General features: G+C 38.2%; 3 protein-coding genes across 3 annotated transcripts; 1 reads left to right on the forward strand and 2 right to left on the reverse strand.

Annotated features, from left to right (window-relative positions):
• Nucleotides 1-12,240: 12,240 nt before the first annotated feature.
• On the forward strand, nt 12,241-13,242 carry LOC108979591 (protein FAR1-RELATED SEQUENCE 5-like). Its single transcript, XM_018950297.1, has one exon. The coding sequence runs from the start codon at nt 12,241-12,243 to the stop codon at nt 13,240-13,242; it is 1,002 nt and encodes a 333-aa protein (XP_018805842.1).
• A 12,164-nt stretch (nt 13,243-25,406) lies between these two features.
• Nucleotides 25,407-25,895, reverse strand: LOC108979571. The gene has a single exon (XM_018950275.1). The coding sequence runs from the start codon at nt 25,893-25,895 to the stop codon at nt 25,407-25,409; it is 489 nt and encodes a 162-aa protein (XP_018805820.1).
• A 6,001-nt stretch (nt 25,896-31,896) lies between these two features.
• On the reverse strand, nt 31,897-57,725 carry LOC108980148 (isoleucine--tRNA ligase, cytoplasmic). Its single transcript, XM_018950998.2, has 28 exons — nt 57,285-57,725; nt 57,037-57,190; nt 56,311-56,376; nt 55,871-56,014; nt 53,007-53,227; nt 52,693-52,858; nt 51,643-51,756; nt 51,243-51,340; nt 45,364-45,442; nt 45,013-45,171; nt 43,378-43,467; nt 42,637-42,770; nt 41,965-42,124; nt 41,753-41,836; nt 41,380-41,592; nt 40,450-40,575; nt 37,276-37,413; nt 36,121-36,224; nt 35,953-36,016; nt 35,293-35,381; nt 35,038-35,179; nt 34,325-34,388; nt 34,178-34,245; nt 33,794-33,916; nt 32,991-33,056; nt 32,393-32,504; nt 32,214-32,305; nt 31,897-32,131 (listed from the first exon to the last, which is right to left on the reverse strand). The coding sequence occupies exons 1-28, from the start codon at nt 57,662-57,664 to the stop codon at nt 32,036-32,038; spliced, it is 3,546 nt and encodes a 1,181-aa protein (XP_018806543.1). The 5' UTR covers nt 57,665-57,725; the 3' UTR covers nt 31,897-32,035.
• Nucleotides 57,726-72,089: the final 14,364 nt, after the last annotated feature.

Genomic DNA, 72,089 nt, shown 5'->3' on the forward strand with positions numbered 1-72,089 from the left:
TGAAACCAAAACACAAACAGAAACGGAAGACAATGCGCATATATATCCTCGACTTCACTATGCAAATTGGAGGAAACAGGCTTCACATCTATATCCTCGACTATAGGGACCTCAGAATTTACTGTAATTGTAGAATCAAGTCCTGATTGAGTTGCTACCGAACAAACGCCATATGAAGTGGTGGTTGAAGAAAAATCAGGAAAATTGAGGCAGGCACAAGAACCGTACATTGTCCTTGTAGCTTCATCATAAGCGCATGCAGCTTCAATTGCATTTGCAAAAGTACCAAGCCAAAGCCTTTGTCCCTTGTTTGGCTGCCGAATTTCTACAACCCACTAACCCCATGTCCTCTGCCTAACACCTCTGTAATAACATATTGAGTTCTATGGCCCTCATTTTCCTTTCATGCATCCCTTCTTTGACCCAATGGCCGGAGCTTTACAAATGGATTTATCATTGGGCGAGTCAAGCTGGGCGTTCTTCTCTTTCCACTTGGCGAGAGTCTCACCCACGGACAAACCTCCTTGTCCACTTCGTGACTTCCTCTTCCTGGAAGAATTCAATGAGAAATAAGTCATATCAGCACCTTACATTTGAAAAATTCTATTTACAGAATCTACGCAATGGTATGTCACAGCACAAAGCAACAATCAAGCAACAAAGATATTATTCTGCATTTGAAAGCGAAACTCCAATGAGCCTCTCCTCCATAGACGAGCAACCGACGGCAAACCGCAGCAACCATAATGTCGTAAAACAAGCTCCCAGCTCCACCATTTTCTCTGTTTCGGGAAGTAAAAAACAGAGCAAATTCTCTTGGCCCTCAACCAAGCTCCACCTCGCACAAAAACTTCCGAGCACCTCTTGGGTCAGTGTCTCAACAGACCAAGCCACTGCATACTCCTCCACAAACAACCATGACCCACGCTACCCAGCCAGCACCTTGCAGTACTGTGAGCCACCATGGAAACAACCGACGGAAAGGCCCTGTCTTGCTACCCCCTAAACATAGCACCCCTACGCAATGTTCAAAAACCCTTCTCAGGTCACGACGCGGAGGAGGCAGGATAGTGAGAATGGAGGAGGGAGATGTGGAGGTTAGGTTTCATAAACCCATATCCACCTGGGAAGCTTCGGAGATGAGGAGAGTGAAATGGAGGAGAAACTTTGGGGGAGGTGAAACAGCAATCCGAATGGTGGGTTTGTGCGAGACCTGGGGAAGCTTTTGAGAGGAGGAGATGGAATTGCAAATCCGAATGCGTAAGGTTTGTGCGAAACGCACCGTCTTATTTTCCACGTAGATGTTCATGCGCAAATCCTACCCCAATTCTCGTGCATCCATCATTTCCGTCTAAGAAAACACATAGCTCAGACTGGTATGATATTTTGTGGTCATTATAGGGGTGAAGGAATGGCCAACAAGCGTAACCAAAGATACAAAGAAAATGATATTTTGGATTCTTGTTGAAGAGTTTCTCAAATGGATAGACATTTTCGAGCACATGAGTGGGAAGCATGTTGATTAGAAAGTAGGTGGTTGGAAGGCACTGTTCCAATGATGGTATGGAACATAAGCTTGGGCCATAAGAGGGAGACCCACCTCAAATAGGTGACAGTTTTTGCTCGACACAACCATTTTGTTCGTAAGTGTGTGGGCATGAGAGTCAATTGGCATTACCCAAGGAGGCAAGGTATTTGTCAAGGGAGTGAAATTCACCACTCCGGTCGGGCTAAGTGGTTTTAATTTTATAGCCAAATAGACGTTTAACATGTAAATGAAAATGCTTAAAATATATTAGGTACATCAAATTTGTGGGCAATGGGAAACAATCAAAAGAAATGTTTAAAATGATCCACGAAACTACTATAATATTTATTTCCATCAAGAGAATAAAAAGGGGAAGGACCTCAAACATTTTAAAAAATTAATTCAAGTGGAGAACAAGAAAATGACTCAAACGGAAAGAAGGTCTATGCGAATAGAAAGAACATGTAATAAAGTGGGTGAATGAAAAGTAGGGTGGGAGGCAAGGTAAAGTCCAAGATCTAACTAATTTTATGGGCAAACTTGAGCCAGTGCCGATCCGAATTTGATTTGAGCCTATGTATTCATCTGCAGAGAGATTAAGGTTCTCAAGATCGACAGTAAAGTGATGGGTGGCACCAATTCAGGTTACCATTTGGGATCCAAGGGGAGCAGTGGGTGTAGCAACAAGGACATTCATAGACGAATTTGCAAAAAGGCCTTGGAAACGATGCCAGCATTGTAAGGCAGTATGGACTTGGTTTTTACAAATTTGATATGTAGGCCGAGGAGATGATGATTGGTATCCACGACCTCTACCACGAGGTGATGGGCCGCCATGCTAGGATGGTTGTGATTAAGGGCCACCATGATGAGAGGACTGAGAGGGACACCCCGTGACGAAGACCCACAGACATCAATATTGGCCATGAATCCATGAATAGAGAGATATGAGGATTGAGGTAAGTTGTTCCAGTTAATATGCATAAGTGACATGATGCCCGAACAGGTCATTTGAGGACATAGGATCAACATGAGTGGTGATGGACATAACCAAAGAGTCATAGGCGATCCAAGCCACCAAGCAAGTAGGATACAACCTCGTAATCATCAAGAGGCTAGTCAACGGCAACATGCATGCCAACAAGGAACTTTGCTTGTGATACCCCGTATTTTAGTGTATTTTAACTGAATTATTATTTTAATTAATTTAAATCTTAGTTCTCTTGTTTTAAAATTTATTGGATTTCTCATTGGTTTATTTTATGATTTTTTTTAAATTGTGAAAATTATTTTGTAATGCTTTATTAATATTAATTATTGTTTTGCATTTAAATTTCTCTTAATTTAAATTAGTTTGTGGGTTTTAAAATTATTGTATTGTTAGATTTAATTATTTTATTTTACTTAGTCTCTGTGTTTAAATTTATTTTATTTAAACTGTTGTTTTGAAATAATTTTCATTGGAATTTTGTGACCCAAGTTCTAAGGATTAGACCTCATTCATTTCCCTCCATTTTCTTTTTCCTCTTTCTTTTTCTCTTTCCTCTTTTTCTTCTTTCTTTTTTTTTCTTCCGGAACTGCTGCTCCCTCCCGCGCGCGACATCCCTCTCTCCCTCTCCCCGTGCGTTTTCCTTCCTCTCTCAACCCGCAGCCGTGCACCTCCGTCCGGCGACACCGCCTAGCCCACGGCCTTCCCCACCCTTCAGCGACCACCTCCCTCCAATCTCAGCCCCTCTCGCGTCACCCTTTGCCCCCACACGCAACACTATGTCGCGGCGTTCCTTGTGCTCGTGCGCCACCGTCGCGCCACCACTGGCCACCATTTCTTCACCACTTCATCATCGACCTCCTAGCAACCCAATGCACTCAACCCCAGCTCCGATCTGCCACCGATGAAGCCCCACCATCAACATTTCCGTTTTGAACATTTTTTGCCTTAAACCGCCCTTTACGCCGCCACCCACGGCCAACCACCACCACCACTAGCTTCACCGACATCTCTAAGCCATTCCCTATCAATCTCGGGTCTTGGTTTGTCCCCGTTCAAAAGTGGGTTTTTTAGACCCACAGCCACAGTGCATTTTGCATTATTCCATTGCTGTGCCGCCACTTCTAGCACCTCCGTGATCTTTCAAAAATTATTTTATAGCATTGTAAGTATTTTACTAAAGAACTTTTGAGATTTAAATGTATTTATGTACTAACTCATATTTACTGTTAATTAGTTCGTTGTGCCGAACTGAGTCCGATGAGTAAGGGGGTCGGTTGGATTGGATGATGGAGTTGTTTGTGTGATTGGTTTATGCTATGAAATTTGTTGGTTGTTTCGGGTTTAAATATTGGTGTTTTGAGTTTGACGTTGGTCATGGTGGATATTGGTGATGTTTAGGAAGTGATGATATATTTTGGGATTATGAGGGTTTTAAGTTTTGAGAAATTAAAATAGGTTATTTTAGAAGCTTAGGCATAAATATCGAAATCCGTGATTGATTGAAAACTTACGAAAATTATGTGATTATTTTTATAGGTGACGATTTATAGTCAACTCGACATTTTTTAGGAAAATTCTGAAAAGCTAAGTTGTCCAGGTAAGCGGGGTTCATATACTAGTTTTACATAAAAGAAATGAATTGAGGTTGATTTTGAAAATATGCATGTTTGTTTGAAAAGAAATATGAAACGACCTCAAATGTTTGTTCTGCATATGCATAAACTCTATATAAGAGAAAGTATTTTCTGTCATGATTGGTATAGACATGAGCTAATTTTGTGCATTCTGTTTCTGAACTATGCAAAAAGAGCGAATATGAAAATCTAAAAATTTTTGTTATAAATAAATGAAGATGTTTTGGATTCTGTTTATTTCGAACATGTGAAATGATCTAAAGCTATTCAATATTTTGTTTTGATATGATGTGTCATCTGAAAACCTTGGCATGAAGTTCTGATTCTGTATTTGAATGTGATCTGGTTTCGATGATGTTCCGTTCTATTTCTGTTAAGGCCCAGCCACGAGTATAATGGTGGTTTATAACTCTACCACGGAGGTGAAACATGGAATACAGCCCAGCCACAGGTATAATGGTGGTTTATAACCCTACCATGGGGGTGAAACATCGAATACGGCCCAGTCATGGGTATAATGGTGGTTATAACCCTACCATGGAGGTGAAACATGGTATACGGCCCAGCCACAGGTGTAATGGTGGTTTATAACCCTACCACGGTGAAACATGGAATACGGCCCAGCCACGGGTGTAATGGTGGTTTATAACCCTACCACGAGGGTGAAAAATGGTATACGGCCTAGCCAAGGGTATAATGGTGGTTTATAACCCTACCAAGGGGATTAAACATGGTACTTGTCCCGATGTGATGCTATGAGATTATATGAATATAATGTTTCAGTTTGGATATGCCAAAAGACTTTGTTTTTGGGAACAAGTTTATTTTTCTGAAAATTTCGCTCTGATGTTTTGTAACAAGTTTTGTTTATACATTCTGAAAGAAAATATGTTGTTTCTGCATTCTGAAAGTAAATATCTTGTTCTGCATACCGAACTTTATAAATGCTCATGTTTACATGCTACTATATACTCTCTACTTACTGAGTTGTTGATAACTCACCCCTTATCTCCACAATATTTTTTCGGATATTTTGATGGTTCAACTAAGGATCAAGATTTTGAGGCTTTGGGTGAGATGATTTAAGTATAGTGGCTTGAATCAAATTTTCTATATGATATTAGGAATTTGGAGTCTATTTTTATATTGTTGAAATGTGAGTTTAAGTGTTAGGAAGTAACTCTCCGACCCGTACGGGACCGGGGCGTTACATTGCTTTTTGGTAATACTTGGTTATATAAGTATTGCCCTTCTTCAAGGTAGATAGTTGAAACCGAATACTCAAAAGGCATGCCCAAGATGGAGTGTGTTTCTCGAGTGGTAATCTATACCTCATGGGTAGTTTCTAAGCGGACAACTTGTGCAAGTGCACTTGCGTTAAGAGAGGAAAACTGAACACTGAGAATTGTCTATTCTTGTTGACACCAGATGGGATGTGTGAGATTCAGATACATGCCATCGAGAAGAAATCTAGATGGAGGAGGACAACTGCCATCAACAAAACCTAAAAGTTATTGACATTTGAGGTAGGAGACGAATTGAGCATGCCAGAGGAGGTAATTGTCTCTGGTGAGTTTCATGATGATAAGGTGATGAAGATTAGTGAGAGTGAAGGGTTGGGGTGAAAGGTGGAGAAGGAATGGTTCTCTGTCAAAGAAACTAAAGTAGTGGCCATGGGACTTGCGTCAAAAGGCACATGATACCATGAACGAATATTTTGTGAAATGCTTCTCTCTCTTATTATTATGCTCAGTTGTAAAAATGCATATATATAAAGTACGAATTTGAGATTTACGAGGATACAAGTATAGCAAGATGATCATCTATCTAGACTCTACAAGTTTGCTATCACAATTTGGTTTGACTTCCTTTACAGTTTTAGTTTTCACGTCTCTTGTGGAGTGTTTGACAATGACTGAGCTTCTTGAATTTTATTCATCTTCACGCCTCTACAAGCTCAATGGCAACTCACAAACATTGAGCCTGTCACACAAATATGCAAACTAGAAGGCTATGATCGGCTTAGTAAGTACATCAACAAGCTTGTCCTTTGAGGAGATGAAACTAACAACTAGAGACTTCCGAACCACCTTCTCATGGACAAAGTGGAAATCGATCTGCACATGCTTGGTTTGAGTATGGAAGACTCATGAATTAGCACTCAGATATGTGGGGTCAATGTTATCACACCATAGAATCGCTGGTGTGGGAAGAAGAATGCCAAGTTCACCAAGCAATGATTGTAACCATGTGAGCTCTGCAGTTGCATGAGCCAGTGCACAATATTCTAACTTCCATGCTCGACCATGATATGACTTGTTGTGACATGTCAAATTTACTTCACAATAAAAAGAATTTTACAATCTAACGTAATATATCAAGACACATTATTGCTAAGCCTACAAAGAGATTTTATAAAAATATATTTATAAACTGACATAACTTGTTCTAAAATGTTAAAATTACTTTATAATAAAAAGAGTTTTACAATATAACATACCATATCAAGATACATTATTTTGCAAGTTTACTTTTGTAGGATTTCTTTATAAACTATTATGATAGGTTTGGCAAGTGGGATGAGACACAAAATTCTCATCTCATTATTACAATTTTTTCAAATTCTCATACAAAATATAATAAACCATTCAACTTTTTTAAATCTCAGTTCAATTTTTTCAACTCTTAAAACAATAATAATATTAAAAAATAATATTTTAAACTTTCATCTAAAACCAAAAATTCTCATCTCACTATTAGTAAGTATTTCTAATATCAAAAACGCTTTGGAACGGTATGTCTGCTAGTAAGGCTTTAACAGCCACCAATACAAGCCCACCACGTCAGCCATTTCACACAAAAGTCATAAAAGAGTGATCACACCGGATAAAATCACAAGTCCTCAATCTTTCTTCCTCACTGCGAAATTTGGAGCCCCTGTAAATTCCAGACCTTGTCTCTCTCTCCTCAAGCCCCAAGTCCAATGAGCTCTCCCTTAAATCCCTTTCTTGAGTTTCTCTCCCTCAATCGCTCACTCCCTCTCATCTCAAGCAGAAAAAAAATAAAAATTAGAAAAGGGTTGGGGAGCTCATAAACGATGAAAGTGGCATCTGAGCGGCAAATTCAGCAGGCAAGTTACAATTTTTCATCCCCAAACTTCATACATTTAAAGCCCCTATTTAGTGCCGCACAAGTACACCATTTAAACAGCTTCACCATGCTCACAATATAAAAAAGAGACCTCTGCAACTCAATGACACTCAACATTGAAGCCAACTAAAAATTAACTTTTGGAAAGTTAAACTCAAAAAGCCATCATCAGGGTCCACTATGAGGATGAAATCTATGGTCAGGGGCACTTTTGGCCTTCTGGGTGTGCTTGTTTGCTTTGAGCTACCTTGACCAGGCCATTCAAGCTTGAGATGAGGAGAGAGCAATTGATAGAGGAGAAAGGGAGAGCTCTTGGGTCTCAGGCTTAAGAGAGTGTTTTTCATTTGAATCTAGGCTAAATTCAATGGATTGGGTTTCAACGGGAGAAGGGGACGGTCAACAAAAGGGAGGCTTTGGAAGAGGGGAAGGGTTATGAGAGGAAAGGTGGGGCAGAGAGGGAGGAGGATTTTTTTTTTTTTTTCGTTATCAGCTGTTGTGTAGTTATATGAAATCTGAAATGGAAGATCTACGTGTCAAACACAAATTGGAGGGTCGTTATGTGACGCCCCCAAATTCCGCTTGCTATCAGACGGACATTTGAAGCGTCGAGACATGTAACACAAGGTTACCTGCCCTCGTTCATGACATATAAGATGCAATATTCCTAACATGCATCTAGCATTATGCAATATTCGCAACGGATAATTTGTTTCTTCAGCAATACTATGCACCAAACTAAAATATCTCAAGTACTTAAAACATACTTCATACATAATGACGTACTAAACGACTGAGATCACAACACTAGTCCAAAATGGTTGTGATCAAAAGAGTGTTGGAGATTGAACTCCACAAATACAAGTAGTAATCTGAGGTAACTGCTGTACTACCATCTACGTCACACCATCGCTTAGTCGACCATTTCCAGTTGGTCGATTCCCGGTTCTCCTTCAGATCCTGTAGCAAAATCTACCATTCGGGGGGAATGGTAGTTGGGACTACCACAGTGAGATTTGATTACAAATCTCAGCAAGTTAACAAAAAACTTCCACACAGGTTAATGATGCATGCATGGCAGTAAAAGCATGAATGCATAATCAAATCATAAGTAATCAAAGCATAACTTGACATACAACATAACAATACTGGCATAACTTAAACTGAAACTGAAGCTTAGCAAGAACGTGATTTGAAACATAACATGGACTTGAAACATAGCATGAACGTGAACTTGGAACATAACATGGACTTGAAACATAGCATGAACGTGAACATGCATAATTTGAACTTGAACTTGAGCATGACATAACATAAATGTGAATTTGGAACATAACGTAAACGTGAACATAACATAACATGAACTTGGAACATATTCTTGTCTCATGGGATTACCATGATTGCATGAACGTAAACTTGAACATAACATAATGTGAAACATGATTTGAACTTGGAATCTTATTCAATAGACTTAATCATTAACGTGACCATATGGGTGCTACACAGGTCCCCTTGAGCCGTGTGTCCCTGCCGATTACCGCATCACATCACAGGTTTCTATACCAGCTATGAGTGTGTTAATACGTACTCCACAGTTGTTGTGGCCCCACGTATTCTACGTGTCACAATTGCTGTGTCTCACGTAGTGTATGCTCCACAGTTGTTGTGGCCCCATGACTTATCTGTTTGTGCCACATTTGCTGTGGACACACGTAACATAATGTGTGGCACCATCGGCGTTAGTGCCTGGCGCGCTCCGGTGACCAGCTAATTAGGCCCCATTCTCAACCTGTTGACTGTACTTCGTCAACCCAGGGAATTTCACATCTATTTAGACACTCTAGCGTGAACAAAGGAGTTCCACTAGGATATTACCCCATCCTAGCTCTTAGGGTCGGGATTGACATGAATGACTTAACTGGCAGACATGACATTTCGTAACGTGACGTAACATGAACGTGACATAAAATATAGAAATCTTGACCTAGCGTAATGTGAAATGAACGTAAGACGACAAACATGACATACTTTGAAACATAAATGTAACAAACAACATTTCATAACATGGCATACATGTAACAGGCAACATTTCGTAACATAGCATACCATGTAATAGACAACATTCCTTAACATGGCGTAACATGTGACAGTGAATATTACGTGACATGAAATACATGTAATAGATGGCATACTTAACTTCACATGACATACTTGTAATGTATAGCAATACGTGACAGAATATCTTGTGTAACAGATGAATAATTCATGACAGAATAAATTCTGTGTAATAGATAAAGAGTGGTTCTATATACAGTCCTCTTAAGAGGACTGTATTGCAGTCCTAGTGCTGAATTTACAATTTTATCCCCATTTTAATCCGTGAATTGACTAAATTACCCTTTTCTCTAAAACCTAAATCTGAACCAAAAACCAAATTTAAATCACACACCTCCACCTTGCTCCCATGTTTTTCCCCCTTCTGGGTTTTCTCCGTGCATGCCCGAACGAATCGCAGCCTCCACCATCGAGAAGAGCACCTAAAACCCACCATCGACGGACGCCAAGGCCTTCTCCACCATCGACTGCCGACGATTTCCTTGGTATCGTCTGAATTTTGCTGCACTTTATTATTTTCTGCACTTGTTTATTTTAGCTCAGTTGAGATTTTAGCTCAGTATAGGCTCGCATGCTTGTATAGTCAACTGCATGCACTGATCAGATTCTATATATGGTTCTTAATTTATTTCTTGCATTATTCTGCTTTTTTTGGAAAGGAATATTTTCTGGATCTAAACAGCTAGCTATATATATATTTATAATTGTTTGTAAATTTGAAATGAGCATATATATATATAATCATCAACCTGAATAATATATCAATTAATGAACCAGCCAGTACTAGTTTTCACCTTATTATCCTTCGAATATATCAACTAAATCATGCTTATTGATTTTACTGCAAATCTAGAATCGTGCTGTACCTCTGTTCTGCTTGCTTCGATTGTTTGAGAATTGCTGCTGAAAGTTTTGAGTACAGAGGATTTTTTCTGATTAGAGAATTTCAGTGGGAGTCTCTAGGTATTTTGCTTGAACTTCCTATTTGGTCCACCATTCTTCTGATTGAAGAAAGCAACTTGACCCACTTCAAGAGCTATGGATTGAGTTTGATGTTGACTTACAATGAGAGTCTCATAATTCAACAATTCACTCTGAAATACTGTGAAATTCATATGCTTATCCTAGTGGAAAGATTAAAAGAAGCAACAAAGGGATGATAAGCAACATTTGATCCACCAATAACCTTAGATAGATGGTCATCTTTGTCAACTTTAAATCCAAGTGTTCAGCACATTTTTTTTATCCGAGTTAAATTCTGCAACTTTCACTTCAAGGAGGACATTCTGGATCATGAGTGAGACATATTGATCAAAGAATGGGATGGTTTTACGGGCTGGGCTGGGCAAGGATAATTGATCAAAGAAAAATGGGAATAGACTACATGCCACAATTATCTACTCTCAATTTTTGTCAACTATCTACATGCCACAATTATAAAAACAGACTATCTAATCCCCATTACTTCCACTATCTACATGCCATTTTTTGTCAATTATCTTGTTTATCTACTCTCATTCATAAATAGAGCCCAGTCAGAATGGGGGGTTGGATAATTGTGGTATGTAGATAGTGGAAGTAATGGGGAGTTGGATATGGGAGTGTTAATGATTTTACCTATTTCATTTGCTTCTACTAGATTTTAGTGGAAGTAAATGAGAGTAGATAAACAAGATTTAACTAGATTATTTCTAGAAACAGTATAAATGATTTTACCTATTTCATTTGCTTCTACTAACATATGGGAGTGTTAATTTGTTATGCTTTAAATATATATATATATATATATATATTTTACTCTCATGTTGTGCTTCAAAAATATATGAAGATTGTTCTTGATGGAGAAAGGGGAAGAATGCACATCTACTAGGCGACTACTGTTTTTTTCAGAAAGCAGTAATTATATGGATACCCCAAATGTGAGAGATGATGAAGTAGTGAATGATAATCATGTTGTATTGATGGGGAATGATGATGATGATGTGGTTTTAGAGCCAACGCCGGGAAATGATGATGATGGGGTGCTGGGAAATGATGATGATGGGGTTTCAGATCCAACGTCGGGAAATGATGATGATGGGGTTTCCGAACCAACACCAGGAAATGATGCTGATGGGGTTTCAGAACCAACGCTGGGGATGTTTTTTAAAACTGAGAAAGAACTCATTTACTACTACAAGCAATATGGGAGACAGGCTGGATTCGGCATAATGACCCAAAGAAGTAAAAGGGAAGATGATGGGAGTGTTAGATATGTAACACTTGGGTGTGCTCGTGGCGGTAAGGCAAGGAAACGTATTACCAACATTTCTAAACCACGCCCGACAACAAAGACTGATTGTAAGGCGAGAATTAATGCAGTTTTGGCTGATGGTGTCTTACGTATAACTATTGTCTGCAATGCAAATAACCATGGGTTAAGTCCACAAAAGGCAAGATTTTTTAGATGTAATCGAGCAATTGATGATTCTGTGAAGAGGCAGTTAGATATTAACGACAAGGCAGGCATAGGAATGGCCAAAAGTTTTAACGCATTGGTTGTCGAGGCTGGTGGTTTTGAGAAACTTCCATTTATTGAAAAAGATGCAAGGAATTATATAGATAAGGCTTGACACCTTAGACTTGGCAAATGAGGTGCTGATGCACTTCGTGGTTATTTTGAGAGGATGCAGTATAAGAATGATGGGTTTTACTCATCAATGGATTTGGATGATGAGGGTCGATTAAAAAATGTATTTTGGGCCGATGCACGCAGCAGAGCAGCATATGATTATTTTGGGGATGTTGTGACATTTGATATAACATACCTAACAAATAGATATGGCATGCCATTTGCTCCGTTTGTTGGTGTTAACCACCATGGACAGTCAATACTGCTGGGAGCAGGTTTGATATCAAGTGAAAATACTGAAACATTTGTTTGGTTATTTGACACTTGGTTGAAATGTATGGATGAGAGGGCGCCAAAAGCTATTATCACTGATCAAGACAGGGCCATGAAAAATGCTATTGCAATAGTCTTTCCAAATACCCGACATAGATACTGTTTGTGGCACATAATGAGAAAACTACCAGAGAAGTTGGGCTCACATGCTGAATTTAAGTGTGGGTTGAAAAGTGCATTGCAGAGATGTGTTTATGATTCTCAAACTTCTGACGAGTTCGAGAAGTCTTGGGAGGTGTTTATTGACACTTACAATTTGATGAAAAATGCATGGCTTCAAAGTCTCTATAGTGAGCGAATGTATTGGGTTCCCGTATACCTGAAAAATACATTTTGGGCTGGGATGAGCACAACTCAGAGGAGTGAGAGCATGAATGCCTTTTGTGATGGATATGTACATTCAGGGACTACGTTGAAAGAATTCGTTGATCAATTCGACAATGCACTAAGGAAGAAAGTAGAGAATGAGATGGCAGCGGATTTCCACTCATTCAATTGCACAGTCCCTTGTATATCTCATTTACCCGTGGAGAAAAAATTCCAAGCTGTGTACACGAATTCTAAATTTAAAAAAGTGCAGTCAGAAGTAATGGGGATTATCTACTCTCATTGTGTTGTCATAAAAACAGAAGGGGCAATTACCACGTATCAAGTTAATGACCAAAGGGTAGTTGAAGACGGCATCAAGAAGTCAACTTTGCAGGCGTACTTTAATGAAGATGAGTGTGAGGTGAAGTGCGTGTGTGGACTATTTGAGATGAGAGGGATTATATGTAGGCACATTCTTTCAATTTTTGCCGCAAGGGATGTCCAAGTGTTGCCGGAAAAGTACATTATGGAGAGGTGGAGGAAGGACATTAAACGTAGATATGGTCTCATTTGAAGCAGTTACGATGACTTGAGTGGTAAACCAGCTGCTAGTCGATACTCTGGTTTGATAAAATTATGTTACCAAGTAGCCACAAAAGCATGTGAAAACGAAGATAATTCTCTGGACATGACACAGAAGTTGAAGGTAATGAATGACATTTACACTAAATCGAAGCCCCAGGCCACAGTTGCAAGCACTCATGCTTCCATTGATGCCGAAACTGGAAGTTCGAAGAAAGTGTTGAGCCCTCGTGTTGTCAGAGGCAAGGGCAGGCCCCCATCAAAGAGGAGACAACCTACAATAGAAAAGTTACAAACCAAAAATAAAAAAGCTGGTGGCAAGCGACAAAAAAAGAATGTACGGAATATTTAAATAATGTGATTTTGATATAGTTTTAACAAATTTATACATAAGTTATGTCATTTGTTTATGTATTCAAATGTAGCCCCAATCACGGATGGAAGACGTATTAAATCCCACAGAATCGGTAATACTGCACAACACACCAGAAGCTGTTGTTTCGCAGTTGCCTGGTACACAACAAAGCGTTATTTCTCAGGTAAATGGTAAATAACATTCCTTTTTGTCTATATTTTGAACAAATAATGTTGAGTATTGCATAATGTTTTACAAAATATTTCAAACTATTTGCAGGTGAACTTCGCATGCCCTGGCCCTCTCGATGATTGATGAAAGACGTCGTAGACTGCTGCCCCCATCAAAGTATTTGAGAATTGAAAACGTTGTAGACTGTTATGTTGAGAAAAGATCATAACTTCATCTGTATAACTCTACTTTGTATTCTTGTAAACTTGGTGTATTTTTGTAACATTGGATATTTATACCATTTCACTTGGTTGAAATATTATGGGTATGAGATATGTTATTATTGTTCGGAATGAGGATTGATCAAAGTGTTGAATGGTTATATTAAAGTGTTAGTTCAAAGTAATAATCTCATTGGTTTTATTCAATGTAGAACAAAATACATGAAATATAGTGCAAGGAAAATACTTCTCATAACCATTCATAATGTTCACAAGGCTGATGAGTTTGAATAATACAATATTGATAAAGGTTGTAAACCTATCTATTACAACCTACTTAACAACATTACACAGTTTGATATACACTTATACTAATTTTACACTGTTCTTGATCCTATCCAACAACAAAATATTAGAATTGCAAGTCCCCAATACACGCAGGGTCGCATGCTTGTATGGTTAATATCTTTCATTACACCCTGAAGCTCATCCCGATCATTTCGGATGTCATCTTCCGATTTATGCATTTGTACCCTTGCACGTTGAAGCTCTTTCTCCCTCGCTTGGAGTTCTTCCTCCCATTTTTTGAGTTCTTCCTCTCTTTTTTGGAGTCGACGTTCTCTTTCGCACACAACTTTTCCTTCATTTTCTACTTCAATATTTGCCCATAAAAAGTACTCGCAGTATGGCCTTCCCTGCAACAAACATCTAATTAGTGTGATAAATTACAAATAATACAACAATATATGAAATCACAAATTATTTTAATGTTACCTCTCTATTGTAATTTGGACAAGAATAAAAAGGTCGGCTTGGATTTTTTGTTGTTCTCAATAATTTTAAACGTGCCATCTCTCCGCATAGACATTTTGGAGTATGATTCGAAGAAGATGAAGAATGCGATGAAGACATTGCGTATCAAATATATCAGATGCGCAAAAGTCTAGATTCTAAACATCAGATAAAAAATTAGATATATTAAAACACATGATATATAGAAGAATGAAGAGTGCTTGAATAATGACCCATGGTTGAATGAAAAGAGTGAATCTTTATGCACACCAGCACTGAGTGTTTTGACAAAAAGGGAAAAAAAACCATAGTCTGGGCATTTTGTATATAGTTGTAGCAGACTAGCAGTGATATAAACTAAGTGTGGAAGAGAAAAAAAAATGTAGCCACAAAGGAAAGTTAAATATGAATCAATTTGGGGTTCAAGTTAAATACAACTAACCATTTCTTCCTCTCTATTCCTTACTTCTCTTTCTTTTTGACCTTTTTTTTTTTCTAATTCCATGAGAAAGTTAGAAAGGCATATATAGGGAAAATAATTTGACCATGATGATGTAAATGTTTTACTTATCTGAGTTTTGAGTGTTAATTAGAGTGAAATGCAACTAAAGTTGATACAATTCATCTAAAAGTTTATTTCTTTAATTGTTCCTGAAATGGCTTTTCACCAGTATAGCAGATGCTTAATATTGAGGTACGAGTGCATGGATGGCTGGGCTGGAATCAGGAAACTGATCCTTAGCACAACTGGAAATAAGCCTTCACAATCCAATAGTTTTATATACACTTACACTTCAACAAGTCTGAAAGTGAAAAACACATACACTTGAAGCATAAATTATCATATGGAACCCGTTCACAAATTTTAACAAACACGTAGAGTGCATTTCTAGAAGTAGAAATATTTTATACAACCAAGTAAAGATCTTAACACAAATTTACAAACAAGCTATATCAATTCAAGATTCACGCTCAAGCGAATCACAAACCAGAAAATAGCTTAAATCACAGAGAAAATCGATCACTGTTTTACCGCTGAAATCGAGAGATAGAAATCCCTCACCAAGATGGAGATGCCCGCGGCAGATGGAGATGACCACGGCGACGGCACTCGGCGATGGCGATGGCGTCGCGATGGGCTTGGGCACGGCGACAGCGCTCTGCGATGGGCTTGGTGTGCTCGATCAGTCCTAGTGCGATGAAGGGACTCTAACCAGCAGGGGCGAAGGGGCGATGGGTCTGGGGCGACTGCAACGTTTCATTTCATCTGGAACAGACGGGGCACGGCGACGGCGCTCTGCGATGGGCTTGGTGTGCTCGATCAGTCCTAGTGCGATGAAGGGACTCAGGGGCGATGGGCGAAGGGGCGACTGCAGCGTCTCATTTCGTCTGGAACAGACGCAGCGCCTCAACTCTTCGTATGGGTTTGAGGATTAATGAAACGCAGTGTTTCATTTCCTTTAATGAAACGTTGTGTTTCATTAAAGGACTGTATTGCAGGACTGCAATAAGAATTTCTCATAGATAAATATGTAATGACTTGGCATGGCACATATGATAACATGCATATATACAATTTAGTTCCCTTACTTATCACTCATACACATTAAACTGAAAGTAAGTTAAAAGCTAACTTACCTCGATCTTCGCGCTTCGAGACAAAACTCAAGTGCGATCATAAGAAACTGAAAGTAGCGGTTTCTAAAAATTAGAAATTAATCACTAACAATTAGGAATATGCAGAAATATCAACTTCGAGTAAAATTACCATTTTACCCTCTACATGTGGAAAAATGACCATTTTACCCCTAAGTTAAGGATTTTGTATCCTAACTCCAAAAATCACCAAAATTTACGTACCTTATGTAAATTTTGTCCTAAGCTCAAATATCAATTCAAAAAAATTTAAAACTAAACACAACCATTAAAATTCTATAAGGCCGAAACTTACAAAGGCTATTTCCTTTGATTTTGTTGTAATTCTTTCAAATTTCAAAACTCATGATTAAACCAAAATTTTTCTTCTAATATACTCATAACATATTCTTAAGAATAATCATGTTTTGAATCATGAACAAATGTCATCAAAATCACTAAAACCATACTTGAACTTTTTGGTTTTTCTTCTAAGTTCAAAACAAAATTTTGTTTCTAACTTGTTTTGATCAACCTCTTGATCCATGACTTATAAAGAAGTGATCTTCAAACCAAAACATCACATGGTTTAAAAAGGTGTCCTAAAATAGATCCAAGCTTCAAACTCAAGGTCACATGGTTAAACATCACCCAAAACATAAATTTAGCCAAGAACATCATCACTTTGGCCTAACCAAATATCTGAATGCATAAAATTTCATATGTTCGAAACTAACATCAAATATCTGTTCGAAACTAACATGTATATAAGATGCTTAGGATCTTCCAATAAAAATATCAAAGCCATTGGAATAAGATTAAACCATAAAAGATTTAAACTTTCTCAAAACAGAAACTGTTTTTCCTGTTCCAGTTTCTAAGTTTCTAGACCTAAGAAAATATTTCACCAAAACATTTAATTATGCAAAAAATCCTCAACCAATAATCATATACACATTTTAACAGTACTCCATAAGAATTTCGGACCAAGATCTATTCATTAGCTTGGTCAAAAACTCCAAAATATAACACACTCTCCAGTTTATCGACCAGAATGACCTTTCTGGGGTATAAACAACTTTTGACTAATCAAATGATCTCCAAATGGAACGAATAAGGTATACACGTAAACTAGACTCCAAAATAAAGAACTTTTATGAAGGAAACTTTGCGAGAAAACACTTAAAAAAGCTTCGAAACAGGCGTTCAAACTGTCCGAGAGTGCCTTTTGTGTTCTATGAAGGAAAAGTGTAAAGGAGAGCTGCTTTTCGTGGGAAGTGGACTGGAGAGCTTCTTACACAAGCTATGTAAAGTGATAAGACTGAAGGAATGGTTGAGTGTTGGCCTTTTCTTCTCATAAAAATCAGACCAAGATCTTTTCTCAAGGTGGAGTGTGAGAGTGAAAGAGTGAGGTGGCCCTTTAGCTTTGTCTTTCAAGAACCTTCTAGGCCCTTCTTGTAAAGATCTGGCCAGCCAAGTGGGGGTACAAAACTTAGCCATGAAGTAATCCTATGGTGACCAAATTTGTGGGCCTTAATGGGCCTAAACCGAATGGGCCTAAAGTTTGGGGTTTAAAGAGGGTTTGGGTTGCTATCAAGCCCAAATCCAATATCACTTGGTCCAATCAATTTTTCAAGGTTAACAAGGTTGGATAATGATTTTCTAACACAAATTTGAAGGATTAATAGCATGTGGAAGTGATTTAATCAAGTGATTAAACACAATGCTAGAAATCGGATTAGAAAATGTTTAGAGGCCAACTTTAGGGTTTTGGGAAAACCGTTTAGGGTTTCGATTTCAACAAAACTTTTGGGATTTCAATTGGATTGCCACCATTTAGGGTTTCACTAGGATTGAAAACCTCTTTGGTCTGGCACAATATGGTTGATCAGATGAAACAAAGTTTTGCTTAAGTAACATGATTTCACAGCTTGATTCCTTCAAATCCATCAAACGTCCCTCATGGTACCAGGTGTCTAATATTACTCACTAAGTGTGGCTAAGATCTTGCCAAGTGTCCAAATAAAATTTCTCTAATCTAATTTGGACATTCCACACTGTGATTTTGAAACACTAGAATTGGTGTGCTTACCGAGGTTACTATTCACTCCGAAAAAGTGCATCATAAACTTAACACTAAAAATTTCTAAATATTCATATTAACCTACAATGAAAATATTATACCGAAATTCAACCTCGAAGTGCCCCTAAAAATAATTTCACAATTTTCAACAGACGTTTCGTCAGGAATTATGAAAATAGGATATTGCCCCATAAAATTCTAAATAATCCACTGAGTCTAATGGCTTGGACCATAATGCATTCTGACACTTCTAACCACCTCAAATAAATAAAACTCATATTTCTAGCACTATAGTGAGTGATAACACTGACTATATTGATAGACTAAAACCTATGCGATTGGTCGATTCATAAAAACTTATGGAGTTTTTACGAGATTCTTAAAGTCAATAGAAATTCCACCAATGAATTTCTAGCGGGCTGTTACATGTTATTTGAGGAAGAACGGATCAACCGGTTTGAAGATCTTCTCTTCTAATATACTAGTTAAGTGTGCCATGTGCAAGGGACGTGCTTGATTCCTAATTAAGCGTGCACGTGGGATACACACACACACACACACATACTATAAGTGGCTCTTGGTGGTGGTGTGTTTGGAATGTTCATTTATGGACTACTCCCCACACATAGAGGCGAGCATTTTTCTTTCCAAGATGCTCGCCGAGGCGGCAAGCACTTTTGCTCTTCCTAGTGCTCACCTAAGAGTGAGCAATTTTTTCCTTTCAGTGGTGCTCTTTTGAAGGTAAGCACTTCACTTTCAACGATGCTCGCTAAGATAGCAAGCACTTTTGCTCTTCCTGATTCTCAGCAGGGGCGAGCAAGCACTTTTACTGTCCTCTATGCTCTCTTTGGGGGTGAGCACTTTTCTCCCCCGATGCTTGCCTAGGGCTGAGAATATTTAGTTTCGCAATGCTTGCCGAAGTGTCAAGCACTTTCAACGATGCTCGTTTTGGGGCCGAGTAGTTTGCCTTTCAGTGGTGCTACTAAGGAGGCGAGCACTTTGCTATCCCCGATGCTCTCATAGGGCTAGCACATTTTCTCTCATGATGCTCGCTGAGGTGGTGAACACTTTTTCTCTCCATGTGCTCGCTTGGGGGAATTGACTTTTTCTCTCTACGATGCGCACCTAGGGGCATGCACTTTATTGCCACTACAACATTATATGTTTTTTGCGGCGCCCACAACTCGACGCAACAAATAACCCAACTGTCGAAAATACCCTTCAACCATGCTTTTTCCACTGCAGACAACACGCCACGATTTAGCCCCAACTTCTACTCTTGAGTTTGCCGCTAAGTGAACCACTGCATTTATGCCCTAGCTTCATCGATTGCGACAACGATAAAGCCAAACATTCTACTGCCACTATTGCTATCCACTGAATCGGTTGGGTCGCCACAACATCTACAAGCTCTCCCTACGGGCTGAAGATCACTGTGATTCGAAGTTCAATCTCGACGATTGATGCAACCGCCAGTTGAAGTTAACTACAGATTAATTCCCCGCTGTAGAAGAAATAGGCCGCGACGAAAATACTATTGACGGCGTTTTGGGCAAATGCTGATCCGAAAATTGCACAGCCAAAATATATTAGGATTTTCAGTGCATTTAGGGGATTTAATTTCCCCCTCAGATTTTTCCCTTTTCTAACGATTGTTGCAGTCATTCCACAATTTGATCTCTAAAATTTCAAATATTTTATAAAATTTCAAATATTGTTTTTTAGAATTTATGATATTCATGATTTATGGAAATGGTACTCCTCCCAACTGAGAGTGCATGCGCATGCATATTGGTGTTTGAGCATGAGAAAAGCTGGATGAATTACAAATCAATAGAGATTTATAGGCACCATAAACAATGTTCAAGGTACATTTGACACTTTTAGGAACTAAGTGGTCATCTAGTCTGATTCATACTTTTGTATAATCTCCATTGGGTTTGCAGATCATGATATGGTTTTCACACACATGACAGACACACACACACACACACAAACACACACACACACACATATAATAGATCATATATATCTTGATCAATTTTGTCATGTTCTGGCCAGATGCAAGCATACAAAATCATGGTTTCCAATGCCTGCATTTGGTTTTGCATATGATAGATAAGTTAATTAGAACACTTGGTCTACATGATTCAACCAAATTGCATGCATATAATATTTTGGTACTACCAATAATGATAGAAAACAACCTTATGCTACCAAAGACTTGGAAGATTGATATTAAAAAAAAAAAAATACTTGAGGGTAGTTTACCATTCATCTCATCAACTAGAAATTACTGTTTCAAATTGTAGTAGATGATAACTTAGTTTAGCAGTCTCACAATGCATCCATACTTGTTATTTCAACATGCCAACAATCCTACTATCTCTACGTGTACATGTACATAATCCACAAGAATTTTTACACTTAGAAGTTGCTTGGGGTATTGGCTAGCACATCCCAAAAAAGCTTTGCCCTTAGAAGGTGAATTGACCTATTGCAATACACATTAATGTCATCAAATCAGATCATATCATGCATCCAATTTCTGTGACACCACCAACCTAGAATAAGCTATGGTTATCCCTATACCATTAGCATGCATATCCCATGAAGTTATGAATTGGATATGCATTCTAAACATATACATTAGCATGCAATCCCATGCACATGAGCATATCCCTATACCATTAGCGTACAGTACTGAATTATTTCTTCATGCATCATGAAGTATTTGCAATGGCCAAACAAGTTAACAAATGTGATTTTATCTTATATAAGATAAAACAATCTACAAAATTCCCTCCATCACCTAAAAAAATAATCCAAGATTTTCCTTCATTTGATGTTGGGATTTATTTGTGGTTATGTTGAGTAGAAGCAAGTGAAGGGGCTACATGTCATTTATATACAAGCTAAAAATTAATGGCATTTTCTAATCCATATAATGATGAAATTATTAACCAAGGGCCATGAGTTTCTATTTAATTACCTTATGTTGACAGGGCCATGACAAACTATTCATCCAAAGCACTATAACAATAGTTCTGATCTAAGGAAACACGTGTATTCTAAACAATAAATCATTAAACCAAACCTGCAAATGCTTGCATTAAATAATTAAGAAATGTTCTCTATGCATATCATAGGTTATAAATTCAAAGCTGGTCAGGCAAGCTACCAGCTATATAATTTACTAGCATGCTGTCAATATTAGGGTCATAGTTTAAAACCATGTTGTAGGTCAACCATGCAAATTCTGAAACTCCCAACAACATTTGCATTTAGTACTACTCTATTTGAGTTAGATTATACAACATGTTAGCCTATCAAATTGTAAATCAATGAAACAATTAGAAACTTAAAATTGTATTTGTGCACTTTGATTATAAATAACATATATGTTATCACTGAATGAGTCATACATGACCTGTCAAAGCAGGATAATACATGTAGTATCCCTATTCTTACTATTCCTATTTCATTGATGAATGAAATAGGAATAGTTTTCCTCCCTTTTACTAATTACATTTAAAATGCATACTATTTTTTGGGATGAACTTGTAACAAAAGTTCAAGTGACCAGAAATTTCATGGACTTTGCTATTCTTTGACATAAAAAGTCTTAGTAATCTCAGCTTCAGAGGAAAGTATCGCAATACCTTCTGGGGAATCTTCCATTTTTTCCCTCTAGTTGACACCCACCTTGACTCCTCGCATTTAGAACAAGCTTCTTTGTGCGCATCATGTTTCCAAAATAGCATGCAGTCATTTGGATAGGCATCTATCTTCACATAACTAAAACTCAAACCATGCTCAAGTGTCGGGTCTTGTGGTATGAGTTAGTTTTTTTTTTAATCATTCATCAACTTTCATTCACTGTAAAATGTTACAAAGTTTGTCCTTTACAATATATTGTTGTATAGAGTTTGGTACATCTTCCATCCCGAAATGTTCCTCATCATTCAATAGAGCTATTCTTGCCAAATTATGAGCCATTTCATTGCTTTCCCTATGACTGAAAACCACCTTCCAATTGCTGTGCAGACTCCTCAATTGCTTAATATCTTCAACAATCTGACTCCATCTGGAGTCCTCCTCTTCATCTGACATCACAGCCTCAATCAATTCCTTTGAATCTCCTTCGAAGACCACATCCACCACTCCAATCTCCAAACATAATCCCATGGCTCTCCACAGGGCCATCCCCTCTGCCACATAGGAATTTTGGGCTTCCCTTCTTCAAGCACACATAGCAGCCACTACCTCCCCCTGCCTATCTCTAATTACCATGCCCATTCCCATCTTTGAGCAACTCTGGTCAAGAGCCCCATCGAAATTGACTTTGAAAGCTACACCAACAGGGCATCTCCAATGGCATTTTTCTCTTTCCCCTCCCTCCCCCTTATTAAACCCAGTTTTTTTCTCATTTGTTGAATAAAAAGCCTCCAACCCAGTAACTACAATCTGTACTACATTACCAGGCCTCCAAAACTTCTTCACAAACACATATTTGTTTCTTCTATACCATATACCCCTCATTATTATAGCCACCATTTCAGTGATTTGATGATCCATACCTCTGCACAAGTCCAACCATTTTTGTACAAAATCACACTCACCAGTAGGCCACTTACTAATAGGACTCATTGTATCCCCCCATACATCTACTGTTGCAGGGCAAGACCACATTACATGAGATATTGTTTCTTGATTCAAATTGCATATTGGGCACAAAGGATCCTCTACAATCTTTTTCTTCCAGAGATTTTTCCTCGTGGGTAACAAATCACTAACAGCTTTCCACACAAATAGCTTTGTAGCAGTTGGTACATTCATGCTCCAAATTCTTGACCATATCTCATCTTTATTCTCGAGATTAGAAGGTTCACCACCTGTTTGCAATAACCTTTGCTGGACCATGTGGTAAGCACTCCTCACCGAGTACTTCCCATTCTTTGTTTGACCCCACACAAGTTTATCTGCTATGCCCCTTTGACTGACAGGGATTGATCTCACAATCTCCGCTTCCTCCTTTGACAACACAGCATTTACCAAATCCAACTTCCAACACCTATTTTCCTCATCTATTAATTCACAAACTTTTGCCTTAGCTTGCAACATCATTCTAGGAGATTGTACACAATGAGTAGTTTTAGTAGGCAACCATTTTTGTCCACAAATCTTGATATCCTTGCCATTACCCACCCTCCATATAGCACCTTCCCTTACCACCGCCATTTCTTCCCATACACTTCTCTAGATTAGAGAAGGGGATCTGCCAAGAGTTGCCTCCAAGACCTTCGAGTGCTTATAATATTTTTCCTTGTAAATTTTAGCAACTAAGGAATGAGGATCTTTTAGTAATCTCCACCCCTATTTAGCAAGCATTGATTTCCATATTAAAACTTGTCAAAGATCTGAATCCCATTCCTCCCTTCATTTTTGGTCTTCCCATTTCACTCCATTTCTCCAATGAATACCTTTCTCGTTCTGACCTTGGCTCCACTAAAATCTCGAGAAAATGCCTTCAATCTCAGTGCACAATCTTTTGGGCAACAGGAAAACACCCATTGTATAAGTTGGTACAGCTTGCAATACAGCTTTAATCATCACCTCCTTCCCAGCTTTTGAGAGAAAACTAGTCTTCCAGTTTTGTACCTTCATACATATCCTTTCTTTTATGCTTCGAAAAGCATTATATTTGGATCTTCCCACGAAGGCAGGTAGGCCTAAATATCATTCATAGCTATCACATATCATTGCACCAGCTTCATGATTGACTCTTTCTTACTTTACTTTTTGTATTTTTGCTAAACATTATAGAAGTTTTTTCCTTATTAAGTGCTTGGCCAGAAGCAGCTTCATAGAGTTTTAAAATTTCAAAAACTCTCCTCCACTCATCTACTTTTGACCTGCAAAAAAGCACACAATCAAAAAGTAGGTGATTCACCCTCAATCCTCCTCTACAAGCAGCACTTCCCCTTATGTCTCCCTGTCTCTCAGTTGTATGAAGCATTTGGCTAAGACCTTCTGCACATATGATAAAAAGGTAAGGGGACAGGGGGTCCTCTTGCCTTATTCCTCTAGTTGGCCTTATAGATCTCCCAGCCTTTCCATTTATAAGAACTGAGAAGCTGACACTTTCCACACATTTCATAAGTAATCCTGTTATTTTGTCCCCAAACCCCAGTTTTAACAGCATTGCCCTTAGGAAAGGCCACTCAACTCTGTCGTAGGCCTTTGACATGTCCAATTTAACTGCCATACTCCCTTCACCACCCCTCTGCCTCAACCTCATTGAATGTAGCATTTCATATGCCACCATTATATTATCTGTTATTAACCTCCCCGGTATAAAAGCACTTTGGTTTTGGGAAATCATAGTAGGTAGGGCTTTCTTAATCCTATTTGCTAACACCTTTGCAATGAGCTTGTATAACACATTACAAAGGCTAATTGGCTTGAACTCTCTCACTGAGGTTGGATTTTTCACTTTGGGAATCAGTGCAATCAAGGTATGGTTTAACCCCATGCTAATCTCTCCCCCATTCAAAACATCTAACACTGCTTTACAAGTCTCATCTTTTACTGTTTCCCAATGGTTTTGGTAAAACCCAGCCCCAAACCTATCAATCCTCGGGGACTACAAGGGAGACATCTGCTTTAAAGCCAACTCCACTTCTCCCATAGTGAACACTCTCTCTAAAACCCCTCTCATACCTTCATCAATTTTGGGTCTAGTATGCTGCACACAGTTCACAATATCATCAGAGGAAGGATTCGAAGATGTATAAATTTTCCTGAAATAATCCCGGAAAGCACATTCTACTTCTCTCAGACTCCACCACCCTTCCTTCCTCATCCATGATGGATTTAATTGTATTTTTCTTTTTTCTTTAACTTGCACATGCATGGAAGATTTGAGTATTCTTATCACCATATCCTAGCCATTGTTTCTTTGCCCTCTGCTTCCATCTGAAATCCTCCTGTTCCAGCAAGAATCCCAACTCTTCTCTCAGCTTCTTTATTTCCCCCATTCTCTCGGGCTTTTCATAAGCTTCCAGTAAATTTAACCTCTCAATTTTTTCATTTATGGCCCCCTCTCTAGCTCTTATTAAACCCCTATACCATCTACTTAAAGCCCTTCTACACCCTGTTAGTAGATTTTGAATCTTTTTTAAAGGCTTCCTCTCAATATTATCTTTTCTCCATTCATCCCTTACAATCTTATTGCACTCCTCCTCCATACCCCAACTCATCTCATATTTCAAATTTCTTCTCTGTTGAAACCCCCCAGCCTTCCCTCCCACAGATAGAAACAAAACCTTGTGGTCAGAGACCTGTGTTCCCAGCACCTCTACCCTTCTCTCCAAGAACCTACCCATCCACCTCTGATTGGCCACCCCATGATCAAGTCTCTCCTTAATGAAGGTATGGTCCTCATGCCCATTAGATCATGTGAATTTGTTCCCTATCCAATGAGTTAGGTATTTGGATGTGTGGAAAAGCAGTCTCTAACAATTGTAAAACCATGTTGAATGACTTGATAGTCCACCCACCAACAATTTTGATATGAAGCAACTTGACTATAAATGAGAGCTTAGAAAACTTCTTGCAAGTTGGATAAAGAGGACGTCTCGCATCCTCAAACAATTGTTCAAATGTTTTTGATTGCTAATCACTCATGGTGGGCTCTGAAGTAGTACCATATTCACCGAACGCATGGTCAATGAATGATGCAGCCCGTGTCCTCTATCATCTCATCCATATCATCAATAAAATTATGAGATTCATTATATGTATCGTCATTACCGTCTAACGAATTCACACTCCAACTTTCACCCTCCCCACGAAATATCCAATGTGTATAACTTGGATCAATACCTATCGTGAATAGATAACTTTTGACTTCATTGATTGGCAGGAATAGATTATTACGACATCTCCTACATGGACACTTGATGGTAGTTCTTCCAGGTGAATGGGCTTTTGCCATGGTGAGGACATTATTAATCCCTTCACCACATTCACGTGAAGTAAACATGTTTGGCACGTGCATCCAATTCTTGTCCATTCCTAAATGAATATCGATTAAGCAAAATGAATAAAACCTTGAGCACATCAATGAAATAATTCGGGTCCAATCGCTAAAAACGATTAATTAAACATTATAAGAACAAGGAAGTTAATGGTTTCAAACACTCGTTGTCAAAAACTGTGTTTGTATGTCACTAATAATTTGGTATATGACTAACATGCCAAAATTATATAAGAAGCATAGAACTTGAGAGAAATTCTCTGACACGTCACATTATCATGTTTATGTTAAGAGGATATAAAAAATGGACAGATCTCTCAATTGAATTAGACAACAGAGAAGTCCTTCAATCTCTATAAGTCACGTGTTAATGACAATTCATGTAACCCAAGAACAGAACATGCGTTTAATGACAATTCATCTAAGGATAGAAATAAAGTTCTGATATAATGTCATTGCTGGAATATAGATCTATGATACAATCAATATACCTCAACAAAAAATAGTATCAAAATTGTCTAAATTTGATCAAATATTGGGTCAATAGTTGCTGAAATGAAAGCATCAAAGAAATTGGCCTACGCCTGTAGGAACATGTGGGTAAATATTGGACAGCACTAGGGGTTACAGCACTGCAAAAGGGTCAGTATGCTTTTAGCTAGTTTGATCAGAGACCTTTTTTGAAAATCATTTAAATCATTTTTGAACTTCTAACAAAATTTGTACGTTCTCCATGCTATTTCTCTTGTAATCTTAATCACCAATCCAGATTTCAAATCTGCATTAAGCTGGGTCCGACTAAGAGTTGTAGATAGAGAGAGAGAACATCAATGACCAAACAAATCAGGAGAGAAAGGTTCGGAGGGTTTATTATCGACGAGGACACAACGGTTTTCACAGAGGCTGACGAGAGCAGGAGCGGCGGCTGCCAAAGTTGTCGATATGCCCTGTTTCGTCAGTGAAGCAAATGAAGAAAAAAATTAGGGGAAAATAGGCGATGTGTAGACTGTTTCGTGGATTATTAGCTTAGATTTTATATAAGACTATTGCGGCGAAAAAAGTCGCTAAGTCCAAGAATTCACAGCATCAGTTTTGATTTTTGTTGAGGCAAAACATTATTGCCGCAACAAATAATCTAATCTTTGCACAACACTTTTTCGTCGCAATACATAATTCCTTTTGCGGTAACTTCGTTTTCCGTAAATAACAGCACTGCAAATTCATTTTAACGGCGACATTATATTCGCCGCACTAGCTTTACACATGAATTTTTATAATTGTCCATTTTCGGCGAGGACGAATCGCCGCAAACAGAAGTAACCATCAACGTCTACGAAAAGTAACGCTAATACCCAGCCTATTTGATGCGATAGTAATTAAGGCGCCTAGTTTCCGCCACAAAAAGTTTTTATTTCCAACTATCTATGAAATCAACAGCAAATAAACACCTTTCCGCAAATTGAAGCGAAATTGAGACCAAATATGTCTGCCGGAAAAAACAAATGCAGCAAAAGACTGCATTTGTTGTAGCATGACCAAAATACTGGCCTAAGGGCAAGTACATTGCTTCTGCGATGCTCGCCTGTGCTCTTCACGATGCTTGCGTTGGCATGAGCACTTTGCCCTTCAGTGGTGTTTGCTTGTAAGAATCAAAATATTCTAGAGAAAAAAAAAAAAAAAAACTAAGTTGAAGATAGGATGCTGACTCACAATAAACATTTTACCACCATATTTCTTGTTATATCAGTTTAGAACCAAACAAAGAGGAGGCTAGAGAGGGATTGAGGTTTTTCTAAAGGACCATGAAACCCATTTTATGGGACAATCAAAATATTACTACCTGTTATACTCTCTTTTTTCATGATGGATAAACATACGCATTTTCATCTAAATAAACACTATTAACTAAGAAGGGCAAATTCAAATTTGCAAAAAATATGTCTTTATTTTTATTGAAATACTTGCATATTTCAAAAGTCTCATCTATTTTGGAACAACCCAAACAAGAAAAGCATATAATCTATTTTGCTCTCCATGGTGCTCGCTTGGAGGCGAACACTTTTGCTCTCATTGGTGCTCACCTAGGGCGAGCTTCATGCTTTTTCACGATGTTTGATGAGGTGACAAGCTTCATACTATTTCATGGTGCTTGCGACGAGGAGCATTGTGCTTCATTTAGGTTGCTCACCGTGGGATGAGCACTATTCTTCCTACGGTGCTCCCCTAGGTGGCAAGCAATTTTGCTCTCATAGGTGGCAAGCAGTTTTGCTCTCTGTGATGCTTGCTTAGGGGGTGAAGGCATGACTTGTTCTTCATAATTATCAGTATGCATTTTTCGATTCTCCAACATGCAGTGTTCACCCAGAAATTTCACAAGCATATGGTGCATGCATATGCTTGTCATGATGAGCTAGAGCTTGTTTCATCTACTTAGCGCATTATGAGTAGGTGAGCTTCAAGCTAGGGGATCCATGCCCCTAGGTTGTCCTTCTATCTCTGGGGAGAGCATAATACCTGCTCACTGCATATAGTGGCAAGCTCAAACACAGGTTATCTGAGGTGGCGAGCACTTTTGGTCCCCACAGTACTCACTTGGAAGGCTAGCTCTTTGCCTTTCCGTGAATCTCATTGAGGTGGCAAGTTTTATGCTATTTCACGATGCACGCCAGTGTGAGGGTTATTGTGCTTCATTGCTTGTCGAGGTGATGAACATTTTTGCTCTCGCGTTGCTAGCTTGGATGGCAAGTACTTTTGCTCTCCATGGTGCTAGCCTAGGCATTGAGTACTTTTTCTCTCCATGATGCTTAGTGCATGCCGGTGAACACTTTTTCTCTCCATGGTAGTTGCATGAGGCAGGCACTATAAAAAAATTGATACCTATTTTGAACTCTGGCATTAGAAATGAGAAGCCCCAAAGAAGATTTCCAAGATGAATACACTGTCATAACTAACTTTGGAAGACAAAATGACATAGAAACAATAAAACCTAGAAGCAAAATAGTGAGATACGAATGCCCTTTTCTAGGATTTATAACAAAGTGAACCAAGGATTTTATATGGCATTTTCAAAAGGAAAAAAAATAAGAATCTGACCCAAACCACATACCAAAAAAAGAAACTCTATTTTATCGATAGCTATAGAATAGGAGTCCCAAAATGACCAGGCACAGGAAACATAAAATAAACATCCATACAATAAGTGGGTCAACGCAAACCAAGTATCCAAAATTTTTAATAATTCAAAGAAGGAAAAAAGCACACTACTAAACCAACAACCTATAAAATACATGTAAAAAACAAGAACAAAACCATGGAGCCAGCCTTGAGCAAGGCTTCGTTTTTTCTACCTCACGAGAGATGACAGGCAGAGAGTGCAACAAGAATAGAACCAAGTGAGACTACAGACTCCTCGGCCGAATGTGAGATGATAACATATATGACACCATGTTGGGAACAAATGATGGCCATGCTGAGGCCATCCCGTGTGGGTGTTGTAACAGATGACGAAAGATACGCTTGAAGATTTGCCAACTGATCTGAAGGGCTTTCCTCATTTGGTTTGGGAATGATTTCTCAGGACCATCAGTCCTTAACCATCTTCAGATAGAGGGAAGAAGGAAGAAGGCCTTCGTCTTTGAGATTGGACGTGATTGAGATGGGATGCTTCCTGCTTGTTTAGCTCAGACATGATGGAAGCAAGAGTAGTCAATGTGAGTGGTGAAATTGGTAGAATGGCCTTGAAATGGGCAGCTGGGAAGAGAAGTAGGCTACTCAAGAATGATGAATGTATTAATCTATCAATATGAACCGTGCATGTCACCTTTTCCTTGGAATCAGGTGCGCCCATATCTGATTTTGGTTGGAACTTGGAGGTGATCGAAGAACCAATAGACAGAGCAAGAAAAACATTAGCAAAAAGAAGGAAATTGGAGACCAAATGATCTAGATCAGCTGCTGGAGAAGACAAGACAACTAGCAACGGAAGCGAAAAGTTGGAAAAACCAATGGAAGCCTACAGACATTGTGGAAATCAAAGGACATAATTGGCAAAAATACAAAATTACTACAGGGCAACCAAAATGCTAAAGCTACAAGACCATGCGCTGAAAGTCATTTTCGTCTATTCAAGTGTCAAGAAAAAAAAATTAAAAACTCTCCCTTTATGTATAAAGAATATATTTATATATATGAAAAATTCTATTTTCAAGACAATATGTAAAGCACACCGCTTACATGACAATAGTAATGTGAATGGCTTTACACACCTGCTTGAGAACGAGAAATGAGAATATTCAAAACTTTTACCATTTTAGAAACTTATTTTGTTGTTTTTTCATCTTGGTTCAGCCACTTGAAATATGGGAGGTGATTAGGATGATTGCAACAGCGAAAAATTCTATTCATCATCCCTATACCGTACAACACATTATTTTTACCTTAACAAGTATGCGATGTAGGGATAATGAATAGAAGAACTCAATTAGTTTAATAGGAATAAAACCAAAAAATATAAAGACAAATGTGATGTGTGGAATGATAAGTAGTAAAATTCTTGCAACAGGCAGCATAGTCATGCCGAAAGCAATGGTCATGTTGTCAGTTGTAAGAGTTAGGTCTTCCATGAGCAGGCATTATGTACGACTCCCAATAACGATTTTGATGCCGACCAACTCATGATCGAGGTGCCTGAACTTGTTCCTAAAGCTTCCAGTTTTGGGGACGATGCTGAAAAGGTCTATGAGGCCGAGGTTTCTGGGCAAACAGTTTTCCATTTCGGGTTAAAACCAAACTTTTCAAAGGTAGTGTATGTCCATTTTTTGGGACGTGCTTCCCCATTATCATTAGTACTGTGGAATCTGAACGTGGAGTTGGTTTCGTGCCCATGTAGTTAGCATTACCAGTTGCAAGTGTTGGGCCCAAGTACTTAAAAAGGGAACAAATAACTTGTTAATGGAAATCGGTCAGCACTTGTTCTAAATGTTATTAACAGACTGACTGAAAAACTACAAGACATCGGTAACATCTACAATTGTTTTCAGCAAGTAATATGAGATACATTAGAGAAGAGCTTTTAACAAGGCATTGAGGAATAAGGCACCCTTTGCGACTGCAGAGACTTTCACAGAAACTCGTACCTTCAAGTAATATTATTATACAATGGAAAGGACTTTCCATGTCGTAAAACCCAATGCGGTTAATTTAAAGACAGACTAAATTTTTTTTTCTCTCTCATTATAATTTGGAAAAACGAATATTTAAAACAAAAGAAAGCAAAAGATAAAAAATAATGCACATCTTAATAATCCAAGTCTAACCTCATAAATAAAAATCTCGAAAGAGCAGAGCTATGAGATTGAAACAAGTCTTGCATTTTACTTTCGCTTTCTATGAATTTGTACAACAAAAATGAATATAAATTATAACTGCCTGAATGTGACATTCCATTAGGAGAAAAACGATGGGATCCTTATGTAAGGATCAAGTCACTCAGATTTTTTTTGTATAATCGCCAACCGTCAAGAAAAGGTGTTCCCCCAATAACAAATCAACCGGAGGCAAGTTTTCAATGCAACTGACCGTTATCTGCAGAAGAATAAGGATAAACAAAAGGACCATGAGACAAATACTAAACTTGCTCAAGCATACAAGCTTTTGGAGCACATACCTTCCCATTCCCAAGTTGAAACTCCGACTTCAAAACTGAATGATCTCTTGATAGCAAGTAAGTCTGCAGACCTTTAGCAAACTTCATATTTCCTGCAACCATTCATAAACATTCTATCACATAGAGGGAGAGAGAGAGGGGACTTCATTGGTGGGACAAACATGTATGGGCATTCCAACCTGCATATAGTGCAAGAATGGCTTCTAGATTGACCACTAGTGCAGGTCTTGTTAAGCTGATAACAAATGACATGCCTGAGATCCCATGGAAAGTCTCCTCGCCGATAATGACCTTGAAATTTCAGCAACACATGATAAGCAAAAATATGAGTCAAACCATTGCTGGGCCATCAGAAAGCAAAATTACGTTTAAAAGTAGACACCATTCCCCACCCCATTTTTTTTGTTAGCAAAAAGATTCCAAAGTCCAAACTGTAAAAGGATTTGTACGCACTATTTAGAACTATTTATTTTCCAAGAAAAAAAAGATATAATATAAATTTATGCTGATTTTGAACGCTAGTTATAGCAGATTGTCCTTCAAAAATTTGCTCCAAGCTGATGCAAATGACATGCTGATTATGGGTAGCTTCTATAGATTTTAATGGCCTGGGTTTCCATGATTTCCTTGTCTCTTTTCCTATTTCTCCCATTTCTAATTAGGTGTTCCTCTTACAAATTTCTTGTGTACCTGGGCTATGCCTTTTTCCTTTTCAATAAAATCTTCAATTACTTGTTAAAAAAATATACCAATTACTTGTTACAAAAATATACTTACTGCCTGTGATGGCATCATAGTAGAAGGAAGCAATTGGGAGCCAATGGCATCTGCAATGTATGAATCCTGCAAATAAAATAAACCGAGCTATAAATGAATGGACTTCACATAAAGAGTGATTGCATGTCAGACAGATGACGGGTCACAAAAATCACTTATTTATTAAACTAAACTGAGAGAGCTAAGATTTTACAATCGTTCACATGTCGAAATTTTCAAATGCAATCAGAGCAAACAGAAACATTTAAATCTCTTTCTCTCCACATAATACTGGTAAAAATGGGAACAGAAAAGCCTGGAAAACAAAGGCTTTGGGAAAAAATGGTTTAAATGTGAAAAAAAAGGTGGGGGAGCCATCCACCTAAATGGTAACTCCTATTATTACTGAAAACCATTGAAGAGAGTAAAGAAACAGATGATAAATAAATTCCCATAAGCTTGAATGCATTATCTTTGCACGTAAATGCACATGACGTGGCATCTGGATTAGTGGAAAATCTGACACCACATATCCAGTCAAAGTGCAACTCAATCCTTCACAATTCCTGGCAACTTGATAAAGAATAATGTATCAAATTTAAACTAGTATCCTCCAACAACCAATAGAGAACTTTCTGGGAAAGTCGAAAACAGAATAAAGATCACAGATTGATGAGTTTCTCTAAATCCATAAATATCTATTGCGATACTCTCCTTTAGCAGCACAATAATCAGAAGGTTAATGCTCTTTCCCCACTCCCACCCAGCCTATATCAATAAAAAGTCAAGTAGAAACATTCTCATATGGATAAAGACAATATTACTTGGGAACTCAAAACTCGTTCTGAGAGTGATTTATCTTCATCCAAAGATTTGAAGTAAACCTCCACAATGTCAGTTGGTTCTAGGGCAGCTTTCTTCCGTAACTTCTGAATTCTATTCACAATCTGCAATTGTAAAATTTTAAAGAATCCAGTCATCATCATATGTCGCCAGTTTGGGAATACCAACTTCAATGAATACGAACTGAGAAAAGAGAAAAATTAAGGAAGCCCTCAACAACAAAGAAGTCATTACAGAAAAAAACATGAATGGAAATACACAACATTGCATGCATAATGTATTCCACACGGCAAGAAGTTGATGGAATTCACATGATTAGAAATCATATAAAGTATTTATAAGAAGCACAATAGTTTGCACTTCACCTCACGAGCAACACCAGCCTCAAACAATGAGATATCCGCACGCAAATCCAAAATCACCAAAACATCACCTGAAACATGGTATATAGTGTGTAAAACAGACAACAGTAACAAGATAAATTATATTTGGATGTCATTTGTAATTCCTACCATCTCCTGCTGCATCAATCTCCTTTTCTGTAAATCCATCAGGACATTTGAAATCCCGAATAACCTGAAAATTAATATGAATATGAGAATTAGCAGTATTTTAGCCCCTAAAAATCAAAATACCACATTGTTATCTCTTTTACAAAACAGCTAAAAATTATTATAGGTATGCCCCACTACAACTTGTCTATTTTTTGAATGGTGTACTAGACCAAAGTATCAAAAAAGTAAAATCAGAGTGTGAAGATAACATTTCTACAGTCAAAATGAACAGATGAAAACAGTAATTCATTGAGCTTTATGGTCAAAAATAAATAGAGAGAAATGAATCTTCATATTAAAATTCTACAATTTTTCCTGTCCACGCCACTAAGATGATCAAACAAAAAAACACAAACTCCTTCCAAGTTTGCCAGAGTGGGTAAGATTTTTCACATCTACAATGGAATTCTTTCTACCACATTCTTGCGTAAAATCAAATCAATGGGAAGGCCATGGCAGTCACTTTCAAACCCTTAAATCACTTTTCGAAGGAACATATTCATTTCCAAGGTATTATACATGATGATAATTTGGTTATTCTGCCAGCTGTTCAAGACCTGGAAAAATGTATCTATGTACAAGACCATGTACACATTAAAATAAAAATCAAACATAGTTTTGCAGATGTATTGAACAGGACAGGAGATTAATTTAGTAAAAAAGACGAGCACCTTAATATCAGTCAGCTTCAAACAATGACCTGCAATAGTAACTTCGCCAGCTCTCTCAAAAGCTAAAATATCTTCCTGTGACATTCCTTTGACTTCCTTAGCAACGACTCCCATAGATTTTCCAAGCCGCTTGCCTAACACACTAGAAGAAAACCACCAAATGCCATCAGGCAGAAGCATCAAACAAGATTACAAAGCTTTCTTAAAGATAAAAATTAGTATAGCTTTCTTGAGGGTAAAACAGTTATAACATACCTAAAATCAGGTTCTGCACGTAAAGAAGCATACTTCAAGGTATCATTGCATGGCTCAAGAGAACGTACATTGAGTTCTTCTAGCACATACTGCAATGTAAATGGAATCAACTAAGTAAAAAGGCAGCCCTGGTTGTGGAAGTAAAATAAGAGATGGCCCTAAACAGGGGGAATGACAGCCCAGAGCAAAAACATCAGTAAGTGAAATTATACATGACATTTCAGTGTGCCTATAGTAACAACTATACCGTGCTAACATGAAAAAAAGCTTTTGTATATATTGAACGTGAAAAGTATTTAGTAAGAAACAGTCTGGCTCAGTCACACTCTATTATCCTATGAAGAAAAATAAAGTTTGGATAGAAGTTATGCACAGACATAACCTCAAGATTTAACCCTGGAAAAATCAGCATGTGAGTATTTTTTTAATACAGAATTAACTGATTCCTTTTTTCTATGAAAAAAAGTACCTAGATGAACAGCTAGTAGGGTAGACCAAAACCAAACAAGATAGTTGTTGAAAAATATAGGATTTATTAATAGCAAAGAAGACTTTTATCCCCAAGCTAATAGCAAGGTTGACCCACTGGTTATGAGCACACCTGATTGATCCTACAAGTGTGAAGAAACACATGTACACCGTAGATTAACGTTCATATACCTCTCTTAACTTTCCAGCTATGTCATTGAGAAAGTCTGCATCAGGATGAACTACTACCATTTCCCTGCAGTTGCTCAGAAAAGAATAAAAGAAACACAAAATAGTGAAGGCAGATATGAGAATATGAACTCGAAAGAAAAAGCAAAAACATCAAAAGTGAAGCTTCACCTTAGTGGTGTTTTAAGAGGTTTATTGTGCCGCTCACGAATGTTGCGGGCAAGATCAATAATAGTCATCATCCTTGTAACACTTTGTTCAATTCGTTCACCCCTCTGAGAACAAAAAATTTGAAATAGCAATTGAACATTGTCGGAATTTGCAAAAAGTTAAAAAAAGCTTAACATCAGACATAGCTTGAACAACCAAATTAAACCAGCGTTACCATGCAGCAATCTCATGCATCCTTAATGATGGTCAAGACCAAAATTAAACCCACATTATATGTGGTTAAAGTAGAAAAATCACTAAAACTAATGACTCACTTAATGACACAGTAATTTTTAATGGTACCAAATACTTTTTGGGATAACATTATTTGTTATTTAACTGTTCTGATTTTACTCCAAGACCACAGGCCTCACAGAGTCTCCAAGTTACAAAAGGTATGTTGGTCTAGCTACATTCTTTGGTGGTACTCGCAGAATTAAACCAGGGATCTTGTCCTCCATGTCTTATTTATGTAGGCAAGCAATGCCATTGGTCCAAAGATCAATAGCACAAAGTTTTTCTCCTCCCTTAGGTCCACAAAGATGGCCACCAAGATAATCAAATTGAAAGCTACATCGGTACAATGGTTTCTTCCCAGTCATAAAGGCAATAAAGAAGATATCTGGGAGTATGTTTAAGAACTTGGTTAAATCTAGTAGCATAGAATTGATTGGTACTATAAATATAGATAGAATAAACATACTAGGATATGGAAGCTGTGAAAATTTCTACTAAGAAGGTCCACTTAATTGGCATGCAGTTGAACGGCAAGGTTGATAATAGTTATTAAGCTGGAAAATTAATAAGATATATTGAAATTCATCCAACAATTAAGAAATTCAAGATAATGGGACTGCACAACGGTGTGTAACCAAAAATTTGCGTGATACGATCATATTTGCATAGAGGACATCCAAATTGACCTTAATGTGATGGCTGGAATAACCAAAAGCAATTTTTAATCAGTTAGATAAGATCTTCATATGCAGCTTTACCCTCATTACTTGGTCAAGTATATGCAATCATAGAACACAAACTTTAAGAAATAACAAAAACAAGGAATGTATGGAAAGGGCAACATAAGATGGAAATCGCCCTAAGGAAAATCATCTATACCTTCCCTTCTTCTTGAGGAAACTGGCAATAATGAATGCTTTCCTCTGATCCATTGGAAACTTTTCGAAGATTTTGATACAGAACTTCAGTAAAAAATGGTGTAAATGGTGCCATTACTTTACATGACACCAGAAGGACCTGAAAAATAAGACAAGTGAATTTTATGATGGCCCAATAGGCATACCCCAATATCTAAGAATTGGCATGTTACAGCAAAAAATGGATAATAACCAAGCAATTCAAAAATAAAAGACTCAGATATGTGATGTAAGCAAATCCCTACAAGAGAACTGTTTCAATAACTAATAGAGGCAGAAAATGCTAGATGATTGCTCCCACATTTTTAATTGTATCAGTTTACATAGGCAAATAAGGAGTAAGACTAGAGTTTAGATACTATCCCATCCAAATCATATCTTTAATAGTTATATGAAGAGATGCAGTACAGTACACATTTATCTAGGCAACATCTCATTTTTCTCTCCCTTGTAAATATTATGCGTGTGGGTGAGAATAAATTAAAAAGTGACCAAAGGTTACGGGTACGTTTAGTAAATGAGATGAGAAATTCTCAAAACTTCTCACAATTTCCCTCCCAAACATCACTCAAACACAAAAAACTTTTTAATTTCAAATCTTCAACTTTCTCACCTAATCATTACAACTTTTAAAACTTCAAAACAAAACACAAAAATCAATACAACTTATTCAAAATTCAAAACAAAAATAATATTAAAATTTTATATTCAAACTACTTTTTAACTTTATAATATTTTTATTCAACTTTTTCTCTCTTTTTCCAAAACCCAATAAAGCATCTTAACTCAAATTATTTCACTACTATTTACAGAATTATGAGATACTCCAAGTGTCCAAATGAGCATAAGACAAATCACACCCTTATAAGTTAGAACTTATTAATTAGCAAAAAGGCGTGACCCAAGTACATTGAGGGATACAAGAGATAAACCTAATCATAGAAAGTATAAGGACCAAGAAAACCATTAAAAAACTTTTTTTTCATGACGAGCAACCCCTACAACGACCCAAGAAAAGCCAAAGACATATCTAGGCCCATACTCCAAAAGGACTAATCAATGATACAATTGAAACCCCTTGGAATCATTATAAAGCACAAGAACCTCTCACTTCCGACCAATATGGGATCTCATTCACCCTTCTTATATTCACTTAGTATGGAGTATCGCATTGGCTAGGGGCTATGATCCCATTGTGATGATCCAAGGAAAGCTCAAGCCAGATGTCGACCCATCCTCCAAAAGGACAAGTCAATTATACAATTAGAGTCCATTGGAATCATCATTATAAAGGGTAAGAATTTCTCCCTCCCAAACAATGTGGAATCTCATTCACCACAATCCCTTACTCTCTTAACATGGAGTATCACAACCCTGAAGACAATGCAAAAACATCTTTTTTCCTCACTAAACCTCGGACCCGTGGTGCAACGTGCCCACATCACACGGATCAGCTAAATCATCAGGCTTTCACTAATGTACGTGGCCTCTAAAAATTTGTTACACCCAAAATCGAACCTTAAACCTAGAGGAGGGAGCCATACCCTCGATACCAAGTCCCTTGCCCCTTGAGCCAACCCCTAGGGGTTAAGAAAACCATTAAAAAGAAATTAATAAAAAACAAATGTGTTGCCATCTAATGACAAAGAGATTGAAAAAAGGAAGCCTCAAGGACCTCCACAATCTTCCCTCAAACTTCAAAGCTTTTATTGCTTCTTTCTCTCCATATATGCTCATTTATTTGTCAAAGCTAAGAGAATAACCAACATGATTATACCCTTATGTGTGTCATAACATTTTGTTCTTGCTTGAAGGGTATTGTTAGATTATTATGCTAGGTATTCATGCTATATATGGCCCTTAATTTAAAGCCCCTTTTATGTACCTAAGCTATGCTAGCATGCAAGTTATTTATGCATGCATGATGTATAATGAAGACTATGATGTGATGCGTTCACAGTAGTAATGTCATTATGTCGTTCGCATGTTTGATGTGAATGTCATGTTAGCTCACATATTATTAAGTATGCCATGAAAAGCTTATAAGACCATATAATTAATGTGAATGAATGTTTAAGCATAAAAAGATGGTCATAAGGGATGCATAGTGCTAATGCAAAGTTATGGATTGATATGCAAGCCACATGGAAGTACTAGTAAACGTGTGGTCCACCTGAGATAAGCTACTTTATGAGCAGTCTAGCAGTTGCCCGTCTGCACAGGATGTGGGATCAGTGCAGCCAGATGGAAGTAAAAGTAAAAGGTGTGGTACACCAAAGATAAGCTACATTATAAGCAGTTTAGCAGTTGTCCCTGTGCGCATAGGATGTGGGACCAGTGCACAACCTTGCACAAGGGTTAATATGCGTTAACCATAAATCAAGCAAAAGACAAGTTTAGTGATCTATGCAATGAACATTCAATCTTTTTTTTATAAGTATTGCCTATTCAATCTTAGATGACAAATATCTTTTCCATTACGTGATTGTTTACCACTTATTGGATATGATAAATTTGTTGTTACTTTAGTCGTGGGAATATGTGATATTTTGGTTGTTCCATAAGTTATATATATATAAGTACTAATGTTTTTGAAGTAAAACCTACACTTAATTTCGTAAAACCTCCTAGTTTAGTCATTTGTCACTTTTGTATATTTTTATGTTTTTAAATGTCCAAGTGATGAGGATGATTGAAGAGTAGGCAGGCCAGACTTAGATGGGAATTCAAACTTGGACAAGAATCCCTAGTTTGAATAATAAAATGTTTTCACACGTGTCATGATGATATTTATTTTCAATTATCAAGACAATTTCTACATTGTGCTTCAATTTTATGATTTTAATAAAATGAGGTAAAGTTTTTTTTATGTTGGATCTCTTATCTAATGCAAAGCTAGGTACGTGTAGCATTCCTAACCCTAGGGGAAAAGGGTGTTACAGATTTTTTTTTATAAGTAAAAGGGCATTACAGAAATTACACATGCATAGAGCTAAATAATAGTGATTGCCGAATAAAATAAAAATTGTAGCAGGTACTCGACCAAACAAAAATGGTAACCAAAAAGCACTATCAAGATTAACAAAAACCAACAGAGTTAGGCAGTGGTATTGAGCATGTGTTACTTCCATCATACATTGTAAAGAGTTGAGAGTGCTGTCCTACAGTCCTCTTCTCCAGTACGACCTTTAAGTCTCTTACGGTTGAACCGTACATATATGTTTGTCAAGTTGTCAAGAAACTTCAAGAGATATGGAACCACCTATAAAGTTAGTAGAGCCATTAATAGTGAATTTGGAATCGAAACGTACAATTTCATGTGGAGGGGGGAAGCAGCAGGAAGAACAAGAACAGCATTGTCAGAAGGGAAATAAAACTATTTAGAACTGATACAGCAACTTAAATGCATAATATCTAAAAGCATAGGTAGGTGTGCCATATGGGATGGGGAAGCATTGGTAAGTGTCAAAATCAATGCATATACTTAAATTCATGGAAGTTCTAAAAACCAATGCACATTATTTTAGTCCATCAAGATGGTTTAAATGTTCATAATGTATTACTAAGAGTAGTCCAAATACAACTCAAGCTCAACCCAACCCAAATAATGTATACTTGATAAACCCATATGTCTACAAAAAGTTACATAAAACAATAAATAGAGTTAAAAAAAAAAAAAAAAAAAAAAAAAAAAAAAAAAAAAAAAAAAAAAAAAAAAAAAAAAAAAAAAAGAACAAAAAATGACAAGCCAGTATAATAATTTTCCGTTCAAAAAATCGTATAACGGAAAATTTTAGCTACTTCAACAATTTTCTTAAATAAAAGATTCTATAAATGAAATCCATTTGAGAGTAAATATGGACTTTGGCCACATCAGCTTCACTTTACAAGACAATATAATATATCAAAGCTTTTTTCCATGGTTCAGTACATAATTGTTTTTAGTAGTACTAACTTATCAAAAAAAAAATTGTTTTTAGTAGTACTAAAAATATATGTCATACGATGTCTCTCGTAATACAAACACAGTAATCCACTTTTTGCAAGGTAATGGTTGATATCTAACCGTGTAAAGGCGATAACCATCCATCTCTTGGCGGACAAAATAAACAAGACTCTGTGTAGCAGAGTTGATCCACTCGTCAAGCACATTAGATGAATTTTGGAGAGAGGCTTGATCAATGGGTATGAATGGTGCAAATCCCTCAACCTCAAGTCTCTTAGCATTCTGAACAAGGAATCTATATGCATTGTACCAGGGAAGAAAAACATCCCTGACCTGGGAAGAAATTAAACCATAAGAAACAGAGATGTGGATATATTAGAGTATATCAAGATAAAAATAAATGTATTAGATATCAACAAAAATGATTGAAAATAAAATCAATTGGAACTCTTATCCAAAAGTTGAATTCAAGCAATAGATGCACAATACTCACAACACCATGAACTCCTTCCTTTTTGAAACGCAAGGGCTCTGCACGCACCACTGGGGAGTTTATGAGGTACAATCGTAATGCATCCTGAACATAGCCAATGGGATATACACCATAGTATGAGAAAGCAGTTAAAACTCAGAACAAATCACGACAGGAAACCTGATGAATCATAATAAAAGGACGCTGATAGAAGGTTTTGTAAAATAACTCACAGCTCCATAATTATCAATGACTTCCAAAGGTGAAGGATAGTTTTTCAGACTTTTACTCATCTTCTTTCCATCCTCTGCCAGGACAAGTCCATTGCAAATGAGATTCCTAAATGCAGGCTTTCCAAATAATGCAGTAGACAACACCATGAGAGTATAAAACCTGCAGAGTGAAAAGACAAAGAATAGATATTATCAACAATCAGGCACAGTTAAATACTAGGAAATATTGATGTTCCTCAAGTGTAGTGCAAAGAAAAAAAATGTTCCACTTAGGCAGTTGAGATATTTAGTAATCATTATCATTAGACTATCAACACAAATATCATGAGACTCGAAAGGATTTTATTATCATTAAAAAAAGCTAATGGATTACCATCCATAAATTACAGAAAACTGGATTCATTTACATTAAAGCAAGTGACAGAAAAAATAACTGTAACTCACATTATGATAGCACAAAAATAAAAAACAAAAATGCAATGTGAACAGAACATACAAAGGAATGGCATTGTGAAAAATAAAAAATAAACTGATTAAAATATTTGATTGAGGAATCGTATTTGATTGTGAATGCAAAGTATTTATCAACAACTATGAAAGTATTTGATTCAAATCATTCTCAAATCTGGCAAAAATTACAAAGCAAAAATATATAAAAGACAAGAAACTAACCATCCACGTGTTTGATCCAGCCCTTCAGCCACAAAGTGCCCAGGAAAGTTTTTCTCAAAGAGTTCAACATTCTCAAATGGATAATGGATATAAGCATAAGGCATGGACCCACTCTCAAACCAACAATCAAACACCTGAAAGATAACCAACAAAATTATCATTAAAACCATGAAGAAAATTAGTGGACCACAAAAACATGTTTTTATTTATCAGGCACATGAAAAAAGGCATGTCGGAAACTTCAAGCCATCCTTAATACCAATGGAGAAATGCACAATGAGATGCATAAACGATATGGCTAAAAGATACATGTAGTTCTTCCCCAATTGTTTAGAAACCTATGCCTTTTTATTCCTCCAAAATGAGCTGCTGCACCACCCAAAGAGGGTAACTAACAGGCTTTGTCAGAAGGTACAACAAGATCTAACGTCAATGACAACAAAGAGCGTTATCTTCCTTTAAAAAAAAAAAAAAAACTTATGCTATGAAAGAACTGGGTGTGGACACTTAAAAGTCACGAAAACCTTCCATATGAAGAGACAGGGATTCTCCTACAATTTTGTCTTTCAATTCAAATATGAATCACATATAAGTATATTACTTTTGAATGAGCATATATGAGCTGAAAATCAAAACTATATTAAAGTGATTATCCAAATTGGAATTCTACTGAGGAAAAAACAGTTCCAAAAAAAGAAAGTCTGGGTATTCCACTGCATAGCCCTGATTCAGACATCTTACATCAGCTATGCGTCGAAGGACACCAAATTCAGGGCCGCGACTAGAGGGAATCGTAATATGATCAATCTTGTGACGATGCAGATCATCCACCTGTACAATGCAGATTACCCAAAATGAGAAAAGGCAAAGGAGAAATAATTGGCAGCAGGGAATGCTAGATGGAATGAATACCATGGTGGCACAAAAATTGAACAGCAATAGAAAAACCAAACAGATCATGATCCTACGCTAAGGAGCACATTTTCCTTCAACACCCTACTGTTCTGTCCACAACAGATTTCAAATAAAGCATAACAGGACAACCACTAAAATAAAAACAGGTGCTTATACAACAACCAGAAATAGCATGCATTCTCTATGACTATTTACCAGAAAAGCACAATCTGCTCTGTGCCCCCACAAAAAGGGGTAAAATGAATGAAGCAAGAAAACCCACCTTGGGAGAACAGTTGAAAACAGTGAAAGTTCTTCCAACCCACCTTAGGAGAACCATTGGAAAAAGCGAAAGCTTTCACAAACTAAGCCCAACCTATATTCACATCTCCCCCTCCATCTGGAAAATAGATCTAACCTCATAATTCCTAACTCTTGATTAGCCTCCATCAACTAATGTGAGCCTTTTTCCATTTTCTTGGCCTCCATCAACTAAAGTTAGCCTTTTTCCTATTTCTTGGAAAGAAAATGGTGGGTGGGGGGAAGCACTACTAACTCTCAATTGTGCTCCCTAGACATCTCAGGCACAATCGAAATTCAGTACCACAACAATATTCCCTATACTATTGAGGAACAGCAGGATTATCAAATTAAATAGCCTCAAATTGGCTCCTTCCAACCAGAATCGGGCAAAGGAAATACTCTCCTCCACTTACCATATATAAAACCCATGCAATTCACAGTATCCACAGTGTGGAAACCATTTAATGCACAAACTGTCGTATTACTAAATATAAAGACAAACAATGATACTTTAAAAACGGGTACCTCGATCTCCATCTAAGAAGAGTAGATCATCTAGGCAAGTGTTCATTAAAAAGGACAATTTCATAACCATGAAATATTGGGTTTGGAAATCACATACTAAGTTCGGCAACAGAATAGAAACAGCCTCTCACCCTCATGGGCACAAGCACGCACACAGCTTCCAAAATGAGCAGATCTCAAAGGATGTGTCAGTATATGTATATTCACTTATATGGGTCGAGTAAGAAGGCATTTTCATGTTCCCAAAAAGGGATAGCGTTTCCACCCTTGCATACTAGTCATGAGCAAGATCCCCCCCACCCAACAAAAAAAAGAAAATAAGAAAAGCACAACAAAAGGAAGATTTAAATAAAATTCTTAGTGAAACTGTTTTTTCCCAATCACTTCCAAAACCCTCCTAATCACAGTGCTTTGCACAGATTAAGCCTTTTTCTGATAGTAATTCAGATGAACTAGAAGACTCAGCTTATCCAACAAAGCAGCCCAATCAAATAGTCAATTTATACTAAAGATTGGATGCATTTTTAATAAGATGTTAGGATTGGAGGCAATGATTTAAAAAGACAATAGAACTAATATACATGACAAATAAAAGCTGCGAACACATAAATAGTGTCAGTGTGTGTGTGTGGGAGAGAGAGAGAGAGATCAAACCTTAACACCAGAAAGCTTTTCAAGTTTCTCAATGGAGTCCATGACAAGTACTTCCTCACCATCCTCACTGATCCATACAGGAAGAGGAGTACCCCAAAACCTACTTCGACTAACAGCCCAATCTCTTGCATTTTCCAGCCAATTGTGGAAGCGCTTTTCCTTTAGCATGAACACAAGCCGACAAAAGAGGTTTTAAACAACTAAAAAATCTATAACAATTGGATTTCCTAAGCATCGTCACTTATGCATACACAACAATGATTACAGAATCACTCAGACTGAAAGGGGAAGAAAAAAGCATACAAAAATAAAAAATAAGTCACCAGTCTTGTTTTAAGGGGGATATCTTACCTTCACAAAATCAGGAACCCAGTAGGTCTGCTTGTTGTTTTCTAGCAATTTCTCTTTCAACTCTTCTACTTTAATGAACCTACACAAATACCAATAAGAAAAGAGGAAAGAGAAAAAATACAAAATAAAAGGAAAACATATAGAAATTATAATGAGTATCCCTAACTCGTAACAGGCAGTGAACCTGTAACGTCTACCACTCCCCAAAAGTGTCTTGAAAACAAAGATTTATGTTAGAAGGGGAACAGGGGAGTAGTTCCCAATTTTTTAGCAGCATCACAATGCATCCCAAGAAGATGGTAATAGGAAAATTGACTCCCACTTTTCCCACATAAATTGGATTATGACCAGGGTACTGAACTACTCATGAACAGCTCAAGTTGAGTTATTCAAATTAGTTCAGTTTGTTTATTCAACGAGTCAAGCTAGAATAAAACTTTAGGATTATTAATTAAATGCATCCAACTTCTATAAGCATGACTCAACTCACATGTTTATATTTTGTTAGCTTTTTTGTAGTATTTAACTTCGTAATAAGATTCTCCAGGCCCTGTCGTCCAATAGACAGCTGTTCAGCGTTCGTTCCTTCTATAGTACCCTAATTCTTCATGATAATAACCCATTTTCATGGAAGAATATATGGAGGACAAAGGTTCCCTTCAGAGCTACATTCATTGCTTGGACAACCTCTTTAGGGAAGATTCTTACCATGAAAAACATAAAAGACACATCGCAGTGATCAATTGGTATTGTATGTCTGAGGTGGGGAGTCCATTGATCATCTTCCAATTCATTGCGAGACAGTGAGTACAACGCGGAGTGACTTTTCAGTCGGATTGGTTTGGCACGGGTCATGCCTAGAAGAGTTGTTAGTCTATTTTATTCCGGGAGAGGATTAAGTGGCAGCCTGAAAATTGCAACTACATGGAAGATGGTTCCTACTTGCTCATTTGGTGCACTCGGAAGGAAAGAATGACAGAATCTTTGAGGATCGCAAAAGTTGGCGGAGCACAACACATTTATTTTATCAATACTCTTTTATCTTGGACTGGGTTATATCCACCAGACTTTCTGGTATCTTTATCTTCTTCTAGATAGCTCTCTCCTTAGTATACTTCTTGTGTACTTGTTTTCCGCATAATAATGAAAAATTATCACTAACCGAAAAAAAGAGTGGGTGCCAAATTTTGTTTGAGCTCCACAAGAATGGTCATTGAACTGCTTTTGAAGTATACCATCACGTGTAATTGCTTCTTAAAAAATGACTTATATCTAGCATTCCCTCTATCTTTTTAAGGTATCTATGGCGGGTTAGTTCGGAAGTCAGATTCTGCACGTATCATTTGGTCATCCAACCCGATGGATTTAGAAATAAATCAAAACTTCTGCTGGCCAAGCAAATCAGAATTCCAGTATGTATCAGCTCAGAATGTCAGCTCGGGTCAGCACTTAGACAAATTTGAACAGCCCTATCTGCCACCATATCAGCAAAATCTGAGCACAAAACACCCATCTAAGCTACCGGCAGTCCACGTGTTGGCATGGCAGCCCATTTGCAGTCCATAGTTGCTTTAAATTAGGTGAGATTTTAAGATTTAAAACTGATTTGCTTTTGATTACCCTAATTCATATGCAAAAGTGAACAAGAATAGAGTTTGCTGTGGGGTGGGGTGGGAGAGGAGAAAAAGTGCCATCTTGTGAATTGGAATAGAGTTTGCTGTCCTCTAGTTAATGGAGGATTGGGGGTTCATAATTTGAGTAGTTTTAATAAGGCTTTATTGGGAAAGTGGTTGTGGAGGTATCAAATGGAAGGGGAATCAATGTGGAGGGAGGTTATTGATCGAAGGTATGGGAGTGATTGGGGAGGTTGGTGTTCAAAGGAGAGTAGGGGGACTTATGGTGTGAGTCTTTGGAAATTTATTAGGAAGGGGTGTGACAATTTTGTGAAACAAATTAAGTTCGATGTTGGAGAGGGTTCAAAAATTTGTTTAGGATTTTATGTTTGGTGTGGTGAGCATGCTCTTTTGAGAGCTTTTCCGGCTAGTTTTTGAATGGTTGCAAATCAGCAGGCTTTCGTTTCAGATTTGTTGATTCGTTCTAATGGAGCTGTGCAGAGGGATGTTAGTTTTATTAGAGCTGTTCAGGATTGGGAACTTGATGAGGTTGCAGATTTTTTCAATTTGTTGTATTCTATGGATATTGGAGGAAATGAGAGGGATTGGATGTTATGGAAGCATATGGGAAATAAAAAAATTTCGGTTAGTCATATTATAAGGTGTTGATGGTTCAGCATCAATCTTCTTTTCCGTGGAAGAGTATTTGGAGAGTTCATGTGCCGTCCAACATACCCACTAAACCCCACTAAACCCACTCCACCATGTTGTGCCGTTGTACCCAACGTACCCACTCAATCCTACTATGATGTCGAACCCTTCTGTGTCGTCGCTGTCGTCGTCAAACCATCGGAAGTCTGAACGTGTAGCCCCCACACACTATAGAGACAAGACGAGAGAGAGAAACGAGATCTGCCAGGCGCCATCAAACCTGTGGCCACCATAGACAAAACCACAGGCTCCGGCAATCCCTAGGAGGACACCCCAGCGAAAGCCCTCCCTCCGACGACCGGGATCCTCACAGAAAGCCTTCCTCTAGGCTTCGTCAACGCAGATCTGGTCCATCACATACAAGGCCAAGCTCCAACAGCAAGGAAAATCCTTCTTCAACCATATTCCTCTCGGTTTCCTCAAAGACAAATAGACGGCTTGTGCATGTAAATGTTGCATGTTGTTCTGGTATTTTCTAAAGTTGTTCTAATGGAGGGTGATCTGTTTTCTTTTTTTTTTTATAAGTAAGAAATTTATTGATTGAATGAAACTAGGCAACGCCCATGTACATAGGAAATATACAAAAGAGACTCCAAATCACATTCTAGAAAGCTGAAAAGAAAATAAGAACTCGTGAACGTTCCCTCCCTCCCTTTAGTACAATAGCAGCCAACCATTGAACTAAAGAAAACACAAAAAAATTCCATAATTTCCCCACATTTCTCTCCTTGTTGTTGAAGTATCTCTCATTCTGTTCTGTCCATATACACCACAAGAGACACAAAGGAACCATCTTCATGTCGCTGCAAGTTGAGGACAATGATGTAGGGTGATCTGCTTTCTATTCCCGTATAGAAAGCAGATGGTTGATCCTGTGATTTGGGATCAAAGGATGACGACCCGACGCGGATTCGTCTCAAATGGATGGTGAGAGGTGGTCGAAGGTGGAATAAAAAACTTTTGTTTTTACGAAATAGGGAGGAATAGTTTTTGCATCTCTAAACATAGTAAAATGATGGCGAAGTTCATGTGCCTATGTGGGACGGCAGCTTTATGGGTGGCTAAGGGGATAGAGGAATGCTTACAACTCATTTGTCATGAGGGATTCTTCAGGGAGCTAAGAATAGGTAATGGAGTTATCATCATTCAACATCATATTAACGCAAGGGGCAGTTTTTTGCAACTCTCAGATTTTTGGAATGGAAGGAGTAAAGGTTTGTTGGTGATCCCGAAAGGTGCAAATGGCATCGGATGAAAATGTTTTATGCATTCCATTCGAAGCATCACTGGATCCAAAGCCTCTGATCTGAAGCATGCAAACAAAGGGGAGTTTGTTGATGGAAAGACAATGGGAAGGCCTCCCTCTGTCAAAGGTGTCTCATACACTTAGGTGTTGAGGTCACCAACGAGTAGTCCGACAGAGAATAGCTTCGTGGTGGAAAGAAAGGGTAAGGCACTTGGAGGAGACAAAGGTTGTTAGGTGACATTGGGAGAAGTGGAAGGTAAGCACCATGTGTTGCAGAGTGGAATGGCTGCCTCTGTTGGGTGTTTGAGGGTGGGAGAAGTGGCGGGGGTCTTGTGGGCTGTAAGAGCTCAATTGATGGGAGTTATAGAGTATGTGAGAGATCTTATGATTAAAGTGGATAAGGGGCTGGACCTGGTCACGGGTTTGGGTGGTGGATCGAAAACAGAGGAGGGGGGCGAGGGGTGGATCCTACAAGTTTGAAGGCCTCAAGTGTGCCGGCATAGGGCATTTCAACGTCGTCACAGATAGGGTAGTCGAACGCTGACATCACAGTTTACGCCGGTATCACTCAGGACATCGGCAGCTTGTCGTCTAACTGCCCTCAATCACCAGTTGCAAATGGGGTTGGTACTTTTTTCCAGGGATCACTTTCAGTTGAAGATGGAGGTCCTTCCAAGGTTTTGAGTACTTTGGAAGAAGCATACGAGCCTCTTTCAGAAGATGAAAATGGGGTAACAAAAAGTAGTGCTTCCCTTACCTGTTCTATGCCTCCTAAGGGAGCAGTAGGGTCTGACAAAGTGGCGCATAAAGGATCGTCAGGGGGTGGGGCACCTACAAGCAATGTCCTCGTCGATGAAATGACGACACCTATGTTGGAGGTGAAGGAACCTTTAATAGTGACGGCAACATTGAACAGCAACAATATAGTTGTTGAGGAGGTTCGGGATTTGAATGCAAGATATGGCGAGGATGAAATTATGGGTTTCTTGTTGGTGCCTTGTGAGGAGGAATGCCTAGGGTCGGGAGTGCAATTGGGAACTGTGTCTAGGGATAATGTTGTTCCCCTAGTTTCTCTCCATCCGATAAATAATATAGCGGTCACCATCGGATTGGGTTCTACATAAAGTTAACGAGATTCAGCATATTGTGGGGCTTTCATATAGAGAATGTGAAAACCAATTTAAAGCACTAATAACTGGATTGAGGTGGACCACTCGCTTGAAACTAAATAAAGTTTTCAGAAAAGCAGAGAGTTGAAGCGTCTTTCTTGGACAATCAACTACGACGCTAAGGGAGGTAGCTCAAGTCGAGGGAAGACTAAAGAGAGGGCTTTATGAAGACGTCCTCGTAGAGGGAGATTCGGGAGCAATATTAGTCTTTAAGGGAAACAAGGGGTTGGAGATGGGGAGGTGTGTTCTATTCCAATTCGGGCGTTGTGTATTTTGGATTGATTTCTAATTTTCACGGGCTTTTGGGTCATTAGGAGCTCTCTAGTATGGGCTAGATGTTTTCTTGTATACGTCCAGTGTACTTGGTTACTCCTATTTATATATATAATATTTTTATTTATAAAAAAAATGTGCCATCCAAAGTGGCCTTTTTTACTTGGACAGCATCACTTGGGAATATTTTGATGATTGATAATTTGAGGAAGTGTGGCATGATTGTTATGGGAGTGGTGCTTCATGTGCAAGAAAGATGGTGAATCAGTGGATCATTTACTTTTACATTGTAAGATGGCTAAGGTGTTATGGGATGGTGTGTTTAGTAGAGCTGGGCTGGTTTGGGTAATGCCTAAGAGAGTGGTGGACTTACTTGCGTGTTGGAAAAGGCCTCGTAGTTGTTCTCAAGTGGCAACGGCGTGGAAGATGATTCATTTGTGCATCATGTAGTGTATTTGGATGGAAATGAATAAGCGGTGTTTTAACAATAAGGAGCATATTGTAGATGAAATCTGAAAATTTTTTGTGTTCTCCTTGCTTCAGTGGTTTTCTGCTATTGTACTTAATGGAGGAATTGTTCATGAGTTTTTGTTTTCTTTTCATGATCCTAGAATATAATTAGGTGTTTCTTTTGTATACTTCATGTGTACATGGTCTCTGACTATTTCATTCAATAAATAAAATTTTCTTACTTATTAAAAAAGAAGAAGGATAATCGACACTTCAACAAAAACTAAAACATATCGACGCATTGAAAAAATTACAGTTCAAAGTATTTTGCATTTTGAAAACTAAAGTGAAAGAACAGAACATAGCTTCAATATAACTGCAGTTAAGGTAAAAGAAAATATTGATAAATGAACTTACCAGCTTGGAACAGCTCGATAAATAAGAGGAGTTTTGGATCTTGGGCAGAAGGGATAAGGATGCATAAAGCTCCCAGACTTAACCAGGCGGCCTTTTGCCTACAAATACAAAGAACAACCACAGAACAATGAAAATGAGAGAAAGCATTTAGAAATGGGTATAAAATTATACAACATGAAACCCAAAAAATAACTTCAATTTCAAAATCCTTTTAACATCAGTCAACAATAATATATCGAAACGTAGGTATCATATTATGAAGGAAATAAGTCAACTCCTACAGGCAAGGCATTTATGTACTGTAAAATTAACAGTCGTTTCATACTGATTACCCTCACTAATATCATCATTGTCGATTTTTAAGCATCCTCAAAATGAAATATATATATATAAACCATACCTTAACTGCTTCAATAATATCCTTATCTGCATCCTTGACATACCGCCCGCTAAAGTCGATAATCTTTGCCGTAAAGCAGCCATCATCATCAACTGCTACAATTAAGTTCTCTCCCTACAAGACAACACGAGAAAGGAAGACATTAAGCAACCAGAGCCCAGAATAGTAACATGCACACATGTTTTGCCAATTTCTTTGGGTTCTTGAGCATCAATAAAGACACATTCAAAAAAAACATACGATAGATCATCAGAATCAAGAAACATCAATAAAAAAAAATTGTAAAAAATTGAAACATAGATCGTTAGAATCAACAAATGTAACACACCAAAAGAAGCCCAAGCCACGTCTGGGCCTATACTCCAAAAAGACTAGTCAATGATACAACTGGAACCCCATTTGAGCCATTATAAAGAGCAAGAATTTCTCCTTCCCAAGTAATGTACCCACCCGTATCATTCACTATCGGGTATCACTACCCAAGGTCCTAGCCAAGTTAGACCACCATCTATGGAAATCCCCTCAAGACTAACCAAATCAAAATCAAAAGATAAGGAACTAATCCAATATACACATCTAGACAACAACGGTGAATAGAAAGTATAGAAGGAAAATCTTTACAAAAAAAATATATAAAAGAAATTAAAGGTACATAAATAAAGACAAAAAAGTACAAGAACTATTTTTTTTATGACGGGGGAACCACCCCACGGCAAAGCCCTTAGGACTCACCATGGAACCTAAACCCCCGGGGAGACTAGCACAGCAACCCACCACCATGGCCTCCCACTTAAATTGCAGTTTGATCCCAAGGGGAATCGAACCTGTGACATGGGGCGCATGCACACAAGTTCGCCCTTACCACTTGGGCTACCCATGGGTGGGTACAAGAACTAATTTAAAAGAACATAAAAATTCAACAAATCCTATATTCAAAAGTGTGAGAATTAGGGAACATAAAAACAACCTTGTCTAACTGTACTATATCAAATGATTAAAAATGTAAAGTTTGTACCATTAAGTGCATCCAAAAAGGAGAAGGGAGAAAACCTTGCTTATGATTTGATTCTCACTGCAAACACGGTAATCATCTTCACCAAAAGCAGGCGCACAATGCACAATCCCAGTACCACTATCATCTGTAACATAATTGTCGGCAATAACTCTAAATGCAGACTCAGAGCACTCGATAAAATAATCAAACAATGGTTGATACCTGTTGTACACATTCTTACAGTTTTAGTGATCCACCCCAAAATGCAATCATACTTTACATAAAAAGAATTCCCAAAAACAACAATAATCATCTCGAAGTAATATGGAAACCAGTAGTAAGGATGAACAAAAAGTAAAGTGGCACTCACTTCATTCCCACCAGTGAAGCCCCTGAAACTTTCTCCAAAACTTCATATGAATCCACTACGTCTCCCGTTTTACCACTTGAGGATCCCTTGGTCTTTGGATTTGATTTTTTGGTGTCAGGAATAGATCCATTAGCTATACTTGGTTTTGGCTTCTCACTAGGAAGAGCTGGCAAACGAGATTCAGCAACCATATATACTTTTCCAGAGTACTTGTTGCGAACCTGGTATTCTTTCGGACACCAATTAGATACTCTAATAACAAGTAACAAAAGAAGACTCATGCTGAATGTAAGCTAAATGAAAATTAATGAAATAAAGAGAGAAAACATGTCAACCATTACGCAACGATGTTAATTACAACAAAAGAAGAATGCAAGCAAAGATGTGCAATCGATATAAGGTTGAATGTAAGTTGGCTGGCTGGAAAAGGATCTACTTGTCCAAAGGTGGTAGAATCACCTTAATCAAGAGCACTTTATCTAATATCCCAACCTATTTCCTATGTTTATTTCCTTTGCCTGCAAGAGTCGCTAATAGAATGGAAAGAATATTATGTGACTTCTTGTGGGGCAGATTGGAGGATGAGAAAAAATTCCACTTGCTCAAGTGGGATAAGATCTGTTCTCCTTTATATTCGGGAGATTTGGGGATTAGAAAGCTGGAAACTTTCAATAAGGCACTCTTAGGGAAATGGTTGTGATGGTATCATTAAGAAAGGGATGCTCTTTGGAGGATTGTTATTAATGCAAAATATGGGAGTATTTATGGAGGTTGGTGCTCAAATGAAGTAAGAGTGGGAGTGTGGAAATTCATTCGCAATGGGTGGGGGGAGTTCTTCAGAAATTTCAGATTTGAAGTGGGTAGGGGTAACTAGATCCAGTTTTTGGCATGATTTATGGTATGTAGACGTGGCCTTGAAGATTGCATTCCCTTCCCTCTTTAGAATTGCTTCGGATAAAGGCACTTCTGTAGCTGATTGCATGAGCAACACTGCTGTTTTTATTCTGTGGTCAGTAAGTTTTATTAGAGCACTCTCATTGGATTAGCTAAAAGCTAAATCCAATGAGTATTTAGCTATTAAAGAGTAAAATATGCTCACATTGGATTAGTCAAATTTCAAATATTTAGAATTTAGCTACAGTAACTTTCAAAAGTTTTTTCAAATTTGAAGGTTACTGTACATATATCAAATATATATTTTATTAATTATTTCTCCCTCCCTTTTATTTATCACAGATTTTATCACAATTAATATATTAATTTGACTTAGTGATATATTAATTTAATAAGAACATGATTATTAATTAACATATAACAAGTAGAATAGTAAAATATGATAAAATTAAATAAATTATTAATTAAAAAAATTAAATATTTTTGAAATTATTAATTATTCATTACCATATAATGAATAAATGTATAATCTAATGTGGAGATTTGATGTGAATAATCAAAACTAAATTCATCTTATATTATTTTATTATTATATAATAAAAAAATAGCTATTCTAATGTGAAGATTTATGTGAATGGAATAGTTAAAAGTCAAATTTATCTTACATTCATCAAAACTGTCCTTTAACTTTGGCTAATCCAATGAGAGTGTTCTTAGAGATGCCCATGATTGGGAGGTGGGGGCAATCACTGATTTTTACAACTTGCTCTATGCTTTAAATTTAAAATCTAGAGGGGAGGATAGATTAATCTGGAATCAGCTTGGTAATAAGAAATTTTTGGTTAGATCTTTGTACAAAGTCTTGGTGCCACATCCTTCTAGTGATTTTTTCCCTTGCAAAAATATTTGGAGATGCAAAGTGCCTCTCAAGGTCCGATTCTTTGGGTGGTTGGCTTCTCATGGGAAAATCTTTACTATTGATAAGATGAGAAAGCGTGGTATCGTTGCAATGGATTGGTGCTTTATGTGCAAAAGGTGTGGAGAGTCGGCGTATCACGTTCTTCTTCATTGTGATGTGTCAAGGGCTTTGTGGGATGAGATCTTTGTCAAGCTTGACATTGCTTGGGTGATGCCTAAGAGTGTGGGAAAGCTTTTGGCTAGTTGGAGAGGGATTCAAGGAAATCGTCAAATAGCGGTTGTTTGGAAGATGGTTCCTCTTTGTCTTATGTGGTGTATTTGGAATGAGAAGAATGGTCACTGTTTCGACAATAGAGAACACTCAGTGGATGGGATTAGGTCTTTATTTTTTCATACTTTGTTGCTTTGGCCTTCGGTTATTGTAATGGATGGGTTTAGTTCCAAGGACTTTCGTGTTGTTTTTCAGCTTTAGCTTGTAATTAGGTGTTTCTCTTCTATACTTCCTGTGTACTTGGGCTATACCTAATTACGTGGTTTTAATAAATTTCTTACTAAAAAAAGATGTGCAATATATATAATACTATTTTAAAATAAAAAGAACACCAATTACCTTGTAGTACCCTAATTATATGTTGAAAAACACATACAACAAGACCTAATGCAAGTGCAGTTGTATAAGCTTGAATCCCACCACAAGCCGACAAAAATATGAAGGGGGAAAAAAAAGAGTGGTTCAACTATAATAGTTTTTTAACCCAAGACAACGATAATCAGTATAGCTAGTCCACTCTAAAGGCAGACTTAGGCTAAAATTTAATTATAACACTCACCCTTGAATGTGGACAGCATCAACTCACTCTAAACGCTAAATGTGCTAAAATTATATTTATATTTTATAGCATTCAAACAAGTTATATGAACACCAGGGCTAAGGTAACTCAAGTGAGAGAGCCATTTTATGGTAACATTAATGCATGTTTCAGACAGCCCTTGTGTATGTGATGCAAGTGAATGCGTACAAAGTATTGCAGAATCTAACAAATTAAACTGACCTTAACATAGGCAAAATTTGCATTGACACAAAGGGCAAGATTACTCGGAAGGGTCCACGGAGTTGTTGTCCAAGCCACAAAGGCTGCCTTATGCGGATCACCAATTATTGGAAAAGTCACCATAATTTCAGGGTCAGACACATCCTGTGTCACTCCAGGAAAGTCAGATAAACATGAAACTATAAGAACTAAAGATTGAATAAATAATAGTGAACACGGTCATAACTATCAGTCTCTAAAACCAAAACAGCAGTTCAACTGCAACATTGACCAGATCCTACTTCACGAATTTGACTTGGTAACATGGCCAATAGTGACCGAACAAAAAATTAAAGAAATCTACATAGTTTCAAACAAAATTTGACAGAAAGACTAAAAATAACACTCTGTCGGCAATTCACCCCATTATGAATGGTAAACAGAAGTTTCAGATCACAAACCCGATATTCCTGACCGGCTTCAAAATTAGATAGAGGCGTCTTCAAACCAGTGCTGTATGGCATGACCTGAAGGACAAAAAATAAACATTACAAACGCATAAATAGAGAAGACTGGCCCATATAATTATATTGAACCCATTTAAAATATATATATATACCCCCCGTTGCCAAACTGTGGAAACATATAACAAGAAATTTCAACCCAAAAAGATAATTTTGGGCCTCGGAAAACAAGAAAATAGAAGAAAGTATAATCCAATACTATAACCTTCCACTACCAGTGGCAGCCAACAAAATTATACTTAACTAAACCTAATACAACCATTGCATGCGTTTGAATAGAATCATTAGTTTACAAAACATGGGGAAAAAAGAGACTAAAACAATGAAACTGAAAGGTTTAACCTCCTCTCAGTTGTCGAACTTTCTGGAAACCATAAGAAGCACAATCAATAAAAGGAACTCAGAAATGAAATCCATTACTTCTATCGTCACCCGATTCAGGATCGCCATCATTTCATTAAGAGATTCATTACCAAATCAACTTACGACACTCCATCAAAAAAAAAATTTGATAAGTAACAGGATTTAATTGACGAAAACAATAGCCATGACTAATGTACACGAGACGTATACCTCCGTAAAAAATAAATAAATGAAAAAACCATAAACTCTTCATTAGCCTACTCCCAAAAACCAATATAGAAGGAGATACTCCAAACTAACCTTGAAACCTTTATACACAAGACCCTTGTCATAAAGCTGAGCAAAGACCCACCACACAGTCTCCATGAAGTTCAAGTCCATAGTCTTGTAACCATTATTGAAATCAATCCACCGCCCAGTCCGCCAAACAATCTTCTCCCACTCCTGCACATACCTACGAAGAAAAAAACAAGAACGAGTACTAAATTCACGATAGCGATTCAAATAAAGTAATGAGCCATAATTTAAAAATAAATAAAAACTCTCACCTCGTGACAATGCTACGGCACTCCTCGTTGTACTTATCGATCCCCAAGTTCAACACATCTTCGCGCTTCTTAATGTCGAGGCGACGGTCGATCTCGTTCTCGATGGGAAGGCCGTGGCAATCCCAGCCGAAGCGGCGAGTGACGTGGTGGCCGTTCATGGACTGGTAGCGGGTGACTATGTCCTTGATGGTACCGGCGAGGATGTGGCCATAGTGAGGGAGCCCCGTTGCGAAGGGAGGCCCGTCATAGAAGACGTACTCGGGCTGGTCCTTGGTGCGCTCCAGCTGGGTTTCGAATGCCTTGATCTCCCTCCACAACTCAAGGATCTTCTCCTCGTAGTTTGGAAAGGAGAAATCCTTCCCTTCGCAAACTTCGTCCATGGCGGAAATGAGAGAGACAGAGAATCAGGGTTTTGGAGTTTCAACGCATGCCAATTCGGATGTGGTTTTATATATATAGGAAAGAGTTAAGGGTCGGATCAGATCGGGTCGACGAAGTGACTCTGTTTTTTTTCTTTTCCTTTTTTTTTTCCTAAGAATTTTCTGATTTTTTAAATGGCGAAGGAATGCCTGCCAAGTAAATTGAGATTTTACAATGTGACCCGGAATCGATTGTTACATCCGTACAGCCAAAACATTTTCCCTAGCTGTCCATAATTTGTGCTATATACTGCGCTTTTGAGCATGGGAATGGATGGTGGCATCTACTTCACTTTCCATTCCTTATTTTGCTGCTAGAAACTTGTTATCTTCCTCTTAGATTGTTGGGTTGGCTTCTATCCTCAATCCACCCAACTTGTCAGGGGACAATCAATTCAATTTAGAGAATGTTTTGCCTATAAAAAGTTTTATAAAATTAAATTCACAAACCGACATACTTAACGTAGTACTTTAAATTATAAAACTACTTTTATTGTAAATTATATCTAACGTATCATATAAATTCATATCAATTTATAAATTTACTTTTATGGAACAAAAACTCTATGTGCAGTCACTCTTGTGTATTCTTTGCACACTCCACTAGTGTGATTAGCTGCATCACTTTTTTTAATATAAAATAATTGTTTTGGTCAATCATGTCAGTGAAATGCTCAAGGAGTACGCAAAAATAACTGTATGTAGCAGAACTCTTTGTGAAATCTCTGTGTGATTGTAGCACTTCTCTTTCAATTTCATATTGATGGCTAAAATATGAAATAAGAATAGCTATAAACCATCAAATTTGTCCCTATTAATTGTCGAGTCATGCTACACAGAAGCCTCACACTTTGTACACCACTTAAAAAACATATGATTATATTTTTTTATCCTCATATTTCATATTTCAATAGCTTTATGGTTGAATAGCACCACCCACGATTCTTAGAAACTATTGGATTCATAGTTGGGAATTCAAACCCCCTCGATTACTAGCACTGATGTCTCTAAAAAAAATTGGCTGACAAAAACAAATCAAGCAGTACAACACTTTCTTCAGGAAAAGAGTACATTGTCCGATAAAAAAGGTGGAAAGCTCGACTTTTATGGCAAGATGCGGCATAGGGTTCAATATCATCTTGAAGTTTGAACATTTAGGCTATGTTTGGATGTTGAGTTGAGTTGAGTTGAGGTGAACTGAGTTATTTATGAATAGTAGTGAGTTGAGATGGTTGAGTGAGTTTTGTGAGACCCACTTAAAATGAGTTTAAAGTGTATTTTGGATATTAAGATGAGTTTAGATATATTTACGAGAGTTGCACTTGTAGCCAAAGTAGGTTCACGTGGGTTTGTCAGGTGGGGTCCAGCAATAATCTGAAATCTGAACTTTGTCAGGTGTGGGGCCCAGCCAATAATCTCACATTTGAACTGCACTTAGAAGAGGATGAAACATGCGTTTAGATGTTTAAAGCATTTTAAAAATGAAGTGCACTTTGTTGAGTTGTGCATCCAAACGAGGCCTTATTTGCACAGAGTTTGCAAAGTTGTAGCTCCCAACTCAAATCATTTTTGTTAATGTTTTTAACCTTTTTTTGTTAAATTCGTTCATTTTAGCTTCTTCATTGAGCATGAAAGCTGGCAAACTCTCGGCCTCCTCTCATGCATGCACTCTTCTTCAACACAGGATATTCATCCTTAACATGTGTACTATATGTAAAGAATGAGCAAAGAAGAAGTTTGCTAATGTACTAAACATAAACAATGTTGTTTTGTATTAAAAACCGAAGTTGAATGAGACTAATATGAGTTTAGCTATTTAATTGATCTTTGGTGCATCGAGTCATAAGGATTTGACAATCAAACCCATATCTTCTATGTCTTTATGTTATGTAACTGATGATGGACAGATTTTTGTAATCGGTCTAGTAGAAATTATTTTTTAATTTATGTGGTTAATTTTGAAAGAAAATTATTTGAGTTTGTAAAGGACGTGTCCCACTACTAATCTTGATCGTTACATAGGCAGTGCGGTGTGCCTGTGAAATGCTTAAGTCAGCAATAAGTGAGGGATAATAATTCAAGAATGCTCAATCAGATGATTCGAAAGTTACATGTTGCCCCTATATATAAGAGTGGAGAATATTGGAGAAGTACTATAAACTGATTAACTTTTCACAATGCTTAGCCATTAGAAGGCTTGTCCCTGTTGTATCAAAATTATCTAATCACCACGTTATCCATATTCATAACGTGAGGGTTTATTCCCCTCCTAATAATTAGGGCGGCTAGGGTCTGCGTTAAACTACATGACTCCTTTCAGTAGCTATCATCTATGGATGATGGGCTTTGGGCCCCTGGTTTGGGCCAGACCAATATTAACCCCTTCAGTTACCCCGCTAATTCTTCTCACATGTAAGCATGGGGAATTCACCAATGAAAAAATTGTAAATATCTTGCTTTACTCAGTCGAGGACATTTGAGACCCTAAACTACCCCGCTATGGATTTTAGACCTATGGACTACCCCGCTGGCCCATTTATTATTTTACTCGTCGTTTCCACTTATCAAGAGGCAGGAATTTTAAACTTGGAAAACGTGCGTACGATACCCAGTAACCGTCGCCACGTTCTCTTTCAGTCACGTCATTTAGTCAGGTAATGATGATATGCAGTTATCACCTAATCTTTATCTCCCTACTCCTTCTCATTTTTCATCTTCTCCCGATTTCTTCTTGTCTTCTTTACATTCTTGAGACCTTAGTATCTTGACTTATTTATCTGCGACCCAAAATCTCCCTCATTTCTTCCTTTTCCTCTTCTTTTTTGTCATCCTCATGGCCCAATGAAACATATCCCAAACACCTGTTATCCTAGAGTCTTCTTCTACTAAAGACGTCTCCCATGCTTCGAAGGTTTTAGGTGGCATTCCACCCTCACTACTAGGGACTTGGTGAATATGCGCAATGCCTATGGGATCCCAAACTTAATACGCCTTAAACTCCCTCGTCGTGGCTACGTTGATAAAGAAGGGTTCACCGAAAAGGTTGCCCTTCCTGTCTGTGCCCGAACCCACGGTTTGAGATTTTCTTTTTGTCGCCCAATACGCGATGTTCTTGATCTTCTTTGGCTAGCCCTTGCGCAGCTTCATTCTCACACGTGGCAGGTTCTTCTTTGTTCTTGCATCGTGTTTCGTTTGATTTTGGAACCCGCTAGGGAAGAATACCTAGATTTAACCGCCCGAGAGTTCCTGGCATTTTATTCTTTAAGGAGCTCTCCGGGCAACATTTGCAATTTCAGATTAGGAAGCAGCGGTTGGCCCGTTTTGAGAGTCGTCATTCAAATGCCAAACAATGGATGATGAAGTTTTTCTTGGTCTCTGGCGTAGGTTGGGAATACCCCAATTCAAAGGCTATGCGCCAGGAATTCCCAATTAAAATTTTCTGGAGTAAGATTCCTGGCGACAAAGGCTTGGTGGCAGCTTTGGAACCTCTGTCTAAATGAGAGCAATCCTGTGTCAACATGGTCGCCGCCTAGGTGGCTGAGCATGAGGAAGACCTTTGGACCTCTTGACACTTGCCAATATTGATTGTTTCTTGGTAATTCCTGACCATTCGAAGGTCAAGGGTTGCTACTACGGACAAACCTTCTCCTGCGGCAAATAGGGGGATGCAGGCACAGGTTTTGGTGCCTCTCCCATGGCGAATCAACCTTAGGGTACCCCGCCTTCTACCCCTAATCGCTCACCAACACGCGCACCTTCTCTAAGTCTTGACGAAATCGAGGGTTTGATGGGTCAAGCCCTTTCTGACCTAGCGACCACTTTTAACTTTGATTTTCCTACACAACAACTTGATTCGGCATCTGCCCAACCTTTGAATTCCCTACATTCAAAGCTTCTGATTTGCCAAGGGAATTCGGTGAGGTCAATGTGAATGTGGACACTGCCTTTTCGTTGAGCCTTACCGATTGGACGACCCATGAGGGAACTCAGGGCAATGAAGATGGTGCCTTATGCGACCGTGGTGTCCAAGGCAGAGAGAAGGGCGGCGACGCTCCTATTTTTTCAGAACATGAAGAAGAGAGTAAAGGTAAAAGTTCAACTCCCCACTCTTTGCCCACGACCATCTTGGGGAGAGAGACTCCTCCACTTGACTAGGGGGCTGGCGATGACCATGTTTCTATCCCCTCTTCTTTTCCCTCCTCCTTTGGGGATGGCGTTGAGTCCTCTCCCTTAGAGGAGAGTGTTCCTCTAGGCGATCTTGCGAGTGAGAACATCAGTTTGGGGGATATTGAACTTACTTGTACCGACATTGTTCGCCCGGTAGGAGATTTGGGTAAGGCCCCTGGGATTGGAGCGAGCTCAGTGATGGCGTCTCCTGAGGCTTTCCCCCTCGGTCCCGACTATTGGACCTGAGAGGTGCTTCCACCTCCTCTAGTCTTGCTAGAGATTAGGTCATCAGTAGCATGGCTAATTGACTAAAGAATTTCCTTTCTCGGATACCTCTAACTGTGCTTCTCTCACTTTTCTCTCTGTTTTTTTTTTCCTTTCAAAACGATTTTTTAACTTTCTTCGATTTTATCTTTGTAGGGTGTCGACGATTTGGCAGCCTGAATCATGGCGGATAACGCTGACTTGGAGGATGAAGTTTGCTTTAGGCGTGTCTTTTCTTTCTAAGCCAAGAGGGGATTTGAGAGATAAAGGGTCGAGAGGGCGGAGTTAGAGACCCAACTCGAGCAAGTGGATGGCTACGCGTACTCTCTGGTAGGTGACTTGGACATTCTTCACAATGAGGTTTTCTACCTTCTCGATGAACTCTATCGCTCTAGGGAGGTGAAGACCCAGGACAACTTATCGTTGGGACTGTTGGATTCAGAGTGTGATTCCACTAGAGCTCAGCTTTCCCTTGCCTAGGATTTGTCTAGTTGTTCTCAGCAGCTGCAGAGGAAGCTTAACGAAACGCTTCTTCATAAGGATGCCTGACTAAAGGAAAAGTCCCAGCAGGTGAAGACGTTGGAGTTTGACTTGGAGGCTGTGAGGGAGGAACTTGTTCGCCTTCATCCTCAGTTGGTGTCAGTGCGTGGCGTCAGGAATCATGCTTTTGGTTATGGGTATGGGGCCGGCGTGCTATGGCTTAGATCGCACGTGTTGGTCAATCCCCGTACTGACTTAAGGCGTTTAGATTTGGAGATGTTTAAACCTGATGCAGCCTCGCGTCAATTTGTTGAAGCCTTTGGTTGGAACACCGTGCCCAATGCCTTTGACAGTCATCGTCCACCTCTACCTTTCGGCAATCCTAGCATTTAGCCTTTGTAATAGCTTTCTCCCATTGCTATATTCCATTGCTATATTTGTAATAGTTGTTTTTGTAAATAATATAAACACTTTTGTACTTGCCTTTTGTACTCGCGCATGTTGGGATGACTTAGCCGGTTTTGGCTTTTTATTATGTTACACTTTGCTTTGATTTCACGGAGTTATTTCTTTTACTCTGCAAGTAGCTTGTTTTTGGACTTGTCATTGTTGTCTTTTGTGCCCATTTCCTTTGAACCACGAGTCTTTGTACTCGACATTAGTGTTTAAGGATCGTGTGGTCTGCTGACCTCCACGCCTTTTTTTCTTGGCACCACGAGTTCTTGGACTGATCGTTGGTGTTTAAGGGTCGCCTGGTCAGTTGACCTCTGCGCCCTTTTTCCTTGGCACCGCAAGTTTTGGACTCATCATTAATGTTTAAGGGTTGCGCAGTCTGTTGAATTCTGCGCTCTTTTTCCCTAACACCGCGAGTGTTTGAACTCATCATTGGTGTTTAAGGATCGTGTAGTCTGTTGACCTCCGCGCCCTTTTTCCTTGGCACCCGAGTCTTTAGAATCATCATCGGTGTTTAAGGGTCACGTGGTATGTTGACCTCTACGCCCTTTTTCCTTGGGTGAGTTGGTGCTGGCTCGGAACTGACAATTTATTTACTACGAAACATAATCAGAAATTCAACAGTAGAGTTCAAAAAAATCAAGAAATTAACATAATCAGTGGTAGAATTTCTTCAAGTGTTTTGCATTCCAGGAGTGTTGCAATTTTTGCCTTGGCTATCCTTCAAGCGGTACAACCCAAGTCTGTGGTTGGCCACTACCACGTATGGTCCTTCCCATTGGGGTCCGAGTTTGCCCTCTTCCTTGGTGGTGACCCCGATTTTCCTTAGTACCAAGTCTCCTATCTTGAATGTCCTAGGTCTAACTCTCTTGTTACAATAGTGTTCTGCCTTTTCTTGTCGAGTATCATCCTGACTTCAGTCGCCTCTCTTTCTAGAAGGTTGATGTGCTCTTTCATAACTTCATCATTCTTGGACGCCAAAAAATGGTGGGTTTGGTAACTTGGCAGATTGACTTCCACAGGGGTATTGCTTCACTCTCATATGCCAAGGTGAATGGGGTCTCCCCTGTAGGGGTCTTTACTGTGGTCTTGTAGGCCCACAATACTCCTGGTTGTTCCTTCGCTCATTCCATTTTCTTGTCTGTGAGTTTCTTCTTCAGAATTCCTAGCAATGCTTTGTTGGTAGCCTCTATCTATCCATTAGCATGTGGGTGTCCTGGGGGTGAATATTTGACATGTATCTTTAGCTCGGCACATCACTCTCGGTAGTGCTCTAAATCAAACTATCGCCCATTATTCGAGACCATGCTTTGTGGAATTCCATACCGACAAATGACATTCTTCCCCAAGAACTTCGTCATGGCTTTGGTCGTAATGGTCACCAAAGGTTCTACTTCCGCTCACTTCGTAAAGTAGTCCACTGCTACAATCATGAACTTGAATCCACCTTTACCGGACGGGAAGGGTCCTACTAGGTCAACCCCCATTGGGCGAACGTCCAAGGGGGGGTCATGAAAGTCAGCTCCTCTGGGGGGAGTGTGATACTGGTGCGTACGTCTGACATTTGACGCACATTTTTGCAAATTCTTTAGCATTTCTGAGTGTATTGGACCAGTAGTATATTGTCTTACAACTTTTCTGGCCAGAGTGGTTTCCACATATCCATTCATGTATCTCAACTAAAACGTATGATGCTTCTTGTAGTAAGATGCGTCGTAGTAGGGGCGGCGAAACCCCTCTTATAGAGGAACCTATCCACCTTTACGAGTCTCGCTGCCCTTCTTCTTACGTTTCTTGCCTCCTTTTTCATCTCAGGGAGTTCGCCTGCATCCAGATACTTGATTATGTCTACCATGTAGACTTCTTGTCCTATCACTAGGACTTCTATTACCCTTCTCTTGACTTCCCAAGGGGGGAGTCCTCCATCCTCGATGTTGTGCGCGCTAGCCTGTCCAACATTGTGTTGCTTTCTCTAGGCACTTGAGCTATGCTAAAATAGGAAAATTGGTCGCACGCCTCCCAAACTCGACTCAGGTATTTCTTCATATTTTCTCCCTTGGTGTCATATATTCCTAACACTTGGTTGACTACTACCTGTGAGTCTGACTTCACTTCTACCTCAATTGCCCCAATGCTTCGGTGACTGAGAACCCTACTATGAGTGCCTCATATTCTACTTCATTTTTAGTGATTTTGAACGTGAGCCTCACCATGTAGCGATGCTCCTGCCCTTCGCCATTGATTATGTGGACTCCTACCCCTCCACCAGCATGACAAAATGAGCCATCCACAAAAAGGACTCATGGTTTTCCTGTCAAGGCGGTGACCATTTCTGGTGGGAAACTTGAGAATTTGGCAATAAGTCCACCAATGCCTACCCTTTCACGGCCTTCCTTGGCAAATACTCGATGTCAAACTCGTTAAGTTCGATTGACCACCCGACTAATCTCCCTGAGCTGTCTGGTCTCTGCAACACCTTTGCCAGCAGGCTTTCTGTGAGCACTTTGATTGAGTGAGCCTGGAAGTATAGCCGTAACCTCCTGGTTGTTGTCACCAAGGTGAACACCAACATCTCTACTCGTGGATATCTGACTTCTGCTCCCCTTAAGGCGCGACTTGTGTAGTACATGGCAGTTGCGCCGCCCCTTCTTCCTTGACAAGGACGACTGAAACGGCGTGGGGGGATACTGCTAGATACATAGAGTGTGTCTCCTTCTAAAGGTTGCCTCAAGAGTGGCGGATTGGTTAAATGATGCTTCAACTTTTGGAAAGCTTCGTCACACTCATCGTGCCAGGGGTATACCTTCCGTAATACCCTAAAGAAGGGGAGGCATTTGTCTGTGGATCTGGATACGAACCTGTTCAAGGCTACTATTCTTCCCGCCAGCCGTTGTGTGTCGTTTAGGCTCTTTGACGGCTTCATGTTCATGATTGCTTCGATTTTTTCTGGGGAGGCTTCAATTCTTCTTTCTAACACAATGAACCCCAGGAACTTACCCAACCTTACTCCAATCGCGCACTTCGATTGCTTCAACTTCATCTTCAATTCATCTTTGGCCAGATGTTGGGTGGGCTTTTTGCTTTTAACTAACATGTCATCCACATAAACTGCAATGGTCCATCCTATTTGGTTCTTAAACATCCAGTTGACCAGCCTCGATAGGTTGCCCCTACATTCTTCAAGCCAAACGACATGACTTGGTAGCAATACAACCCACAATCTGTGATAAATGAGGTCTTCTCTTCGTCTGTTGGGTACATGCGGATTTGGTTATAGCCTGAATAGGTGTCCATAAAGCTCAGCATCTTGTGCCCTGTAGTGGCGTCTACAATGACATCGATTCGTGGTAGCGGGAAACTATTTTTCGGATAGGCTTTATTTAGATCGGTGAAGTCCACGCACATTCTCCACTTCCCATTTGCTTTTTTCACCAAGACATCATTGGATAGCCATTCAGAGTAATGGGTTTCCTTGATAAACCCTGCAGCGAGCAGGCGTTCTACTTCTTCTACGATGGTTGTATATTTTTTTGTGATGAACGATCTTCTCTTTTAATGCACCTTATTATGCATGGGGTCCACGCACAATCGGTGTTCAATAGCGTTGTTGTCAATCCCGGGCATATCTTCGTGATTACAGGTAAATACATCATGCTGCTCTACTAACAGTTGCTTTAAAGCCTCTCGGTCTTCTGGGGGAAGTTTAGTCCCAATTCGCGTTGTTGTATTAGGGCAATCTGGATATAATGTTACGATCTCCAAGAGCTCATTTGCTTCTGCTTGCTGTAGATTTTGCTCGTTCCTCACCTCTATACCCTTGTCCAGAAGTACTATGGGGTGATGAGAACCAAAGTGAGCCTAGTCTTAAATATATTTTGCAAGTTTCAGATAGGTCAATTACAAGTTCAAGGGTCAAGAAGATCAAGGAGGCAATGCAAGAATTGATGCAATCCACATGGGACGAGTTTAGCAAGAGCCCAACATTCAAGATGGGCTTAAACGATGAAGATTCAGTTTTGATTCATTTGCTAAATTTTGGAAGAGGGCAACAACATGACTTAAAGGCTTTAGGCACTTGAATGATTTCAACTTGTTTAATTCATTTAAAGGATTTATTTTATTAGTTTAGAATAATTGGATTTATTATGGGTAGCACTTAAGGGGGGCCAATTTAAGGGCATGTTGGAAAATTTATTATTTTGTTGAACTAGGATTTCAAAAAGTGCTGTAGCGAACTAGGGTTTCAAAAGTATTGTAGCTGAGTTACTAAAGCGCCGTACTGTAGCTGCAGCACTATTCACTCATGGGTGTTTTTGGAAGACGGTGCTTTTTTTAGGCTAGGGTTTTAATTAGGTTTTCGTTTAAATACTCTTTATTGCCTCATTTTAATAAGTTTATGAAATATTGAATTTATTTGTCAATTGAGTTTTACTCCTTTTGTTCTTAATTGAACTTTTGGACTTATCAAAAATAAATCATAACCTTTGTGGCGTTCCTCCTTGTAATCTGGGTTCTTGAGACGAGTTCTTCAATGGGTCTAGATTTTAATATAATCTAGGTTCTTGAAACGAATTCTCATCTGGTCTAGATTTTCCATCCATTGACTTGATTTTGGCTTTCTTGGAAAGTTGTCAAATTGACTGTGGATTCAAGGGATTCCATTTCCGCGGGTTCATATCATTGGCATTATTTTGGCTAAGGCTTTAATTAGATTTTGGTTTAAATACTCTTTGTAGTCTCGTTTTAACAAGTTTATGAAATTTAATGAATTTATTCATTGTGAGTTGAGTTTTACTCCTCTTTTTCTTAATTGAACTTTTGAACTTATCAAAGATAAATCATAACCTTTGTGGCGTTCCTCCTTGTAATCTGGGTTCTCGAGACGGGTTCTTCATGGGTCTAGATTTTAATATAATCTAGATTCTTGAAACGAGTTCTCATCGGGTCTAGATTTTCCATCAATTGACTTGATTTTGGCTTTCTTGGGGAGTTGTCAAATTGATTGTGAGTTCAAGAGATTCCATTCCCGCGAGTTCATATCATTTTGTATCATAGCAAGGTTTCCAATTAGGTCTAATTCTATCTTTTAATTTCTTGTATTTTTAAATTTAATTCTAGGGCTTCATTGTTCTAGAGTTGCAAAACAAAAAAAAAAAAATAGAAAGAAAAAGTAGGCAGTCGAAATTCTTAGAGTTTTGGATTTGGCTGAAATTTGCATCAACTAGGTTTTAAAATTCTAAGGTTTCTAGCATCTCTAAGTTTATCAATTGTTTGGAGTGCTGTTCCATTGATTCTCTTCTACTTCATTGTCAATTCTTGTGTGCTTGAATTCAATTGCTTGATTTTCACAATTGAATATTGCTATTTGTGATTGAATTAGAGAAAATAAAAGAAAAGAAAAGAAAGGAAAAACAAAATTCGGAAAAAAAAAAAAAAAAACAAGAAGAAAAGAAAATGTAGCATATTCAAAGGTTGCTACATAGTTACAAGAAAGAGAAAGAAAGTATTTGTTGATTGAGTTTTTATCATCATATGAGCTGAATACATCTTTCTAGTTGGTAACTTGTTTTATAATTACTCTTTCACTCGTATAAATTCCTTGAGTCTCGTACCATTTTATTCATTCCTTATTTCTTGGATCTATATTACTAGTTGGAATAATACAAAGTTGTATTGTCTTGATTTAGTTCAACTAGTTCTTAGAGAACTTGAGTGAGAAAACTATTAAGGTAAAATGCAAGAGAGTGTGAGACTATTATTGGGAAAAAGCCATTAAGAGTGAAACACGAGTGGAGTGTCATTATTCGAATGTAAACACGTAAGGGAGTGTGTGAGGTTTTCCTCTAACATTGTTTTTGTGCAGCATATTATGATGTCTCATAGAAGTGACTCATCACCAAAGGGTGTGGCAGATAACTCATCATTTGTGTTGCAAGCCATGCAACAACAGTTTAAACGGTTGAACTTGGTGTTGGGTGAAGTGAGGGATACGATTGATCATCAAGAAGCAGTAATTAGAAATCTCTAGGGCAGGAGAGATAGGAGGCGACGTGAGTCTAGTGTTGAAAATGAGTATCAGAAAGAAGAGTATGGTGATTCTCTTGTTTCTATGCGTGCACTCAATACACAACTTAAGATGGATGATACGGAGCAGCAAAGCGAGAACATTTTCATACTAGATGACACATCAACAACAAGGTATATAGTATGATCATTGATTTGAGAAGTTGTATTAATTTGGCTAGCACTACTTTAGTTGAGAAATTGAACTTACCTACCTTAAAACACCTTAGACCATACAAGTTGTAGTGGTTAAGTGATTGTGGGGAGGTTAGGGTAAATAAGCAAGCGCTAGTTTCTTTTTCAATTGGCAAATACCAAGATATGGTGTTTTGTGATATAGTGTCTATGTATGCTAGCCATATTTTGTTGGAGAAGTTGTGGCAGTATGATAGAAAGGTGATTCATGATGGGTTAAGGAACATGTACTGTAACGCCCCGTCCCTGGAGGTCCGAAGAGTTAACTCTTAATACCTAAAATCAACTTAAATAATACAACTATAAAATCCAGAAGATCCCATAAAATATTAATCCATTTAATCAATCAAAATATCTAAGTTCTTCCATGGGGACAATAAAGAAAATCTCAATAACATAAATTAAAAACTCTCCAAAACTCGAAATTATCCTTCACTCATCAAATCAAAATACCCAAAAAATAAAATCTGTTTACTAACTACGACTCTCAGATAAGCACTTGTACCCTCAGGCACTTATTCCATTTCGATCATCACACCTTGCTAAAACTTCCTACTATTGTTTTCCAGCTGAACCATCAAAATTATTTGAAAAATATATGGAGATAAGGGTGAATTATCAACAACTCAGTAAGCAGAGGACATATACTAGTGTGTAAACATGAGCATTTACAGAAATTAGAATGCAGAACAAAACATTTTCATTTTAGAGTGCGGAAGCAAAACATGTTATCAAAATGTTAGAGCGAAGATTTAGAAATAATTTCATTCAAAAATATATTTGGCATTGCATAAATAATCATCATCATCATCAGAACATCATATCAGAACAAAAGCTATATATAACCCCTGTGGTAGGGTTGTGCATCTGCGAATAGCCAAGCAGAACATAAATCACTTTGTCACCAAGGTGTACACTCAAAACAGAGACCACTACTATAACCCGTGGCAGGACCGTATCCACTATTATTACCCGTGGTTGGGCCGTATCCACTATTATTACCCATGATTGGGCCGTATCCACTATTATAACACGTGATTGGGCCGTATGCCACTATTATCATCCGTGGCAGGGCCGTAACTGAACAGAGTGGAAATAGAATCAAATTCAAAATCAGAGAGTCATGCTAAAGGTTTTCAGAAATCACGTCTTATCCAAACAGAGTACTGAACAAAATCTTCATAACAGAATAAAATCATATCACAACATAATTTACGCACAAATTTCATATTCGCTCTTTTTTTCAAAATTCAGAAACAGAATGTCAAAAATAAGCTCATATCTACACCAGTCATGACAGAAAATACTTTTTTCTTAAATAGAATCTCATGAGTAATGCAGAACAAATAACTAAGGTAGTTCAAATTTATTTTCATAACCAAATATGTATATTTTCCAAAAATCAACATCAGCTCATTTTATTTTAATGCAAAATCTAGCATAGGAACCCCGCTTACCTGAATTTCTTAACTTTTCAGAATTTTCCTCAAAAATAACGAACAAATCTTAATCGTCACCTATAAAATAATCACGTAACTTCCATAAATTTCCAATCTATGTATTTCAATATCTAAACCTGAAATATCTAATTTAATACATCAAAACCTAAAATTTTCTTAACTCTAAAATATCATCACTTTCTAAATTCATCATTTTTCAATTATCCGACTAAAACATTAATTTCTAACTTATTTACTATTGAAGTTTAACAAAACAATATAATGTTGGATAACACAATTATATCAAAATCTATTAAAGTAGACAAAACAAAAATGTCTTCTAATTAAAATAGACTTAATTAGTTTTAAAGTATTTAAAATAAAACTAAAATCTTATTATAATACACTACTGAAATTAGTAATAGAATACTAAGCAATTTATTTTGAAAAGAAAAGTATTTTTTTTTTATAGACTTTCTTATCACTCAAATAGAGCCATGCAAAACAAGTATAATATAACAAAAATCCATGAGCTATCCTGGTGAAAAAGGCAATTTGGGAATGTAAAAAAATATAACCATGGGCTGTTTGGGAAAAACTCGAACATAGAAGGAAACTAATGTGTAAAATGCAACTCCAGACCAACAACGCAACATAGGCGTCCATCCTCACCGAGAGAGTGGAGCCGCAACGTAGCTGGGTGCGGTGGGCAGTGATGATCACGACGCTGGAGTGGTGAGAGAGAGATCTAGAGAGAGAGAGACCAATGAATGAGAGAAGAAAAACAAAGAAAGCGATAGAGTAAGCCGAGAGAGTGTGACACGGAGGTGCTGTTAGTGGCTTATCGAGCGGGACGCGGCGAATAGGAGTGGCGTGGAGTGACCGTCGGAGTTCTTTGTGTCAGTGGTAACGACGTGGAGGCGCTGGCACCGTGTGTGGTGGTGTTGAACGACAAGGGCACCGGGCTGTGTTGCTCTATTTTCGATGGCTAAAACAGGGGACAATGAGATCGTGTGGGGTACGGTGATGCAAGGCAGTATTGTGGGCGAGCTGTGGTGTTGCACCAAGGCTGAACAATGGCAATCACGGTGGTTTTATTCTAGGCGGTTTGGTTTTGTGCAGTGGGGCATGGGTTCACTATAATGACGCTGGTGGCTTCATGCATGGAGGCTGAGGGAAAAACAGGTTAAAGATGGTGACTGTGGTGTATGGCGGAAGAGCCGCGATCCGTGGAGATGTCGTGCATGCATGGGTTGCGTCGATTCTGTATGGGGTAGTGAGAGTTCTAGGCAGTGCAATGGCTGTTGTGCCGTGGGATGTAAGCC

Source organism: Juglans regia, chromosome 7, assembly GCF_001411555.2.
Source record: "Juglans regia cultivar Chandler chromosome 7, Walnut 2.0, whole genome shotgun sequence".
In the NCBI taxonomy this organism is placed as follows: Eukaryota; Viridiplantae; Streptophyta; class Magnoliopsida; order Fagales; family Juglandaceae; genus Juglans; species Juglans regia.

Excerpts from the sequence above, each read along its gene's own strand:
- LOC108980148 (XM_018950998.2), bottom strand. The coding sequence starts at position 57,664 with ATGGACGAAGTTTGCGAAGGGAAGGATTTCTCCTTTCCAAACTACGAG. Across the intron at positions 37,414-40,449 it reads CACTCTCAACTCTTTACAAT|GTCCTTCTGGTGTCATGTAA; the intron begins GTATGATGGAAG and ends CTTATTTTTCAG. Across the intron at positions 34,246-34,324 it reads GATTGATGCAGCAGGAGATG|GTGATGTTTTGGTGATTTTG; the intron begins GTAGGAATTACA and ends ACCATGTTTCAG.
- LOC108979571 (XM_018950275.1), bottom strand. The coding sequence starts at position 25,895 with ATGGGTAGGTTCTTGGAGAGAAGGGTAGAGGTGCTGGGAACACAGGTC.
- LOC108979591 (XM_018950297.1), top strand. The coding sequence starts at position 12,241 with ATGCCATTTGCTCCGTTTGTTGGTGTTAACCACCATGGACAGTCAATA.